At 42.5% G+C, this 72,089-nt stretch overlaps 1 protein-coding gene across 1 annotated transcript; it reads left to right on the top strand.

Moving 5' to 3' along the window:
* The first annotated feature begins 39,994 nt into the window (after positions 1–39,994).
* On the top strand, positions 39,995–46,036 carry LOC141117821 (uncharacterized). The gene is made up of 2 exons (XM_073610856.1): positions 39,995–40,125; positions 40,350–46,036. Exon 2 carries the CDS (start codon positions 40,586–40,588, stop codon positions 45,416–45,418), a length of 4,833 nt encoding a protein of 1,610 aa, XP_073466957.1. The 5' UTR covers positions 39,995–40,125; positions 40,350–40,585; the 3' UTR covers positions 45,419–46,036.
* The last annotated feature ends 26,053 nt before the right edge of the window (positions 46,037–72,089 follow it).

Raw genomic sequence — 72,089 nt, 5'->3', positions numbered from 1 at the left:
AGCGTACTGGATTTGGTCGGACAATTCGATCGTGTGTGGGCTCCAGCGGACTTTGTTTTCTCAAAAGTTGGACGGACTTAGATTTGAAACATGTTTCAAATCTATCCGACGGACTTTGCTTTCTAGCGGACAAACCGGTCGTGTGTGTGCTAGTCCGACGGACCAAAACTCACGTATACTCTGAAGTAAGTACAAGACGGAAGCGCTCGGTCTGGTAAAACTGTTGTGGAAAATTTTATATTAATGTGTTGTCATAAGTCTCCCAGTGTGTCTGATCAACCACAGCCCGTTCCAAAGAACTGACTGGGGCAGATCGATGCTGGCTGAGACCTGTTAGGTAGTGGAAAACTTCCTGGTGTTTGGAGAGAGGTGTTTGCGGAGAGAGGACATGTCCGCCAGCAAAAGGGCCCCTGTGCAATGCACAGAACGATCGTCTGGTGGGGATGCGTTCACTCTGCAAAGACATTATCGGTTTAGAGGTGTTTTGCTCTTGTCACCCCTGGTATGCCTGATCAACATGTTTGGGGTGCCATGACCTACACCTGCAGATAATCTCTCATCCATGCACGAGGAACTTTAGTCATCGTCATTTAGTATATTGTATCATGTCCTGTAGTAATTGGTTGTTTTGTGTTCTGCTGTTAAATCCTTATATGGTCACTCACATCCTGTGAGGTCACAAGCTTTGTAAGAGGTGTTTGGCTGTTGGAGGCGGAACCCTCGAGCTTTTGGGACCTCCTATTGATATGCTAATAAAGTGGCTCACGCAGACAGCTAAGGGAGGCTGGCTAGCAGTGTGTTTTTGGAACTTGAACGAGGAGGATGTGATTATTTGTCTAGTTGGTTGGATGGGGCACACACCAGAGGATGGATACGATCAAAAGGTGAGATGGTATTATATCATTTAGATGAAATTGTTATTATGATTAGAAACAGGAGATTTGGCTGTGTGCTTTGCGTACAACCAAATTTCGCTAACAGCATGGCGAGCCAGAACGTAGGAGTGAACAGAACCTCCTTCAGAATCGGATCATTAAGATGTGCTGGGGAGGGTCTGCTTCGCAAAAAGAACAAATTTTTCATCTTTTGAAATAATGCTGGAAGTTTGATCGTATGTCTGGTGTGTGCCTGTGTGTGTGTGTGTGTGTGTGTGTGATTTGTATTTCGAATCTTTGTGTAAGGAGACTGTGCCTGTGTGTGTGTGTCTGATGCTGTGTAACAAGTTTATAATGCAGATGTTTGAAATAGAAATGTATGAATTGATATTATTTGCAGCCTGCAATGTGTGTGTGGACACTGTGGAGTAGTTTTGTAAGTAGCTGAACCTGTTTGTAAAGATGAGTTTAGTGAAGGGGCAGGCATTGTTGTTTTTGTATTGAAAGGGGCTACGCCCTGGGGGAAGGGAACTATAATGTTCTGAACAGACATTGCAAGCATTCACTGTCTGTATCTTTCAATGTTTTGGTTCCTGTGAAAGCTGATGTGAACTGAGTTTGAGTGTATGTTACAGCCGTGTAATTGTGGGTTATGTGGCTTGGTTGTTTCATTGGATAGCATGTGTTCCTAAGTTGTGCTTTTTGTAACTTTAACACTTTTAAATGTTTGTCTAAGCGTTCATTTAGTATCTCAAATGTGTAAGTTTTTGGGGAGACATTTTTGGTTTTGGCAGGAAAATGGTTTTTGTCTGCTACTTCCTTTTGTTCTCTTGTTGTCTGCCATGTGACTACGGTCGGCCATTTTCTTTTCCTTTGTGTGTGAACTTTGAAATGTTTATCCATCTTGGTCAGTTTTGGCGGGAAAATGCGCCATTTTGTTGGGGTCTGGCCTTTGTTGTGGTCACCATGTGCATCGGCGGCCATTTTGAAGACCTGTGAGCCTCCTATAGGGGAAGCTCCATTGTGTGTTCTTTTGTGTGTGCAAAGCCATGTGCTTTAAGCTACAATCTGGCTTCTAGGCACCATTTTGTGAATTCTATTTTTGTACTGTTTACATACTTTCCAAGGAAACTATTGCGTTTTCTGTATTGAATATTGGTTTTAAGTTGAAATGCCTGTCGCATATCCAAGTGCCCATGCATTGTTGGAACATCACAATAGGAGCTGTTTACACCCTGTGGGGGTCTCAGGTTTCTAGGTAATAGCATGGGGGAGTTCTAACTCTCAGAGTCAAATAGAATGTATTGTTTAAGACGTTTTATTTCATGTCTTATGTAATTTTGTGTCTTGTCATTTGTTAATGTCGGCCATTTTCTGTAGTCCGGGTTTCATTCACCATTTTGACGTGGACCGATTTTCGATTGCTGCAACTGCCTTTTTGTTTATGCTGATTTTAGTCTCCAGCGAAATATCTCTGGTTTTGTATTGAATTCCATTTCCAGTAGAATCATTTAGGTTTTTATTCCAGTTGTTTTAAAGAAGTTTATGTTTCTAGTGAAGATTTCTAATGTCTTGATAGAAAAAATATGAAGCTATTTGAGGCTTCCCCTCCCCCTCCCTCTTCCTACTCAGGTGTGCAACAGGAAGTTGGTGGGAGGGGCTTGGGGTCTTTTGACTTGTGTTTGGAAGGACGAAATCATTTTTATTTTTAAATTAAATGAAGGTTTATACTGTAATACAGTTTTGGGTAGAGAGCAAACAGGAGGCATCCAAGTTATTGTTGTAATATCTAGGTACAGATAGAAGCCATAAGTTTGTTTTTGTTTTGAATAGTGGAGGATTTCATGGTGTTTTTGTAGTTGTCGGACGAACACGTTTAGAAGGCTGTATATCGTGAGACTGGTCGGGCCGTGTATAATAGTCGGAATTCCAGTTCGCGATTGTATTAGCATAAACGTGAGGAGTAGTATGCTAACAGCCCCGCTCAGGCCGTGTAGAATAATCGGAATGCGGGGGTCGATTATGGTGATAAAGGCGCAAACCATAATCGCTCCGAAAATAAAGTGCAGGGTTCTCTGGACGCAGAGTTCGCCAAAAAAAAGCGATTTGAATCGTCATGGGCAATAGGTCGTCCATGCACCCCAGTCAGACTGCTACATAATACATGAAATCTGAGTTCTGAGGAAAAGGCCATTAAACCCCAGAAAGATTGACATAGGTGGTCCAAGGATACTATTTTGGGTATCCCTCTGGAGTTGATGTAGCACGACTGCGGCTTCAGAAATCTGTAATGTTGAGTGAGTTGATGGATGTATAGTACACATTTGTGTGATTAAAAATACACAGGCCTGTTTTTGAACTTTGTGTGGCTGGTCCATGCAAAGATTTTGAAATGCTCTTGTGCCTTTCAAATTGTATTCTTTTTCTATCGCTAAAAGAGTGAAGGCAGCATTCCGTCTGGTCGTTTTTATTTTTTTATTTTTTCGTTTTTGGGAACTATGAAATATCTCCCCCACATTTGTATCTAAATGTTTGTCTTTGTTTCAATGTTTGTATGTGGTAACAAGATGTTTGAACCTGCCGTGACAGGCCTTTTGAGTGTCGCGGCTGTTGTATTTTAGGGAAAAAAAAAACAAAACGTGAAAGTAAGATTTACAGAGGGTTTAGTTATTGTCGGTTTTGTGGAATGTCAGTGACAATTTACCAATGTACATGAATATTGTATTATTTACCATTCTTTGAAGGATAGAGTAATAACTTTTGTTTATAGGTATCTTTTCAGGTCCAAAGAGTTTCTGGAAGTGTGTGTACAGGTGTATAAGAAGGTAAAAGTATCATAGGCTATTTCACTGTTTTATTCTGCACCATTCTAAACCCTGCATGTCTTCCTCCAGTTTGTAATGAGGAGGGAAGAAAAGGGGGGATGAGAGTGGTGAGAATAACACATTTTCAAACCAACAATACTAACCGCTCTAATTCTAACCAAGTTTGTGCCAAGACTGTCTTTCTTTGATGGAATTTGAATCAGCAAGCAGCAGTCTGGTGAAGTAGGCTCCTATCCCAGATGCTAAGAACCTTTTTGTCACTGGTTCCAGGTATTACACCCCAGAATTTAAGCCACGCACAGGTTATACAGTGACCACAGTCCCGATGTCTGGGTTATTGTCATATGAGGTTTGTTTGAAGGTCAACCAAAAACAGAATTGTACTTTCCTCATTAGCTGTCAACTACATTCTCAGCTGATGGGGTGGGTGCAATCACTGTAACATGAACTTCAAAAGGTCCACCACAGGGTTCACGAGTCCATCCCGGACCCTGACACAATAACCAGTTTACATTCTTTCCAACCAGGTGACTGGGTCATTGTAAAGAAGCTTGAGGGATGAGACCACGCCAGCCACTGCAAGAAGCTGATCAACCACAAAGAGTAGAGGAGTATCTTTGTTCATTTATATTTTTTTGTTTAATAAATTTTGGCAAGGGTAATGATGAAAAAGCATCCCAACTGGCTAAGAAAGAGAACAGGACACATGGTCGGGTCTACTAGTGCCCCAGCGGTACATGCTACGTGACGTTCATATTGGTGTGAGGAGTTTTGACAGACTAGTAAAATCCAAACAGACACCTGTCAAAAGAACTTAACAGAACATTTATAGAGGGTAAAATTAATTATAATTTTAACAATAGCTCTGGTTCTTGCCAGCTTTGGTATCGGGATAACAAGGTAGCCCACAAGTGTGCTACAACTGAAGTTTGGTATTAATGCGGATCTACAGCTTATAAGGTAATTTCCCGTAAGGCAAGAGGTTCATGTGTGCTGATGAAACTCATCCCAGCATCTTATGTCGTGGCCGATCGTGAGGATCTGATGGCACGAGAGAAGGTAAGAATGGCAGGGACAGCTGGAAGGGAATTGCTTATACACGGTGGGGGCTTGAGCTTATGAAACGCTTGAACAATTTCTCATCCATTGAGGATGGGATGTCTCATGTAACGGTTGAAGCTACAAGGAAGTTCCTACATTCCAAGGGGGTTTCTGGGAATTCATAAGTAAAGATTGTTATATCTGGATCGGGGATAGTAGTGACAAAGTTCAGGCCCATATGGATAAGGTTTAGATCCCTGCAAGGCAAAGCCAGAGCTATACCTAGTGAAGGTTGGAATCCTTTTTAAGGGTTTGGGAATCGTTGGAGATTTAATTTTTATCTTGCAGCAGATCATAGTGAAGGAAGTAGGGGTATATATACTCATGTTGTTTTTGTTTCTATTCCTTCTATATGCCATGATGAGGTGCTCCTGTTGCCTGATTGGACGCGTGACCAGAGCCTGAGCGGATGACCACATCTTCCCTGATGAGACGCCCCGAAGCCCGACCCACGTACAAGACACAGAGGATCCCAGACCGACCGGCGACTACTACAGCTCACCACGTCATCTCCAACAGAGTCTACATGTCAAGCCGTGTTTTACTTTTTATGGACTAAGAAGAAGATCAGGATTCATCGAGGGACACATGGGATCATATGACAAGAGGAGGGACTGTTGTGGAAAATTTTATATTAATGTGTTGTCATAAGTCTCCCAGTGTGTCTGATCAACCACAGCCCGTTCTAAAGAACTGACTGGGGCAGATCGATGCTGGCTGAGACCTGTTAGGTAGTGGAAAACTTCCTGGTGTTTGGAGAGAGGTGTTTGCGGAGAGAGGACATGTCCGCCAGCAAAAGGGCCCCTGTGCAATGCACAGAACGATCGTCTGGTGGGGATGCGTTCACTCTGCAAAGACATTATCGGTTTAGAGGTGTTTTGCTCTTGTCACCCCTGGTATGCCTGATCAACATGTTTGGGGTGCCATGACCTACACCTGCAGATAATCTCTCATCCATGCACGAGGAACTTTAGTCATCGTCATTTAGTATATTGTATCATGTCCTGTAGTAATTGGTTGTTTTGTGTTCTGCTGTTAAATCCTTATATGGTCACTCACATCCTGTGAGGTCACAAGCTTTGTAAGAGGTGTTTGGCTGTTGGAGGCGGAACCCTCGAGCTTTTGGGACCTCCTATTGATATGCTAATAAAGTGGCTCACGCAGACAGCTAAGGGAGGCTGGCTAGCAGTGTGTTTTTGGAACTTGAACGCGGAGGATGTGATTATTTGTCTAGTTGGTTGGATGGGGCACACACCAGAGGATGGATACGATCAAAAGGTGAGATGGTATTATATCATTTAGACGAAATTGTTATTATGATTAGAAACAGGAGATTTGGCTGTGTGCTTTGCATACAACCAAATTTCGCTAACAAAAACTAGCCTTTATATTGAAGCTAGCACATTCCTCTTCTGTGATCTTTTAATACAGCGCTTTTTTTCTTTATAATGCGAGAGTAATGTAGTTGTTTTGCTCCTTTATATTCACACAGAGTTCTCACAAACTACTTTCTTCATGATTTATCCTCATGCCATGACTAATATGATAATATAATATTTTAAAAAAGCCAAATCTCCATAAATAAAGTATTAAATTAGATTTTGGACTCATCTTTCTTTTTTTTAGATTTAAACACTATGGGGGTCATTTACTATAGCGCCAGAAAGTACTGGGCACTATGGCAAATAATAGCTCCCATTTTAGCCAAATAAAATTTCAACAGGCGAATGTGAGAATGAAAATTAGCGCTATTAGTGAGAAACACATGTTAGTAAATTCTAAGTCGGCACTAATTAGCGCTTCCGCGTATATGCAAATGCCAATTCCTACCAAGTTGTTACTGTATATAGTACTGCACTGTAACCATGATCCATGTATGTGAAAGAAACATTTTTATGTGAGATGTGCTCTACCTCGTGTGCATCTATTGATGTATGTTTCAATTAGTATTCCTATTTTTTATCCTTTGCTAACTAATGCAGTTATGAATGGTTATTACATAGTAATGTCTGCTATTCTGTAAAGTTACATGTATTAAACATTTAGGTTACCTATTTGTTGTATGTTGTTTTTTATTCTTTAATTTAGGTGACTATAAAGTGGTAATTATTTATATTCATTCTTTAATCATACTACACTATTAAGCAGGTCTCGTACTTAGCACAATGGCTTAGTGGTCTGCTCAGATGTCTCCACAGCACTCACGGTACAAGTTCAAATACCATCCACCAGCTGTGTTTATTTTTTCAGTGCACAAGCGAATTAAAATAAACAAACTGTTGTATATGTTGTAATATGTTCACCAATTTATGTTTGACATTGTTGTGTGTATGTACACATGCAGTCAATGTTGACCAGGCCAGAATGACAATGGTTGATTTGTCCAACTGAATTTTAACATAGCAAGGGGGCAGCTGAAGACTCTTTGATGTGTTAATCTTATGCAAGTCTATTTGAACATCTCAAAGGGTGTTCAGGTAGTATCTTTTAATCTAATCTAATTACACATATCTAAGGGGACTTGTTGATGTTGATATGCGGGAGTGCAAATTGGGGTGGTTTATGACTGCAGCTGTTCACGGCTGGGAGTTGTTGTCTATCTGAAAGACTAAAGTATATAAAAGACCTGAATGGAGACGGCCAATCAAATTGCTCAGCCATTCAATATCTAGGGAATATAACATGGCATTCAGTCTATAGTTTAAGTTAGGTTTGTCTGTGTATGGCTGGGAACACACAGACCTAGGATCATGGGTCTCTGAATTATATCTACTCTGTCGGATTTTTTTGTCATCTGCGGACTTTAGACTTTGTTCTGTGTTGGAAGTCAATAAAGTGCATCTCTCTGGAAGAATTGGGTTGCTGCGGAAGAGTACTTACATCATCATCATTATAATACCTAAATATTAATTATCTATACACCCATACATATACCCGATCACTACATTGGTGCCGTTCAAGTGACCAGAAGAGCATTTTCAGACTTAGTAACAGAAGTCGGTGGTGACAACAATCCTGTGAGGTGGACAGAAGTCTGATGAAGAACCAAGAGCTGTGTTGTGACTCTAATGTCTGGTTGTGACATAAGAGAGTCTGATCTACAAATTTAAACAAGTTGGGAACCCCAGAATTATTCTCTGGAGACTGGAAACAACAACAAAAAAAGGACTTTGTCATGTACCAGAAGACCTGAACTGGAAGATGAAGAGTAACTAATGCGGTGAGTAAAATATTTCCTTTTTTTTAAAAATTATTAGTAATATAGTCAAAATGCTTACTCAGCGTGAAGCTAGTGTCAGTTCTGATAAAGTTAACAGATGGGTATTAAAATGTATTAAGCGCCATGGCGGTACTTATGAAATTCCAGAAAAATGTAAGCAGACGTGAACGATGATGAAGGAATTTTTAGAGAAAAATGTTTTTGATAGCAAAATTTCAGAAAGTAAAAGAAAAGGTTGTATTATACAGGGCTTGTTATCTTGCTGTTTAACAATGGAAAGTTCTTTGAATGGTAAGGTTGAGGAAATTACCCAGTTACAGAAGGCAGTTGATAATAGCAACAATGTTTGTGAGAGGTTACAAAACCAATCAGACACTGAGACAGTAAATTTAAAATTGCATGCGGTTACGATTGGAGAAGCTTTACTTGAGAAATCTAAACATTGTGATGAATTATCAGAGGAAAATGAGAGATTAAAATTAAGAATTATGGAATTAGAGAAGAGATCTCAGGAATGCAGATATGCATTAAATCTTGGATTCAGCAATCTGCAGCAAACAGAACCTCATATTAAATCTGATAATTCATTACCAGCTGCCCCCACTGTGACTACCACAGTTTATAACAATAATAATAATAATACAGGTGAAGTTCAGCTTGTAATGAAGCCTTTGAAACCAAAATTATTAGACGCAATTCTTAAAGAAATAGGAATGGTTCCATACCATGATTTAAACAGATTTTTAAAATGGTTTTGTGACGTGCAGCAGGTCAGAGATATGTACAATCTCAACCCATCTGACTTAGAAAGAGTTTGCAACATTCTGTAGGAAGTGGTCTTTGGATGAGAATTAAACAGATCTGTATTCAGCCTCTGAGGACAAGGGACATATTACTGGAATTATTATGTGTTTTGTATGGTGTACGTTCTGATGTTACTATTCATGGGAGGATCCAACAAATGCAAAATGAATCTCCCTATGAATTGTCACACAGGATAGCAACTATTATGGAATTATTGGTCGGTAATAATCTTGCATTTGAGCGTGGTGGCTTGATACATATGAGTATGTTTCTAGATGCATTGCATGAAGATATCAAACAAAATATTTTATTAGTTACCCCAAATCCTCATGATTTAAAAGACATATTGTTGAGAGCAGACCATTTATGGAGAAAGTCAAATGAGCAGGCTGTCAAAATTGATTTAGCCACATTGTTTAGGACAAATACTGAACCTAAAGATCAGAAGATAATATCCTATGATAACACCCAGAGAGGACACACCGGGTCAAACATAGGTGATATTAATATGAAAAACAAAGCTGACCAAAATAATAATAAGAAAAGGTCCAAGACTTGGATACCGTTTTCTCAGTTAAAACAGAAATATGACCACCTGAAGATTGAGTATGACAAGATGAGAGGAGAACGTGATAAATTATTAGAGCAGTTGAAGGGGGTACAAGGTGTACATTCTCCAGATCTGTTTTTGAATGCAAATGACACTTCTCTAGCAGTGGGAGTGAATTAGCTCCAAACTGTAAACATGTAAATAGTGTTTTGTTTTAACTTCAAACAACGTTTAAGGACCTTGCTAATTAGTTTTGTTGGAGAGTTTTTTTGTCTTTCAGATATTGACATTTAAATGACGGTGAATAGCAGAAACACAGTCTGAAATTGCTGGCTGGTGGGGGAGAATTATGGAAGAAACGCTGAATAGACAATATATCTCTATACAAGGAATTATAAAGCATCAAGCAATGGACCTTTTTCTTTTTTCTTCAACGCCCTAATTTTTAATTTTTCTCCCTTTTGCTGATATATTTTGCTTTAAATTTTTTATTTTCTTTATGTTTTATATTCTTGAACTTTATCTTAAAACCAAAGAGAAGCATTTAAACCTAAAATAATTTTCATAACATCTGTGCATATTACATAATGCGTATTGATCAATATATTTAACATCTAAGGTGAGATGCTGCACAATGGCTTGGCATAGCATAAATTTTAGTATGTTGGGTGGCTTTCCTAAATTTATAAGAGGGGTGAGTGAAATTCATCACTCTAGTCATGATTTGAAACTTTGTTGAATCAGTTGTTTATAATATGCTAAAGGCTATGACATATATGGATGAAAAAGACCTTTCTACCTTTCATGGTGAGGATACTGGCAAGAATTTCCGCTGCCGCTTTGTCTGGATAGAAGATCTGATCAACACTGATGACTCTATCTGAACCATCGTGTGGGGGTATATGTATATGTTGGTATACCATTCAAGTGTAATTGTGGACTGAATGATCCAAGTAACTGCTTTATTGAAGGCAATGAGGGGTCGGCCTACAGCAAATTACAAAAGCAAATTGTGACTGGCAATTAACAAAGATGGACTCATGAATGTCAAGTGCAAGGAAATAGTTTGCAGCACAGTTTTTACTGCCATATCCAAACCTTTTCTACCTTGAAAGTGAGTGCTGGTACATTGATAGTTCTTCTTACTATAAAGATGAAAGTAGAGTGTTTGCGTAAAAGCATCTTTAAAAATGGAAAGCTTGAGCCTGGAGATGAAAAAAATCCTGGACTTATGTGGATTGGAGTTCCCAGAGCATACCAAGTTTACTTTCAGTGAGATGGTGAGAGATGTGATGAAGTCAGACCAAAGGATGGACTGTGACATCAGCTCATCTTTGCGCAATAATCAAGATCTTGATGTGATATAATAAGGCCTAACAGCTATATGGGCCACTGACGTTTACCAAATCCTTTTCTAGTCATGGTCTAAAAGTTATATTATCTAATAACTGTTTCATGGGGATATTTTAGAGGCTGGTGAAGAGAGATGTAACCAGTTTCAACTTCATATTTTATATGAGCCATTGCAAAGCATCCAGTACCTTAAATCGTAATGATATTTTTTGTTGTTTGATTTATGGGTCAGTTCTAGTAGTTAGAACCGACCCAAGTGGGGGTATATGTTGTAATATGTTCACCAATTTATGTGGGACATTGTTGTGTGTATGTACACATGCAGTCAATGTTGACCAGGCCAGAATGACAATGGTTGATTTGTCCAACTGAATTTTAACATAGCAAGGGGACAGCTGAAGACTCTTTGATGTGTTAATCTTATGCAAGTCTATTTGAACATCTCAAAGGGTGTTCAGGTAGTATCTGTTAATCTAATCTAATTACACATATCTAAGGGGACTTGTTGATGTTGATATGCGGGAGTGCAAATTGGGGTGGTTTATGACTGCAGCTGTTCACGGCTGGGAGTTGTTGTCTATCTGAAAGACTAAAGTATATAAAAGACCTGAATGGAGACGGCCAATCAAATTGCTCAGCCATTCAATATCTAGGGAATATAACACGGCATTCAGTCTATAGTTTAAGTTAGGCTTGTCTGTGTATGACTGGGAACACACAGACCTAGGATCATGGGTCTCTGAATTATATCTACTCTGTCGGATTTTTTTGTCATCTGCAGACTTTGGACTTTGTTCTGTGTTGGAAGTCAATAAAGTGCATCTCTCTGGAAGAATTGGGTTGCTGCGGAAGAGTACTTACTAATTAGTTATCATACCCACGATACCACTAACCACCCAATATTATTATATCACTACATTGGTGCCGTCACTCTCTACCTGCACTATACTACTACTACACATACAATATTATTATTATATCACTACATTGGTGCCGTGACATATATATACCCGATCACTACACAAACAAAAAAATGTAATCTGCCCATTAGTTAGTGTGTGGTGTTTGGAATTTCACACCATAATAGTATTGAATACTTACATATTATTGCATGCATTTGAAGAGTTAATATAATAGAATCAGCCAAATTTAAAGTGCATTGGCTAATTGCCATTCACCTATTTTCACCTGCTTTGGCTAATAGTCATTTGCCATTTTTTCACCAATTCAATCTTTTAGTATTTCTCTGTGGGATTTGAACCCATGAGTTCTTCAAGGTAAAAGTGCTGACCACTAGCCTATTGGGTGTAGCACAGTCATACACAGAAAATACATTCACTAGTGTTTGATGTTTCTTCTCCCCGAGCTGTCTCTCCTGCTGCCGCCATCTTCTCCCGCTGATGTGTTCTTCTGTGCAGCCGGTTACCCACTAATAAAAGAAAAAACGCTCTTCTTGTGGCGGTCTTCTGTGGCCATCCGATAATGTCACCCAGAGAGTCCGCTCCATGGCTATGTAAGAGACGCCACAACACAGCGGAGAAAGACCGCCACGGAAGAAGAGCAGCTTTTTTTTATTAGCGGGTAACCAGCGGTGCGGAAGAACACAGCAGATGGAGAAGATGGCAGCGGCAGGAGAGACAGCTCCGGGAGAATACAGCTTGGGGAGAAGATAGAGGAGGGAGAGACAGCGTCTGGAGAAGATGGCTCAGGGAAGAAGACAGCTCGGAGCTATTTTACAATAAAGGACTTGTCAAAAACCGGCTATTGATTTTTTTACATTTCACTGCTTTTTTGGTTAATGGGTAGGGGTAAAATGTACCCCATACCTATTCACATAGGGGGCAGGATCTGGGAGCCCCCTTGTTAAATGGGGCTTCCAGATTCTGATAAACCCCCTGCCCGCAGACCTACAACCACCGACCAGGGTTGTCGGGAAGAGGCCCTTGTCCCCATCAACATGGGGAAAAGGTGCTTTGGGGCATGTGGCCTGGTAAGGTTCAGAAGGGGAGGGTGCTCACTCGTCCCCCCCTATCCTGACCTCCAGGCTGCATGCTCAGATAAGGGTCTGGTATGGATTTTGGGGGGCCTCACATCGAATTTATTTTACATTTTGGTGTGGGGTTCCCCTTAAAGTCCATACCGAAGGGCCTGGTATGTACTGGGGGGACCCTACGACATTTTTTTCTTTGAATTTTGGAGTTCCATACCATAATATTATTGAATAAGTACATACCATTGCATGCATTTGAAGAGTTAAAATATGGAATAAAGCAAGCTGATGTGCTTTGGCTAATTATGCTTCTGAGTACAATGCACACTTTCAGGAGGTGATGCTGTTAATTGGATTTGAACTCATGGCTTGAACTTTTGGGGGCAGCAGGGTATACCGCTATGCTACAGAACTGAGCACTTACCTACAGAGAAAATACATTTACTAATGTTTGATTCTATACAATAATGTTTTGCATTTCAAGCATTAATATTATAGCAACAACCATGCTCATGCTGATGTGGCATTGGCTAATAGGCATTCGCCTCTTTTCAGCATATGCTGCTGAGTCTATTGCAAGCTTTCAGTAGGTGTTACCATCTGGGTGATTTTCAGCCATTTGAGCACAATTATATTGAGAACATACGTTTACTAGTGTTTGATGGTGGGACTACTTTATATTCTAGGTATAATAGTAATCAGCACAGTGACTTAGGCCCCTTTCACACTTGTGCGACCTGAAAGTTGCGAGATTTTGATGCCACTTTAAGCAATGCCTGTGTAATCTTGAGGTCTATGGACGCAGGAGTCGCAGGGAAAGGCACGCAACTTTCCCACGATTTTGCATCAGCAATTTTGTCGCAATTCCAGGGAATGCCTGTGTAAACTTGAGGTCTATGGACCTCAACTCGCATCAAAGTCAGACCAAAGTAGTACAGGGACTACGGTGAAGTCAGTGTTACTTGAAGTCACACAGATATTAATGGTACACATTGAAAATCATAGGGTATGACTTGTCATGTGACTCTGATGTCCAAAGTCGCACAAGTGTGACTCAGCCCGACTTTGTGAGCGATTTCAGAGACATCAGTGCACTTTCCTGCACAGATGTCTAGTGAAATCACATAGGTCCCAACTGTTCTCCTTTAAGAAGGTGTCCTATGCCTACCTACTTTTGCTAATAGGTGTCCCTTATACCCATCTCAAAAAGTTGGGAGGTAAGAAATTGCCCCCTGAAGTCGCCCAAAGTAGTGCAGGAACTACTTTTGGGAATCGTTGTGGTGTCGCACCATTTCGGACAGTTCCATTGCCATCAATAGGCGCCGATTTGGCCTGCAATTTGACATGTCAATTCAGACCTATGTGAACATGGATGAAGTTGCATAGATACTAGAGCTGCACGGTTCTGGCCAAAATGAGAATCACAATTTTTTTGCTTAGAATAAAAAGATCACGATTCTCGTGACATAAAATCTTTCACATTATCCCCCAAAAAATTGGGCTAACTTTTCTTTTTTTTTTTTTTTTTTTTTAATTCAAGTAATTTTTTTCCAAAAAAAATTGCATTTGAAAGGCGCAAATACAGTGTGACATAAAATATTGTAACAACCACCATTTTATTCTCTAGGGTCTCTACTAAAATATATATATATAATGTTGGGGGGTTCTAAGTAATTTTCTAGCAAAAAAAAATGATTTTAACCTGAAACCAACAAATGTCAGAAAAAGGTTTAGTGTTTAAGTGGTTAAACTTTCCTCACTTACACAGAATTCTATTTCATTGACAAATTGTTACAAAGTTTCTAGTTAAGTTCACTGACAAAGAATGTTCTAATTCTTGGCAGACTTCCCTGTTTTTCTATTCCTTTCTTTTGACAGCTGTGGCTTCAGAAGAGCAGAGAGAATTCTTTGCATAGCAAGAATCGTGAAACACTTTTTTCAAGATCGGGAAGGGGAAAAAATCACGATGACGATTAATCGTGCAGCTCTAATAAATATGCATGGAAATCATGGGGGACAACTTTTCAAGTGACTCTGAGGTCCAAAGCTGCATGAAAAGTCACCCAAGTGTGAAAGTAACCTAATGCGATTAATTGATAACACCTTTGAATAAGGCCCCATTTGCACTTGTGCGACCTTAAAATTGCACAGCTTTGTCATGACTTGAAGCAATGTCTGTGTAATCTTGTGGTGTATGGACCTCAAATCGCATCAAAGTCAAACCAAGGTAGTGCAGGGATGAATTTGCTACACTTTCAGGATGCACAAGTGACAATAGGGCCAAATTCAAAGGTGTTATCCTTGAATCTCATTCACACTGCTGCGACCTGAAAGACACACTATTTTGCTGCCACTTTGCCGCTGCAACTTGGCCCCAACTTCTGGGAATGCCTGTGTAATATTGTACCCGATATACCTCAAGTCACATGAAAGTCACACCAAAGTAGTACAGGGACTACTTTGAAGTTGGTGTGACTTAAAGTAGCACAGATATGAATGGTTATCATTGAGAATCATGGGGTACAACTTGTCCTGCAACTCAGAGGTCCAAATTTGCTGGAAAATTCGCCCAACTGTGAAACAAGTCATATATATTTTAATAGAAAGGAGCTCTTATTTATATTTGTGTAGTCCTTACTTATTTACATCAGCAGAACAAATGCAGGAAGTGATGTGTGCACATGGGACGGAAGCAAATGTGTGGTGATGCCAAACAAATCAATGAACCCCACCCCCACATTGATTAAGTACAAGTACATATCCTACACTTACCCAGCCAATGAGCAGCACCTCGTCTTTGCTAAAGAGACCTCACCATGTCCACCTAGATGGAGATCCTGACCAGCACAAGAACTTCCGGGTGCATACAATGACTAATTTCCAGGTCAGAAGGTGAAACCACGCTTTTGATTGCAGCTGCGAATATTTGATCTCAACCACGATTAGTATTTTTTATTTTCAGATATGCAAATCTGTATTTCTACATATATATTGGAAGGTAAACTTAAGGGAGTTTGATAAGAAATGGTGTCCCTGGGTTAGCAGCAGGTGAATTACAAAAACAAAAGGCCCAGTTTGAGCCCTGGTTCACACTGACAGAGGGAGGAAAGCATTCAGATGAACTCACACAATTTCATTCCTGCATGTCAGTCCCGACTGTGGGGGGCAACATCAGAGACATCGGTGCAGATTTCTGTACTGATATCAATACATATCGCACCAATTAGAACCGTGCAATTGCCACAGATTTGACATGTCAAATCACACCAATGTGAACCAGAGCTGACACATTCAAACACTGCCTATCCACCAGCTGAATTCATTACCTGCAATTCTCCACAGCTGTTATATACAAAGAATCCACCTTTATCATTAACTTACAGGTGTGCAGAAGCCTAGGTTTACATTGGAGCGATTTGTCATGCGATTTGAGAGATCAAATCACATTACTATTGGCAGCAATGGCACTGTTCCAATCGATGCAACTTTTTTTGTGGCGCCGCACCAATTTGCTAAAGTAGTTCCTGCACTACTTTTGCCGATTTCAGATGCGATTTCAATAGACATTTGTGTATGAAGCCACACGGATGTCTATTAAGTCGCACCTGAAATCACGCTGACCTTGCTACTTTGAAATTGTGCTACTTCAAGTGAAGTAGCGTGATTTCAAATTAGCATCAATGTGAACCAGGGCAAAGAGATTGGGTTTTTTGGTGCACAAATACATATTGAAATAAAATATAAGAGATATTGCACTTTCCCAAAACCACCACCCACAAAAACTAAAGAGAAAGAAAAGTAGAAGAAAAAAAAAACCACCACAACAAAAGCTCAATAATGTACTTTTATTTCACCAGCAGAAAAGAAAAAAAAAATACATTTATTTATTAGCTTCAAAAAAATTTGGACAGGATATATAGTGCTAAATTTAGCGATGGGATTTTAAGGGCCCTGCTCATAGGAGCTTACAATCTAAAATTAGCCAAAACCTTTGAGTGGACACAGCTTTAATTTCAGTGTATAACGGGCAACACATCACATTATCTGCAAGATTATAGAAACATACTTAACAGTCATTCTTACAAAGCATTCCAACATAATATTACAAAAGACTTATTCAAAACACCCACCACCAGCCCACAATCCACACATACATACATTGGTGACCATGTTCTGCTGGAAGCTGCATTTCGGTGTACACGATTAAACAAGATAAAAAAAGCGTAGGTCAGCAGATGCTTCCAAACGATGTTTGCATGATCAGACAGGAACAATACACGCACAACATTGACAGCATGGCCACATAAACCCACTTTTGATTGAAAAAATGCACAAGGATTTCATCAAATCTCCCAATATCATTCCTTCTCCCGACGATGGGAAAGAGGACCGTGCATACGCCCGAATAATCGGAAGGACAAAATAATGGCCTCAGTTGTCACCGCTCTAGAAGCAAAATTTGGCACTAAACAGTCGAAAGAACAATTGAGAAAGCGATGGCCTGACATCAAAAGTAGGGAGCCGGAACAATATTTGCAAATAAAGAAGCTGCTTAAAAAAAGTAAGTACTTGTGTGTTCCTATTGAGATACTTAACTTGCATGCTGATCCATATTTTTGTCGTTTATACAGAATCGTTCGTAAAGATCGTTCTTTGTAAAATACATATGATACTATGTAAATGACGTATTTTTTTCGCCAAAAACGATGGTACAGGGTTGGACATACATTTAGGTCTTGAGAAATTGTCGGATTCCAAAAATGTGGTGATGTGGTGTAGATGTGTTTGAAAATATAATGCTTCTTCAAAAATGATTCAGTGTAATGTAAGGACAGGACACAGCAGCTGGTTCCACATCTGGACTCACGAGCACTAGTGTACTATGTGACCAAAAATAAATTTTTGAGGGGTAATACACATAGGAGATCATTGAGGTGTCTGCATCTGTGAAACTTGCATGAAAATGTGTCTTGTTTTTAATTGTTGTTCAGGGGGAATTTTCATCCTGTCTTCTAAATTTTTGTGGCCAAAAAATGTCAATTGTCCCCAACTCATAACCAATGTTTCATAATAATTTTTTGACAAAGAAATATCACTGTGTTTTAACTATACCTTTTGTTTAATTATCATAGGGGAGAAAAGACTCAGACATCAGTCCAAGGATCCCAGAACCCCCCCAAGTCACCAGCCTGAAACTGACATTACCCCAAGTCCCAGCCCAAGACCACGCCCACCCGACGAGCTGGAAGAAGGAGAGGTGGTGGAAGTGTGAGACATTTCAACCCCACCAAGTGAGTGACTGACACCCCAGCTTAAGGAAATCTATTTATGCGTCCATATTTTAACGCATTTTTTTGCAACACATTTTAGGTGAGGTTCTGGTTGTGGAAGGCCAAGCAGAAGAGCCATTTAGCACAGACAGTGAACAAAGACTTATTGGGCAGATAATGTTGTGGAATGGCCAAATTGATCAAATGCGTGACCAAATTGACAGCATGAGGAATCGGCTGGACACCATGCAACAGGAAATGAAGAACATGATTGATGTTTTGGGCAGAATATAATAACGTTTAGCCTAAAAACATCAATCATGTTCTTCATTTCATTGTGAAGTTTGTGTATAGTTCAATTTTTGAAGTTTTTTCCTTAAAAAATAAAAAAAATTGCAGATGCACATGGTGTGTCATCATGTGCTATCTTCCATCAGGGGATATCAATGTACTTGTTTTGTGTTTAGAACCCCTTCATCATCAAAATATTTGTTTGTGAGAGGAACAAAGGGATTGCACACACAAAACACGTACATTGCTCCCCCATGATGGGAGATAGCACATGTCGATTTGAACCTTTTTTAATACCCAATTTTGAGCATCTGCTTTACAAGGGTGACATCAGCAGCACCGTTATTTAGATGTTGAACTTTGTAAGTTCTTTTGTTTTTTGTATGGTTTTAAAAACACTGTTGTTAATTTTAATTTTGTACAAAAGGTCTTTTTTTCTGGAAATATGCCTAAAATAACCAAAAAAAAAAATATTTCCAAAAAAAAAAAAAAAAACCTTTCCAAAAAATGCACCTTTCAATGTGCAGACAGTAATGTGTGTGGCTGATTATTTATCAATAAGATGTTTTGCACATTTTTGAGTGGTTACAGTGACAAAGGGCCTTATTTACTAAAGGGAAATGCACTTGCCACTACAAGTGCACTAGGAGACAGACAAAACTAAATGCAAACAAGAATAAAAACAAGATATTTTTGTAAAAAAATTTTTTTTTTTATTTTTTAAGAAATTAGAGCTCTTGTTGAATAGCAATGGCCCCCCGACCATTAAAATAATTCACATATCGGTCACGCACTTGACGTGCGGTTTGGGGGGCCAAGCCAATATGGCCATTTTCCAGGCCTGTGAGGGTTTGGTCAACTACAAGTCTGGCCTCAGGCCCAACAGAGGTCATATATGTAGCTGAATGTCTTCTCAAAAAATATGGAGAATGCAGCATGCCAGTATGACATGATTTATTTTATAGTCCGCCAGATTTATGGCCGAGAGGAACAAACGGAACCAGCTGGCCAGAATCCCAAAGGCATTCTCCACAACTCTTCTTGCTCTGGCCAGCCGGTAATTAAATACCCTCCTCTCCGGGGTGAGTGTCCTTTGGGGGAACGGCCTCATCAAGTGCTCGCCAAGAGCAAACGCTTCATCAGCAATAAAAACTGAGGGGAGTCCATCAACATTCTGGTCATCAGGTGGCAATCTCAGGCCACCAGTCTGGAGACGCTGGCACAGCTCGGTCTGTGCAAAGACTCCTCCGTCAGAAATCCGGCCGTTCTTCCCCACGTCCACAAACATAAATTCCAATTGTGCCGAGACCACCGCCCTCAAAACTACACTATGGAACCCCTTATAGTTGTAGAAATAGGACCTGGAATGGGGTGGTGGCACAATGCGGACATGCTTCCCATTGATCGCCCCGACACAGTTGGGAAAGTCCCAACGGTCAGCGAACTGGGAGGCCACAGTCTGCCATTCCTGTGTACTAGAAGGAAACTGTGGAGTGAAACAATAAAAAAAATAAGATAAGTACTTTTAAACATAACTTGGATATCAGATTACGCAAAAACATTCTTGAACAACAGCAGTCGAACGTTATTAATATGTGTTTTTTTGCTTTTAATTCTAAAAAACATAAGGCCCACTTATAAGATTACTCATCCCCTCTGATGGTCCTTTGATCAATTTTTATGTGGGGGGAGGGGTTTTAATTATGTTAAAAAACACACCTGACAGTTGCTAACATTTGAGGGGGTGGGGGAGGGGTTCTAATTTGGGTTAAAAAAACACCTGACAGTTGCTAACATTTGAGGGGGTGGGGGAGGGGTTCTAATTATGTTAAAAAACACACCTGACAGTTGCTAACATTTGAGGGGGTGGGGGAGGGGTTCTAATTAGGTTAAAAAACACACCTGACAGTTGCTAACATTTGAGGGGGTGGGGGAGGGGTTCTAATTTGGGTTAAAAAAACACCTGACAGTTGCTAACATTTGAGGGGGTGGGGGAGGGGTTCTAATTATGTTAAAAAACACACCTGACAGTTGCTAACATTTGAGGGGGTGGGGGAGGGGTCCTAATTAGGTTAAAAAACACACCTGACAGTTGCTAACATTTGAGGGGGTGGGGAAGGGGTTCTAATTTGGGTTAAAAAAACACCTGACAGTTGCAAACATTTGAGGAGGTGGGGGAGGGTCAAACAGTACAATGGAGCTGACAATATACATTGTTCAAGGGACTATAGGCTAGAGATATAAATGGACCCAGGATTGCATGGTTGGGAGGTTATTGAAGGTAAATATGCATGTAGGGCAAAAAATGATTAATGTAAAAAACAGGCATGCGTGAAGATAAAGGGGACATTCAAAGCATATTCCAAGCATGGTAATTAGGTAACGAGGACATTTAGACAATACATTAGCAAACATTTATTACATATCATGTAATGTTAAAGAATAAAACTTACCTTCATATAGTCCTTCTGCAGCACCTGAATGATGGCAGAACAGGTCTCTGGGATTATGATCCCCAGAGCCTGGGGGGAGATGCCTGTTGAGAACTTCAAGTCCTGAAGACTTCTCCCAGTCACCAAGTAACGTAAAGTGGCAACTAGCCTCTGCTCTGCAGTGATGGCTTGCCTCATGCAGATATCCTGCGTGCTAATATAGGGGGTCAGCATAGCTAGCAGACGTTCAAAAACGGGGTCCATCATCCTGAGATAATTCCTGAAATCCTCAGGATTATTCTCACGGATCTCACGGAGCAAAGGCATGTGCGAGAATTGGTCACGCTGGCGCAACCAATTCTTCATCTATGAACTCCTCCTCGCCCTGTTCATGGACTGGACTCGGGTCAAAGTACTAACCCCAACACCAAGTCCCCACGCAGCACAAACTCGAGAATGAGTACGTCCACGCGACATGGCTTCAAAACGGTCGGCTGGTCAAACAAACAAACTTATAACAAACGCACTGAAGAACAGCAAGGCCTATGAAGAGCGACCTGAAAATCAGGAACGAGCGGACCAGAACAGCCTGCTAGGCAGGTTAGGAACTGACCAACATGCACTAAAAAGCAGATACAAACCTCACAAGCACAAACTGAACCGCAGAAAACGATCGAAATAAGCTGAAGTGTGAAAAGCGCGAATCGTCTCTAACCAAACTTCTACTAACACGAGATAAACACAAGATTAGCAGAAGGAGCCCAAAGGGTGCCATAGTGGGGCTTGAACTTCCTTTTTATAGTCCCGTCGTACATGCTGTACGTCACCGCATTCAAAACCATCGGACTTTTGGAGTGATCGTGTGTGTCCAAGTTCGTCCGTTTTTAAGTCCGGCTCACCTAGCGGACAAAGTCTGGCGAAAAGTCCGCCGGGCAAAGTCTGCCATAAAGTCCGCTCGTGTGTACGCGGCATTTGGCCTACCACCCTCAGACCAATGGACAAACAGAACCCACAAACCAGACTCTTGAACAGTACCTTTTGTTGCTTCTCCACCTTTGTCTAAGACAATTGTGTCTCCCTACTTCCTTGCGCAGAATTTGCATACAACAACGCAATACATTCTACCACTAAGCAAGCACTGTTCTACGCCTACCTGGGGTGCCACCCTTCTTTTTATCCCCTGTTCTACCCGCTTCCGCTTCAGTCCCGGCTGTCTGGAACAGAGTGGAGTTTCTACATATCAACTTAGAGCTCCTAAAGGATACCATGGCCAAGGCACAGCTGGATTACAAGACCATATATGATCAAAGGCGGCGGGGGGATCTGGATCTTCAACCGGGAGACAAGGTTTGGCTGTCTACCAGGCATTTAAAGTTGGCCTGTCCCTCCAAGAAATTGGGCCTTAAGTTCATTGGGCCCTTCCCTGTCCTGTCCCGATTCAACCCTGTTGTCTACAAACTCAAACTGCCTTCAAGTCACCGAATCCACCCTGTCTTACATGCCTCCCTCCTGAAGCCCATGGCCCCGATTAAAGGGATTGAGGCGTAAAAGGTGAAGGCCATCCTGAACTGCCATTGAAGGGGCCGCGGATGCCAATTTTTGGTACAGTGAAGGGGTAACAGCCCTGAAGAGAATTCCTGGGAACCCGAGTCACATATCCACGCTCCAGATCTTCTCCTGCAGTTCTTTCAGCAAACTTTATCCAAGACGGGCGTCCAGAGGCCGCCACTTCGGGGGGCTCTGTAAGAGTCCACAGCTTATTGCGCATGCACCAATGGCGTGTTGCGGCAAGAGGTTGCCACCAACTAAGCATGCGCGCGCCAACCCACACCTGCGCAGAAGACTTGATGGAAAGGGGCAGGAAAATGCCCAGGACGTGCACAGGAAGTGACCTCAACCTGATGGAAAGGGGCGGGAAAATACCCAGGAGGCACACAGGAAGTTCCATTAACCTGATGGAAAAAGGCAGGAAAATGCCCAGGAGGCACACAGGAAGTGACCTCAAACTTCCCTATATCAGCCCAGACACTGCCAAATTGCTGGATTATCTTCAGTCCCCCCTTGTTCCTGTGCTAGTGCGTGATCTGTCTGAACCTGTTGTGACCTGGAAACCTGTTTGGCTACTCTTGATTGCTGCTTGCCTTTGACCTCGGATTTGTACCTTAACCATTCTACTTCTTTGTCCCTTTTTTACTCAGCTGCCAGGTTGGAACCGACCCCTGCTTGGATCTCGACCATTCTTCTTCTGATTAACCCTTTTATGCTTCGTTGCCCAACTGGACTTGACCTCAGCTCGGATCCCGGACTAAGGCTTGCACAGTGTTCCACACCCTTGGCACCTCTGCCACTCGGTGTCCCCACCAAGTCTCTGTCTCCATCTCCAGAGGCTTTAAGGACCTGAGATGCAAGGAAGACCTCCCCACTACATCGGTCTCACATCAGGTACGTGGCACTCATGACAGATAATTTTCTTTTGCAGAGAGAGGCTCGCTGGATTCACAACTTGTCGGCTCTCAAACATCCTGGACTAAACTATGTTCTTAGTAACAAACCTTTTTGTGACAATGGGACCATCATTCTATCCAAATTCTCTATATCGTTTATTCTGTTGTTCCGCCCTATTGAATTGGACTGGCATGCCACTATTGCCAGTTTAAATAGGTCTGTGTTAATTTTGTAATCATTTGTATAAAATTTGATCCGATGTGTATTGCTGTATTATGTGTGCAACTGAATTAAAAAGATGGGCCTTTCACTTTATTTTGAGAATGCATGAATAAGCATGAATAAGCTAATTGAACTTTATTCATATTTAGCATGTTTATATTTAAATAATCAATTTTGACATTACATAGTGTGATAGTGTGGTACCCCACCAGTGTATTGGTCCAGGCAGGTTGAGGGGCTCCAGGGTATTTGCTTGTTTGAGAGGAAACTGGCTTTTCAGTTTCCTCCTTATTTAGTAAGGTCCATTTTGGGACCTGGAGCCTGGGGATTTCTTAGAGATCCGGGTGGGATGAAATCCCCAGTCCTGGGTCCAGGTTTTGGGACTCGACGGCACACTGATTGTTCAGGTGTGTGTGGGCCTGATAGCAGAGTCAGGACCATAATTTTGGGCTCCACCCAGAGAGGCAGGAGGTCTCCAGGAGTCCAGGCTTGCAAGGGAGAATCCAGAGAGTGCAGGTGTGCACTAAAGTATCCAGAGAGTGCAGGCTGTAAGGTAAAAGTCAGAGACCTGAGTCTGAGGTCGCTGACAGTAGTCAGGAGAGCTCCATGTGGGAGCCTGAACAGTGGTGCATCTGCTGCTGAAGAGAGCCAGGTTGCTCAGTATTTTGTTTGCAATGCTGCATGTGTAAGCAAGGAGGTTGAATATCCTTTTATTTAGAACTGATGGTGAAAACTCCCTGCAAGAAAAACTACTTTTGTTTTCATTTCTGGAAGTTTAATTTTCTTTAATAAAAGTGGGCCAAAAAAGCCCTGAAAACAAATCCATCTGTGTGGACTGTTCTCGCTAGTGGGTGCTACACTTGAGCTAAACAACCCCCAAACCTTACAAGTGGTGATCGAATGCGGGCAGACCTGGAGATCCCTGAAAAAAGTGAGTTTATCTGTTTTATATGAACTGTGTTTGTGTGCATGAGACAGCACAATCTGTGTGCGCAGGTGAGGGAAGCTTGCATGAAGAAAAAAGCAACATGCTTTAAAGTGACAGTGCTCCATTTTGTTGCTGGACTGCGCAAAAGTGTTGTGGAGTGACTGCAAAGATGAAGCACGGGTTTGAGCCTGCCGGCGAGTATTGCAGACTGTTTTTTGCTTCACCAACTCCAGTTAAAGGGAAAGTGCATGCTGTTGCCCCTGACAACGCTGGTGCAAGCAGGCCAGCTATCAATGTGCAGAGGCCTAAGTTTGAAAGAGGATGCAATTGGGCAAGCCCTGTTAAGGCTCTGAAGCAAGAGCGCTGTTTGCGGTGCAGAAAGTGGGGTCACATTGTCTCCAAGTGCCCTTTGTCTCAGTCTCCAAGACAAGGTGACATGGCCAGACAAAGGTCTGCAATGATGTTTGGGAAGCCTGATTTGAATGCCAGGAGTGACCAACAGGCTGACCGGAAGTTTGAGAGGTATGTGGTTGCCCTTAGCAACGGCGGTGATGTCATGTCTGTGGCCCACGTGAGAAACGTATTGCCGACAGAGGATCAAGGCAAGTTGAAAGCAACAATGCTACAAGGAGCGCAAAGTCGCTGTGTTTGGGAGAGTCAGCAAAGTACAGCTGTAAGAGCGCCATCTCCCTTAGCAACGAGAGATCGGGTGTTAACCAGAAGGAGGAGCTACATTGGAGATGTGGAGCAGCAACCCACTAAAGAGATGTGCAGAAATGTACCATGCCTGGAATGTGGTCAACTGGGGCATGGAATCTTTTCTTGTCCCAGGTTGTGGAATATAGCTGGTGATAGTGCTACTGGTCAAATGTCTTTTTCTGCAAGCCCAGGTTCCTGTTTAAAAATGTTTTCAGTCACCTCTGGCAACAGTGAGGAAGTACCTGTTGTACCTGCAGGGGGTGCTACGGAGTCAGAAATGTCTGCTGCAATTTCATCCCATGGCCACCAGGGAGAGTTGGCCAGTGAAAGTGCAACAGAGGATAGACCGCTACTCAAGTGAACATGCCAACATCTGTTACAGTGATGGGTAAGACTGGTGCTGGTAAATGCATAGAAGGGACTGAGTATGTGACTGTGCACACTGGAGAGGAGGTGACCCTAAATGGGAGATCCACTGTCTGTGTGGAAAAGGACTTGCCTCGCTGCAGTGCCCTGTCCAGTGGGGAGGCAAGTTGTAAACTTGAATGTGACAATATGATGGGTAAAACTGCTAATATTGTGTTGGCTAAAGTTGATGGTCCAGTTGCTAATGAGCTATTGCAGCTCACTAGAGGTAAAAACATTGTTATGAATGTGGTTAAAGATGTGCTATTTTCCCTAGCAACAGTGATGAATGCCACAGAGGTGTCCCTAGAAACCCCCAGGGAGCTCTGCGTTTTGGAGCCGGAGGTTGCCTGGGACAACTATGGTGCTGCTCTGAGGGATAAGAGGGTACCTAAACATGGTGATGACAGGATGTTAAAACTGAAATGTTTGAAAACACTCATGGTGGAAATGAGTTAATGCAGTCTGGCAATGACAGATATGAAAGATTTAATGCGTGTAATGAAGTGCCACCAGAGCAAGGTGGTGAAGGTGTGGTATTGCAGTCTGCTATGGTTGAAAATGTAGTGCTACAATCTTATGTAAACCAAAGTGATATGTGCAATGTGTCTGTTGCTGAACCACTCTGTCCCTCTGGGTCTCCTTGTGCAGAAGGAGCGGTACTGCGTGTTACCTCTGGGAGCACAGAGATAACAGACTGGGACAGGTGGACAAAAAGCCTGTTGGCTTTGTTGGAAAAGGCCTCTGTTGGTAAAAGTGGAGCAGACATGATTTCTGCGGTGCCAGATGAAGGACCTGCAGAGCCACTTATATGCAAGGGTGCACTTGCTACTGCAGACGATGTTGCTCATGAGATTGAAACACCAAGTAAGGGCGAACGCACAGAAGAGGTCATGTCTGTGATCCACAAAGGGCCTAATGATGTGGTAATGGATAATGCCGTGCCAAATGAGCTGTTGGTGGAAGTGCCAGATGGCACAGCAATACATGAAGTGATTGTAGTCACAGGTCCAAATGTTGTTTTATGTGATGATGGTCAGGAGTCAGGACAGTTGTTGGCAGAGGATCTCATGCCAGTGGAGTTGGTGTATAGTGAAGCTGCCGTAGACAACCCCTCCGCTGGGTGCAGTTCCTCTTCAGACACTGCCCTGCCAAACATGAGTGAACTTAAATGACAAATGCATTGATATTTCTGACCGTGATGAAAAGTGCAGCGCATTGTCAATTTTTGATGGTTTGGTAAACATGGGTGACAACAAAAATAATGGCAGACCTGATGGTCTGGGTCAAGTTGATCTGCTTGTAGCAAACCCTGAAAAATGTAATGAGATAGGGAATGGTATGATTGACACAGAAGAGGTAAAAGATACAGCAGAATTAGGCCCCCTACAGGTTCAGGAGGGTAGGTCTGGGGAAGATTTTCTAAGGTCTGAGAAGAACCGTGGTAAACAATGGTCGGAAGGAAATAGCCCAAAGCGCAGCAAGGTGTCACAGGACTTAAAAACCTCAGAGTGGCAAGCCAGTCAGGATGTCATTCAGAGGGAGACTAGGATGGGACTGCAGTCATATGAGGATGTTAGTGATGAAAATGACAAAAGGAAACATGCATTGTACAGGAAACAAGTGACGCTGAGTTTGGACAGTAAGAGGGTGCCCGTACATATAGCGCAGAGAGGGACCAGTGTCACTCCAATAAAAGAGCCCCTGCTTATCACTAAACAAGGGTTTTAAAATCAGATTCCTTCCAAATTAAATAAAGAGAAAAAGGGTGGTCTAGTGGAAATTAAGGGAGCACTTTATAACTTTACCAATATCCGACCCTTAAAGCTCAGATGTCCGCCTCATGTTAAAGGTACCAAGATTAGTAAACTCCCTACTGTCAAGGTGGCTAGTGTAGGCCCAAGGGAAATAGAAAGGCATCGCTTTTGGAAGCGTGCACGCAAAAAGGCATGGGAGTGTCTTTGTAGAGCCCGAGGAAATGTAGCAGGGGGACATGGAGAAAGTCACCTGATGGGACAAGATTTGTCCCATGTGGGTGGTAGCTTGCATGGTCATGCCAAAGTGAGGAGGTTGTACTGGTGTGTTCCGCCCTCTGGGTCGAAACAAGGGGGAGGGATATGTGATAGTGTGGTACCCCACCAGTGTATTGGTCCAGGGTTCTCAACCAGGCAGGTTGAGGGGCTCCAGGGTATTTGCTTGTTTGAGAGGAAACTGGCTTTTCAGTTTCCTCATTATTTAGTAAGGTCCATTTTGGAGCCTGGGGATTTCGTAGAGATCTGGGTGGGATGAAATCCCCAGTCCTGGGTCCAGGTTTTGGGACTCACTGGCACACTGATTGTTCAGGTGTGTGTGGGCCTGATAGCAGAGTCAGGACCATGATTCTGGGCTCCACCCAGAGAGACAGGAGGTCTCCAGGAGTCCAGGCTTGCAAGGGAGAATCCAGAGAGTGCAGGTGTGCACTGAAGTAACCAAAGAGTGCAGGCTCTAAGGTAAAAGCCAGAGACTTGAGTCTGAGGTCGCTGACAGTAGTCAGGAGAGCTCCATGTGGGAGCCTGAGCAATGGTGCATCTGCTGCTGAAGAGAGCCAGGTGGCTCGGTATTTTGTTTGCAATGCTGCATGTGTAAGCCAGGAGGCTGAATATCCTTTTATTTAAAGCTGATGGTGAAAACTCCCTGCGAGGGAAACTACTTTTGTTTTCATTCCTGGAACTTTGATTTTCTTTAATAAAAGTGGGCCAAAAAAGCCCTGAAAAGGAATCCATCTGTGTGGACTGTTCTCGCTAGCGGGTGCTACACTTGAGCTAAACAACCCCCAAACCTTACAATAGTTTCATAGTAGTCGAGGTTGAAAAAAGACACAAGTCCATCAAGTCCCACTTATGTGTATGATTATATGTCAGTAATACATTGTATGTCCCTGTATGTTGTGGTCATTCAGGTGCTTATCTAATAGTTTCTTGAAACTATCGATGCCCCCTGCTGAGACCACCGCCTGTGGAAGGGAATTCCACATCCTTGCCACTCTTGCAGTAAAGAACCCTCTACATACTTTAAGGTTAAACCTCTTTTCTTCTAATTTTTTTTTTTTTCTTCCATATTTTTATTGAAGATTTTCATGGAAATTACATTATACAATTGGACATTGTATGTCGTGCAACGACATTTTGGTTAGTCAATACAATGTAAACTATTCAACTTGTGATTACAACACATATATCAAATCACCAACTTGGGTTGGTTATAACTTTTATTAAACATATAGCTTCTAAGTTACCGGAGATGTTATTCTCATTTGCGTAGTTTGACCTCTTCACTAGAGTCGCACCCCAAATGGGATCTTTAGTGCCACAGGAGTGAAGAGGCCCTGAGTTTTATAAGTTTAAATTGATAGATATGTGCTAGTTAGAACTAGCTGTTGCATACAACTTGTTTCTCTTGTCTACATATAGGTATTGCTCGGTCAAGAAGTATGTATTAATGTTTAGGTTAGTGGTTTGCGCATTGCGAAGTCCAGTTAGTCCATGGGTGCCAGTTCTTGTTTGTTTTCGTCACCTGGCCAGTGTGCGTAGCCGTTATGGATTCGTAGCTGTAGTGAAGGGATACTAAGTCTTTGACTTGAGTTATTGTCAGGGGATTATCAGACTTCCAATGTCTGGTTATGTTGAGTCTTGCTGCCAGGAGGATATGAGTGATCACTGTCCTGAATGGGTATGGGATTGATTCAATATTTAGGTTAAGTATCGTCAGTGCTGGGGAGGGGTGGATTTTAATTTGGGTTATGTTCGAGATTAAATTGAAAATTTTCTCCCAGTAGTTGTGTAATTTAGTGTACGTCCAGAATACATGGAGTGCGTCACTAGGAGAAGAGTGACATCTCCAGCATATATTGGGAGTTCTTGGATTAAAGATTGTAATTCTGGCTGGGGTGATATACCAACGTAATGTGATTTTCTGTGTGAGTTCCCATAGGGCCGCGCAATTAGTGGCCTTGTATATAGATTTGAGGGCGAGTTGCCATTGGTCTTCCGTGTAAGACTGAGCTAGGTCATTTTCCCATTTTTTGTGGGGTTTTAGTTTGATGAAGGTACGTTTGTTGTGGAGAATGTTGTAGAAGTAGGATATACCTCTAGTTTTAGTGGCTGTGTTGATGAGATATTCCCAGGTTTTAGGGTGAATGTTGTAGGGGGGGGAGGGTTAGAGTATTGAGGTAGTGGTGTAGACATATGTAAGTGAATTTATCAGATGCAGTTAGATTGAATTCGGCTTGAAGTTGTGCGAATGATTTAATGTGGTTGTTATGTAGTAAATCTTGTATGAGAAGTATACCTTTGGCGGTCCAAGATGATAGGGAGATTTCTGGTATTGTGTGATTTAGGGATTCCAAGGAGATGCAACTTAGAGATGTGTCTGGATTGGAGGTGAGTAGAGTTACTGATTTTTTCCATGCTAGTGCTGAAGCTCTCATGGTCGGGGGAAACGCTTTTGGTATAATGGTTCCTAGTGGGATACTAAGTATCCAAGTTCTCAAGTTGGGTTGAGATAATGAGGAGCTTTCAATTTGTCCCCAAAGAGTTGTGGGTTGTGTTTGGAACCAGGCAGGCATTTAAGCTAGTAGTGTTGCTAAGTAATAATCTTCAAAGTCTATAGATCCTGTTCCACCGACTAGTTTGTGTTTTACTAAGTTGTGATGGGCACTCCTCGGTTTTTTCCCGTTCCATAAATATTTGTTGAATAAAGTTTTGAGAGATTTGAAGAAGGTGGTTGGCAAGGGTATAGGTAGGGTTCTAAAATGATAGAGTATTTGGGGAAGGCAAATCATCTTAAATGCAGCAAGTCTGCCCGACCACGAGAGCTCGTGTTTTGCTATTTGTTGTGAAGTAGATTGAATTTGTTGTAAGAGTGGTATGTAGTTGCATGGGTATATTTTCTTAGTTTCCCTCGGGAGTTGGATGCCCAAGTATGATATGTCGGTTTCTGCCCATTTGAATGGGTATTGTAGTTGTAGGAGGTGTTTCATGGTGGTGTTTATGTTTATGTCTAGTATGAATGATTTGGTCGCGTTAACCTTGTAATAGGAGATCGAGCTAAACCATGTGAGCAGTTTTTGTACTTCAGCCAGGGAAACAGTCGGGTTTGTAAGGATTAGAATTACATCGTCTGCGAATAGACTGATTTTGTGGTGTGAGGGGCCTATACGCATACCTGAAATGTTAGGATGGGATCGGCGGTGCTCCGCCAGGGGTTCCATAAGCATGTTAAATATTAGAGGGGAGAGGGGACAGCCCTGGCGTGTGCCGTTTGTGATGGGGAATGGACGTGAGAGCATGCCTTCTGTGAAGACTTGGGCCTCAGGGTTGGAATACAATGCTAGGGTGGCTGATAGGATCTGTCCCTGGAATCCAAATTTGCGTAGGACTGCTTCTAAGTAAGTCCAATGTACTCTATCGAACGCCTTCTCTGCATCCAGGGAAAGAAGCAGAGAAGGCGTTCCAGTGGATTCAGCGTGGTGAATGAGGTCAAGCATTCTTCTGGTGGCATCTGAGGATTGTCTGCCCTTGGTAAAACCAGTCTGATCTTGGTGTATGATAGTTGGCATGATCTCGTTTAGTCTGTTGGCTATGGTTTTGGAATAGATTTTTAGGTCTAGGTTGAGTAGAGAGATAGGGCGAAAATTTTGGGGGGCATCCGACTGTTTCCCTGGTTTTGGTATGGTTATTACTAGCGCTTTTAAGTATTCATTCGAGAAGCTAGCAGAGGAGGCAGCGTGGTTAAAGAGATCAGTAAGGTGTGGGATTAGTTGATTGGAGAACAATTTGTAGTATTCCCCTGTTATCCCGTCTGGGCCTGGTGCTTTGCCACTAGGCAATGAGTCAATAGTAGCCTTGATTTCCAGGTCTGTGAATGGAGCATTCAAGGTGGTCAGTTGGTCTAAAGTAAGTTTGGGTAGATTGATTTTAGTGAGGAATTTATCAATGTCTTCTGGTGTGGGTTGGGGGGTTTGGTGGTCATGTTTTAAGTTGTATAGGTCTTCATAGTAGGTACTAAAAGCATCTGCAATGTCTTGGGGGTTGGTCAGTGGAGTGTTAGTGTGGGGGTGTTTAAGTAGTGTAATTCTAGTTTTATTGCGTCTTCCTTTGAGTCGTTGGGCTAATTTCTTTCCTGCCTTGTTGGAGGTAGAGTAGGAAGATGCTTTAAATTTCCTTTGAAGGAATTCGTATGAGTGAAGGAGAAGGGTTTTCAGTTCCTGTCTTAGGGACAATAGTTGGTTTGTGAGTGGGTTTTGAGGGTCACATTTGTGTTTCTTTTCTAGGTCCGCTATTTGGGCTATTAGTGTATCTATACGCTGCGTCCTCTGTCGCTTATGTTGAGAGCACAATTTAATGAGCATTCCCCTCATGTACGCTTTATGAGCGCTCCACACCACGGCAGGGTCGGGTACCGACCCCTTGTTCAGCAAGAAAAATTCTGAAATGTGTTCTGAAATTTCTGGGGTGTATTTAGCATTCTGAATTATGGAGTTGTTTAGTCTCCATAGAAACGTGTTACGTTGGAGGTTGTGATCTTGGATGGTAATTGAGGTGGGGGCGTGGTCCGACCATGCCGTGGTGTGGATTACAGAATGAGATATTTTTTGTAGGATATATTTATCAGATAGAAACAAATCAATTCTGGAGTAGGAGCGATGTCTGGGGGAAAAAAAGGTAAAGTCACGTTCGGTGCCATGGTGACAGCGCCAGACATCATACAATTCGTGAGATTGGATAAACGCTTTTAGAGGCGATTCGCGTCTCTTTGCTGAAGAGGTTGAGTCCAGGGACACATCTGGGACCAGGTTGAAGTCCCCACACACAATAGTGTGGCCTTTTTGGATGGGTTTTAATGTGCGGATAAGCTTACGTAGGAATCTCATTTGTTGAGAGTTCGGAGCGTACAGGTTAATGATGGTGTAGGTTGCTTTATTAATGGTGCAGATTAGGATGATGAAACGACCTTCGGGGTCTGGGAGTACATCTAGGAGTTGGAAGTCTATGGTATCTTTGGCGATCATGACTCCTCTGGACTTGGTAGAATGGGTTGCGTGAAATACGTTTGGAAAGTGGTGATTGTTACACAGAGGGGTGTTGGGAGCTAGTAGGTGGGTTTCTTGGACGCAGATGATATCACTCTGGAGGTCCTTAACGGTTTTCCATAGTGAGTGGCGTTTGGCTGGATGATTAAGCCCATTAACGTTGAGTGAAAGGATATTAAACGGCATCTTGTGAGTGTGGGCTTAGTGTATGCTTAAAATAACACTTACAGTTAGGCGGTCTCGTGGGGAGTTGGTCTTTTTTCTTTTTCCAGGCGATGTGATGAATAGACTGCGGTACGGAGGTCCGTGATTCAGTGCGGCTTGGTTCCGTATGGAGGAACGAAGAGTGTTGCTTCTGGCTGGCCAGGGGTCGAGGCTAGGATGGACTAGTAGACTGCAAATAGAGCAATACGTTAGGTGTCAAGGTAGTTATAACCAGTTAGGGATCATGTATGCTTTGGGTAGCGTTGAAACTTGTGAAAAGGGTCTGTGATGTGACCTAGTGATTTAGCTTGCTAGAAGATAGGTACTTGTTATAACGTTGCAAGAGAAAGAACTTTGTGTAAGAGAGAACAGAAAAATAAAATAAAAAATAGAATACAAATCAAATCAAATCAGAGGGGGTGCTGAGCACCTGTAGACCTCTGTAAGGGGGTACAGAGAGTCACTGCCGCGGGTAGCAGGAATCAAACACAGAGGATAGCCATAGCTCAGGGGAGCTGTTGATATTGTTATCGGCTTAGTGGATGTTGTATACTGTCATTTGGTGTTTTGATCACGTTGTCTGCGGGGAGAGGATGAGATTCTGTCATGTTGAGCGGTATTAGGCGGTTCCGGGTTTATGCCCCAGGTGTGGAGTAACTTTAGGCCTTTTTCAAGTTCTCCTATTGCATGGGTTTGACCGTTGCGGGCAATGAGAATGGTGGCTGGGTATCGCCACTTGTATTGCAGCTTATGGTTCTGTAAGCTTTTGGTGATCGGGTTCAAATGGCGTCTCATTTGGAGGGTGTATTTTGAGAGATCAGGGAATAGCTGGATTCCTGTGTATGGCGCTGGTAGTGGCGACTTAGCTCTAAGTCCTATGAGCAGCTTTTCTTTAATGTGGTAGAAGTGAACCCTCATCAGGACATCTCTGGGGACAGAGGCAGCTAGGTGGGATGGTTTAGCAATTCTATGGATTCTATCCACAATGACGTCTCTCGGGGAGGCCTCAGGGAGAACTAAGTGCATCAGTTCTTTTGCGTATCGTGGCAGATCTGCGGGTAGTATTGACTCGGGGACCCCCCTCAATTTCACATTGTTCCTGCGAGATCTGTCTTCTAAGTCGGCCAGCTTGGCACGCAACCATGTCTGTTCCTCTCTAATAGGGATGAGCCGAACACCCCCCTGTTCGGTTCGCACCAGAACATCCGAACAGGAAAAAAGTTCGTTCGAACACGCGAACACCGTTAAAGTCTATGGGACACGAACATGAATAATCAAAAGTGCTAATTTTAAAGGCTAATATGCAAGTTATTGTCATAAAAAGTGTTTGGGGACCTGGGTCCTGCCCCAGGGGACATGGATCAATGCAAAAAAAAGTTTTAAAAACGGCCGTTTTTTCAGGAGCAGTGATTTTAATAATGCTTAAAGTCAAACAATAAAAGTGTAATATCCCTTTAAATTTCGTACCTGGGGGGTGTCTATAGTATGCCTGTAAAGGGGCGCATGTTTCCTGTGTTTAGAACAGTCTGACAGCAAAATGACATTTTGAAGGAAAAAACTCATTTAAAACTACCCGCGGCTATTGCATTGCCGACAATACACATAGAAGTTAATTGATAAAAATGGCATGGGAATTCCCCAAAGGGGAACCCCGAACCAAAATTAAAAAAAAAAAATGACGTGGGAGTCCCCCTAAATTCCATACCAGGCCCTTCAGGTCTGGTATGGATATTAAGGGGAACCCCGGCCAAAATTTTAAAAAAAATTGACGTGGGGTTCCCCCTAAATTCCATACCAGACCCTTCAGGTCTGGTATGGATTTTAAGGGGAACCCCGCGCCAAAAAAAAAAAAAAAACGGCGTGGGGTCCCCCCAAAAATCCATACCAGACCCTTATCCGAACACGCAACCTGGCAGGCTGCAGGAAAAGAGGGGGGGACGAGAGTGCGGCCCCCCCCCCCTGAACCGTACCAGGCCACATGCCCTCAACATTGGGAGGGTGCTTTGGGGTAGCCCCCCAAAACACCTTGTCCCCATGTTGATGAGGACAAGGGCCTCATCCCCACAACCCTGGCCGGTGGTTGTGGGGGTCTGCGGGCGGGGGGCTTATCGGAATCTGGAAGCCCCCTTTAACAAGGGGACCCCCAGATTCCGCCCCCCCCCTGTGTGAAATGGTAAGGGGGTACAAAAGTACCCCTACCATTTCACTAAAAAACTGTCAAAAATGTTAAAAATGACAAGAGACAGTTTTTGACAATTCCTTTATTTAAATACTTCTTCTTTCTTCTATCTTCCTTCATCTTCTGGTTCTTCTGGTTCTTCTGGCTCTTCTGGTTCTTCCTCCGGCGTTCTCGTCCAGCATCTCCTCCGCGGCGTCTTCTATCTTCTTCTCCTCGGGCCACTCCGCACCCATGGCATGGGGGGAGGCTCCCGCTCTTCTCTTCTTCTTCATCTTCTTCTCTTCTTCTCTTCTTCTCTTCTTCTCTTCATCTCTTCTTCATTTTCTTCTCCGGGCCGCTCCGCATCCATGCTGGCATGAAGGGAGGCTCCCGCTGTGTGACGGCGCTCCTCGTCTGACAGTTCTTAAATAACGGGGGGCGGGGCCACCCGGTGACCCCGCCCCCCTCTGACGCACGGGACATGACGGGACTTCCCTGTGGCATTCCCCGTGACATCACAGGGAAGTCCCGTCAAGTCACCGTGCGTCAGAGGGGGGCGGGGTCACCGGGTGGCCCCGCCCCCGTTATTTAAGAACTGTCAGACGAGGAGCGCCGTCACACAGCGGGAGCCTCCCGCCATGCCAGCATGGGTGCGGAGCGGCCCGGAGAAGAAAATGAAGAAGAGAAGAAGATGAAGAAGAAGAAGAGAAGAGCGGGAGCCTCCCCCCATGCCATGGGTGCGGAGCGGCCCGAGGAGAAGAAGATAGAAGACGCTGCGGAGGAGATGCTGGACGAGAACACCGGAGGAAGAACCAGAAGAACCAGAAGATGAAGGAAGATAGAAGAAAGAAGAAGTATTTAAATAAAGGAATTGTCAAAAACTGTCTCTTGTCATTTTTAACATTTTTGACAGTTTTTTAATGAAATGGTAGGGGTACTTTTGTACCCCCTTACCATTTCACACAGGGGGGGGGCGGAATCTGGGGGTCCCCTTGTTAAAGGGGGCTTCCAGATTCCGATAAGCCCCCCGCCCGCAGACCCCCACAACCACCGGCCAGGGTTGTGGGGATGAGGCCCTTGTCCTCATCAACATGGGGACAAGGTGTTTTGGGGGGCTACCCCAAAGCACCCTCCCAATGTTGAGGGCATGTGGCCTGGTACGGTTCAGGAGGGGGGGGCCGCACTCTCGTCCCCCCCTCTTTTCCTGTGGTCTGCCAGGTTGCGTGCTCGGATAAGGGTCTGGTATGGATCTTTGCGGGGACCCCACGCCGTTCTTTTTTTTTTTTTTTGGCGCGGGGTTCCCCTTAAAATCCATACCAGACCTGAAGGGTCTGGTATGGAATTTAGGGGGACTCCCACGTCTTTTTTTTTTTAATTTTGGTTCGGGGTTCCCCTTTGGGGAATTCCCATGCCGTTTTTATCAATGAACTTCTATGTGTATTGTCGGCAATGCAATAGCCGCGGGTAGTTTTAAATGAGTTTTTTCCTTCAAAATGTCATTTTGCTGTCAGACTGTTCTAAACACAGGAAACATGCGCCCCTTTACAGGCATACTATAGACACCCCCCAGGTACGAAATTTAAAGGGATATTACACTTTTATTGTTTGACTTTAAGCATTATTAAAATCACTGCTCCTGAAAAAATGGCCGTTTTTAAAACTTTTTTTTGCATTGATCCATGTCCCCTGGGGCAGGACCTGGGTCCCCAAACACTTTTTTATGACAATAACTTGCATATTAGCCTTTAAAATTAGCACTTTTGATTTCTCCCATAGACTTTTAAAGGGTGTTCCGCGGCATTCGAATTTGCCGCGAACACCCCAAATTGTTCGCTGTTCGGCGAACTTGCGAACAGCCAATGTTCGAGTCGAACATGAGTTCGACTCGAACTCGAAGCTCATCCCTACTCTCTAACAGTTTCAAAGGCTTCAATGGTGTCATTCACTGTGGAGGTGCAGGCATGTATTCCTCTCTCAGCGTTTGTCACTCTATCATCCAGTGTGTGGATGTCAGTGGTGATTTTGTGGAAGAGAGATGATAGATCTGTCATGAGGGAGGTCTGCAGGGATATGAGCATATCCTTGAGTGTTGTGTCCATGACCGGCTGCCCTGAAGTGGGGAAGGAGGCCATAGAGGAATGTAGGGCCTGGTCAAATTCGAAGGGATTAGGAGCCTGGGTCTCAATTTGCGAGTACCGCGACCGCTGCAGCATTGCGTCCATCCTCATTTTTGCCTTCGCTGGGCTTCCTAGGTTGGGGTCACTCTCTGGGGTATGTGGGAGGTTATCCACGGTACCTGTATCTGGAGGATCCTCATTCTCGTCATCCGGCAGGTCCGTGTATGCTGTGGACGGCGTGGCCTGGCCGGCGCCATCTTGGATCTTCCATCCCGCCGGCTTGTATGCAAATTCGGTGAGTTTCTGCGGTATGTGGTCTGTGAATCTCTTTCTGGAGGTCATCCTTGTTGTCCCCTTGCTGTGAGGAACGTAGCTGGGTAGATTAGAGCCGTTTTAGTCAGCCGATGGCGTTGGATTCTATCCCCTGGCTCAGAGCTGTGGAATCAGGCGTCCATCTGCTATCCCGGCTGGCCACGCCCCTTTTTCTTCTAATTTTAATGAGTGGCCATGAGTCTTGTGGAACTCCCTTCTGTGAAAAAGTTTTGTCCCTATTGTGGGGTCACCAGTATGATATTTGTATATTGAAATCATTTCCCCTCTCAAGCGTCTCTTCTCCAGAGAGAGTAAGTTCAGTGCACGCAACCTTTCTTCATAACTAATATCCTTCAGACTTTTATTAGCTTTATTGCCCTTCTTTGTACTCGCTCCATTTCCAGTATATTCTTCCTGAGGACTGGTGCCCAGAACTGGACAGCATACTCTAGGTGCGGCCAGACCAGAGTCTTGTAGAGCGGGAGAATTATCGTTTTATCTCTGGAATTAATCCCCTTTTTAATGCATGCCAATATTATGTTTGCTTTGTTAGCAGCAGTTTGGCATTGCATGTCATTGCTGAGCCTATCATCTACTAGGACCACCAGGTCCTTTTCCATCCTAGATTCCCCCAGAGGTTCTCCCCCAGTGTATAGATTGCATTCATATTGTTGCCACCCAAATGCATTCTACATTGAACCTCATTTGCCATGTACAATGGAAATTTCCCATGGTGGGTCCCATTGGGTATAGGCAGCCATATGGACGCCTGGACACTTGCTTCTTGGGTGTTAGACCAATCACCCTTAAGAGGCTTGAGCCCTTATTTGTATGATTGGAGCATGGTATCGAGACACCATCTGTTGACCAGGGTGTTCATCACAACCTCCCTAGTCATTCCCCGACAGTTACCATGCCTTATGTATAGGGGGGGAGGTGCTGCGCTAACCAGAAGAAAGCTGTAAATCTCTGTCTGTGGTCAATTAATAAAATGACATAAAATTGCATAATAAATCGCATAAATAAGTGTTGACACTAAAAAACATTCAAGTCTTAATAATCAGCATCATGTGTATGTGAAAAAAAAGTGCATAAAAAATTCTTTTCAATTGGTATATACTAAATGACAAAAAAATTGCATGTTAAATCTCATAAATAAGTGTTGACACTAAAAACATATAAATCTTAGATAATCATGTGCTGGTGCACAAAGGGACATAAACACTACTTCATGTGAATAATTCTAAATAAAAATACATAGAATAAATCAGAAATAACCATCAAAAACACATCCTTATAAATGGTGCAAAACGTACAAAGGTGATCTAGATATCGCAAATAAAAGACATCAATCCAACGCAATATGGATAATAAATAATATAAATAAATGTCCCAATAATAGTGATCTAAAATATATTGTGCTGGCCTGCGAAACAAATGACCAATGACATGCCAGTAAGTGCAGCAAACTTAAAGCGCCAGTGTAAAAGTCATTGAAGGTGCAAAAGCAAGTTCTGGTGTATTCAATAAAACAACAGTGGGGTGTCTGGGATGCAATTCACTCAGTGTCCTATTTGTGCATAAAACACTAATGTAAGCAGTGGCCCCTTACCTAGCGGTGCTAGATCAACCGCATGAATTGTAGCTAAAACGCCAGGTCCTGAGCCTCAATCGCGTCCCTATATCCACGCTTGCCGGTGTTGGGTTATCCTAATGGCAGCTGATTACAAGTGGCTATGGTCCTATCAGGGGTCCTGGACCAGCGCAGATCCTAGCTCAGCCTCCACATCTCAGGTATGTATGTACAGGAATATGCAGGACAAAGGTACTTGATAGTGAAGTATGTATTAACCAGGTAATGCTTTATTAAAAATCTTTAAGTAGATGTACTCACATAAAAACAATGCAGAGCAAACCTCTCTCATACGAGCAGCGAACTCGTTCTGTGTCTAGCAATGTGAAACAGCCTATTCCGTCCCTACACATGACATCACCGATCATGTGACATAGATGCCACTTTATCTATGTCCCTGATTATGCTGGAGGGATGAGACTTAGCACTTTCTGGTGACCATGCTCTCTCGGCGGGTCTTCACACCCTCCAAGACAAGCTATCTGTCTCATAGCAATAGAGAGACAGGTGCTTACTCACTCACCTGTTTGGTTGACATAGAGGCCTTGTCTCAACCCTCGCATTGTTACTCCATATGGAACAACATATATCCATTTCTCCTTTTAGGATATTACTGGCTAATTCTTGGTTGGAGGTTGATTTAATAAGCCCACACATTTTGAAGGGATCTTCGCTGTTATTGCTCTACTCTGGGCCCCCCAATTTAGCAAATACCACCTATGCCTTCTCTCCTTCCCAATTTCAGCAGCTGAATATTCTTTTTAATGGGAAAAGAGGAATCAATTGGTCACAATTGAATCCAATACGATTAAGGTAAATCTCCTATACATAGAAAAATTGATCTCTGTTTGGTTAATTAGATCTATTTAACCACTTCAGCCCCGGAAAGATTTGCCCCCTTAATGACCAGAGCATTTCTTAGAACTTGGCACTGCGCTACTTTAACTGGTAATTGCGTGGTCATGCAATGCTGTACCCAAAAAAATTTGCGTCTTTTTTTTTTCCCACAAATAAAGGTTTCTTTTGGTGGTATTTGATTGTTCTGATCATTATAAGGTATATATTTACTGATCGTACTATTGCTTTAATTTGGCATCCATTATTAACAGGAAGTGTAGTATATTACACCCACTTCCTGTCCAGCAGATAATCTTTCTACAGTGAAGGAAGCATGATAAAGACCTCCACTATTTCTTAATACTGGCCTTGGAAGCATAAGTCTGTAAGTAGGCTGTCATTAGTTTTCAATTAATTAGTATATGTTCTACTAATTCAACTACATTTCATCTGTTTGTTTGGTAGGATGTTTCTGTCAGGGAGTTCATTCAGCTAGGCCTCATTTGTGCTAGCTAGTGCCTTAACAGTATTGTAGCATGCCTGTTACTATTTGCATTTGTGATGTAATGTTAAATGCTAATGCATATTTTTATAATTTGTGTTTTGCAGTTTTACAAAAAACTAATTCTCAGTAAAGATTACAACTATTAGCCCTTCCTCCTGAGTCTTTATTGGGAAGCTGTTAGCTGTCTGCCAAGCCTTGTACTTTGAACACATTGTGAGGGCAGAACAGTAAAAAGACTTTTAACACAGCGGGCCTAGTCTAAAGAAGAGTTGATTCATTCTGCTCATCATCCGCTAACCTCTACAGCCACAGACATTACAAAGAAGTAATCTGTTTCATCATGCAGAATACAGACAAGGATACTACACCAGTCATCTCTCAGCATACACAAGCAGAGGAAAGCGTACACAATATGCCAACCAACAGGTCACGCTGCACAAGCTCCAGAGTCCCTAGTCAGTCGGATCAGACATCAGCTAGTGCTGAATCTGCCAGGTCCAAGCTCACTAGCTCTAGACATTCAAGCTGTTCTAACCTGTCATCCACCAGTGCTGCAGCTGCCAGGGCCCATGCAAAAGCAGAAGCCGCGCGTGCACTGGCTTCCTATGCAATACGTGAAGCTGAAATGATAAGAGAACAGGGCTGCATAGATGAAGAACATCATATGATTAAAGCTAAAAGTAAAGCTGAAGCACTTAGAAGAAAAGCAGAGGTGAAAGCATCTTTACATATTATCAAGCAAGAAAAAACAGCTTCAGCAGCCTTAGCTGAAGCCGAGGTGCTCATGAGAGCTGCAGAAGAACAGTACAGAGAGCACTCGGTGATAGATACCCAGATGACACCACTCAGTGCAATCCAACGCACTTGTGAGTATGTACAATTGCACGCGAACATGGACACTGATCAACAGTCAAATGATGCATTAGAATCATCCAGGGTCCCGCTAGCAGCAGGCAACTTTGATATCGCTCGATGCTACAAGACTGAACCAGAACTTTACAATAACAAGCCAAGTAGTTACATACTCAGAGACCAATCTGTTGTTCCTTCAGGAAATCAAACGAATGGTGACATAATCCCTCCACGGGAAAATAAAAATCCGGCCTATAGCAGAAAAACTTGCAGTAAACGAGAACAACCACATGACTATAGTGGGTTTAACCAAACATCCCAACCGTCTTACCAGCCACAGACATGCCCTGTGTTTGTTCCCAGAAAATGCCCACCTGAGGCAGCAGGAGTCACAGATGTGACAAAATACTTGATACGCCGTAAAATGGTGAGCTCTGGTCTCCTGAAGTTTGATGATCGTCCAGAAAACTATTGGGCCTGGAAGTCATCTTTTCTAAGCAGCACCCAAGAATTAAATATGAAAGACAGAGAAAAGCTTGATCTACTCTCCAAATGGCTCGGACCAGAGTCCACTGAGCAAGCCAAAAGAATCAGGTCAGTACATGTCCATGATGCGACAGCAGGGCTTACAATGTTATGGCAGAGATTGGAAGACTGCTATGGGTCACCTGAAGTAATTGAAGATGCACTTCTGAAGAAAATTGAAAATTATCCAAAAATAACAAACAAAGACAATCAGAAGCTGAGAGAACTTGGTGACATACTTTTAGAGCTGGAGGCGGCAAAGGCTGGTGGATACCTGCCAGGCCTCTCATATTTGGATACAGCACGTGGAGTAAAACCGGTAATCGAGAAGCTTCCTTACAGCTTACAAGAAAGATGGATCACGCAAGCATCAAAATACAAGGAAGATCATCAGGTAGCATTTCCACCTTTCTCCTTCTTCGCCAAATTCATTGTGAATCAAGCTAAAATACGCAATGACCCAAGCTTCGCCTTTTTGAACATGGGAGGCTCCAGTTCTGTAAAGACAGAGAAACAACCTTCAGTGCACAATAAAGAACGCAGAGCAACAGTGTCTGTACGGAAGACAGAAGTACCGACTGAGTTTGAGGCCAACCAGGATAAAAGCTCAGGAATGCAAATTGAGGACCCAGATAAGCAGTGTCCACTACATAACAAGCCTCATCCACTGAGAAAATGTCGCAGTTTCAGATGCAAGACAATAGAGGAGCGCAAATCCTATCTTAAGGACAAGCGCATTTGTTTCAGATGCTGTGGTTCAACTCAACATGTTGCTAAAGACTGTGTGAAGACAATTCGATGCAAAGAATGCAATAATGACAACCATCTGTCTGCTTTACACCCAGGACCAGCACCATGGAAAACAGAGAATCCGGTAACCCAAGAAGATCATGGTGGGGAGCAAAATGAGAGTGCATTACCAGCAATAACCTCAAAGTGCACTGAGATCTGCACAAACACATTTAGCTCTAGATCATGCGCCAAGATATGTTTAGTCAAAGTGTATCCTGCAGGCCTCAGAGAGAAGGCAATCAGAATGTATGCAGTCTTAGATGAACAAAGTAACAGATCTTTGGCAAGAACAGAGTTCTTTGACCTCTTCGGTGACAGAGGAAGTCCAACTCCGTATACTTTGAAGACATGTTCAGGAGTTGTGGAGACATCAGGGAGAAGAGCAAACAACTACATCATCGAGTCATTAGATGGGAAAACGCAGCTGACTCTGCCCACTCTCATAGAATGTGATATGATACCAGATGATAGATCAGAGATACCCACACCTGAAATTGCATGTTACTACCCTCATCTGATGCAAATATCAGACAAGATTCCAGTACTGGACCCAGGTGCTGCAACTATCCTTCTACTTGGAAGAGACATACTGAGAGTGCACAAGGTCAGAGAGCAATACAATGGGCCACACAATGCACCATTTGCACAGCGTCTTGACCTTGGATGGGTCATCATTGGCGATGTATGTCTGGATGGAGCTCACAAGCCGGCAAAAGTGAATGTCTACAAAACAAACATGTTGCAAAATGGCCGCACATCATGTCTTAGCCCCTGTACCAACAGGATGCAGATTAAAGAGAGACTAGTCAACCCAATACAACAGCAGAGAGTTCAGAGTTACATGGAGGCCATAACCTCATCTAAAGATACAGATGAGCTAGGATGCAAGGTGTTTGAAAGAACGCGAGATGATGACAAACCAGCACCATCTGTTGAAGATAGCCTCTTTCTTGAGATCATGGACAGAGAAGTCTTTATAGATGAGTCAAACAGCTGGGTAGCTCCACTACCTTTCCGTTCACCCAGACGTCACCTTCCTAACAACAAAGGACAAGCAGTGAAGCGTCTCACCTCGCTGCGACGCACTCTAGACAGAAAGACAGATATGAAGGAACACTTCCATGATTTCATGCAAAAGATCTTCGACATTGGTCAAGCTGAAATAACACCACCATTGGAAGAAAAACAAGAATGTTGGTACTTACCAATATTTGGAGTGTATCATCTTCAGAAACCAGGACTGATACGAGTAGTATTTGACTCCAGTGCAAAGTATGAAGGCCTTTCCCTAAACGATGTCCTCCTCAGTGGACCTGACCTGAATAATACACTCCTTGGAGTCCTCATCAGGTTCCGAAAAGAACGCGTTGCAGTAACAGCAGATGTACAACAAATGTTCTACTGTTTCCTTGTCCGCAAAGATCACAGAGACTACCTGAGGTTCCTGTGGTATGAAAACAATGACTTTAACAAAGATGTTACAGAAGATAGGATGAAAGTACATGTGTTCGGGAACAGCCCCTCTCCAGCTGTAGCTATCTACAACCTGAGACGAGCAGCACAGGAAGGTGAAGAAGAGCATGGAACAGATGCTAAACAGTTTGTCATGAGAAATTTTTATGTAGACGATGGACTCGCTTCTTTCTCCAGCAACGAAGAGGCTATCGACATCCTGAAAAGAACAAGAGAGATGTTAGCAGAATCTAACGTAAGGTTACACAAAATAGCGTCCAATAGCAGCAAAGTCATGGAAGCGTTTCCCTCAGAGGACCGTGAAAAAGACCTCAAGGACCTGGATCTAGGAACAGATTCACTGCCCCTTCAAAGAAGTTTAGGGCTCAGTTGGGATCTCAAAACCGACAGCTTTACATTTAGAGTATCCAGAGAGGAGAAGCCATTCACGGGAAGAGGTGTCTTGTCCACGGTCAACAGCCTTTACGACCCCCTAGGATTTGTAGCCCCCATAACCATGCAAGGCAAGGCTCTTATGAGAGAAATTACTACTGAACATGAACAAAGTGAATGGGATACGCCTCTACCTAAGGAGAAAGAAATGCAGTGGAAGTTGTGGAAGGACTCATTAATAGAGCTTGAACAACTTATCATCCAAAGGTCATATGTCCCTGTTTCTTTGTCTGCCACGAAGCAAAGAGAATTGTGTGTATTCTCAGACGCATCCACTATGGCAATAGCAGCTGTAGCCTACCTTAGAGTAATGGACTTTGAAGGACAAAGTTATGCTGGGTTTATCATGGGAAAGTCCAAACTAGCTCCACGTCCTGCTCACACTGTTCCACGTTTGGAGCTTTGTGCTGCTGTCTTAGCAGTGGAGATGGCAGACTTGATCGTTGCAGAACTTGACATTGAAATTCATGCAGTGAAGTTTTACACAGACATCAAGATTGTGTTAGGATATATTCACAATGCTTCAAGAAGATTCTACATGTACGTGTCAAACAGAGTGATACGCATCAGAAAGTCCACACGGCCAGAACAGTGGCACTACATCAGTACGGATAAAAATCCAGCCGATCATGGGACTAGACCGGTTCTAGCGGCTGCCCTTAAGCACACTAACTGGTTTTCAGGACCATCTTTTTTGACTAGATCAGAAATCGAAGAGACCACTCAGTTTGAGACATTTGAACTTGTAGAACCAGATAACGACAAAGAAGTACGTGCACAAGTAACAGCGTTTAGTACCATAACTACTAGAGGTAACCTTGGCGCACACAGGTTTGAAAGATTCTCCAGCTGGAAGTCACTCATTCGAGCTATAAGAAAGCTTATTCACCTAGCCAAATCCTTCTGTAGAGCTACAAACACTGACAAGTGTAATCATCTTATGCAAGCAAAAATCATCATCATTAGATATGTTCAGCAAGAAGTTTTCAAAGAAGACATCAAGTGCCTTCTTAAAGGAGAAGGGATCTCCAAACACAGTCACGCAGAAAATGGCAAGTTGACAAGCCTAACCTGCAAGTCGGAGATGTTGTCCTACTAAAAGACGCTTAGGTCCACAGAAATGAATGGCCAGTTGGACTCATTGTCGAGACTGTACCTAGTAATGATAGTAAGGTTAGAAAGGTCAAAGTTAAAGTCATGAGACAGGGCACCCCTAAGATGTACTTTAGACCTAACTCTGAAGTTGTTTTACTTCTTAAAAATGAAACATAGTGGTATAATGTTCATTATGCCAGGTGGGGAGTGTTCTGATCATTATAAGGTATATATTTACTGATCGTACTGTTGCTTTAATTTGGCATCCATTATTAACAGGAAGTGTAGTATATTACACCCACTTCCTGTCCAGCAGATAATCTTTCTACAGTGAAGGAAGCATGATAAAGACCTCCACTATTTCTTAATACTGGCCTTGGAAGCATAAGTCTGTAAGTAGGCTGTCATTAGTTTTCAATTAATTAGTATATGTTCTACTAATTCAACTACATTTCATCTGTTTGTTTGGTAGGATGTTTCTGTCAGGGAGTTCATTCAGCTAGGCCTCATTTGTGCTAGCTAGTGCCTTAACAGTATTGTAGCATGCCTGTTACTATTTGCATTTGTAATGTAATGTTAAATGCTAATGCATATTTTTATAATTTGTGTTTTGCAGTTTTACAAAAAACTAATTCTCAGTAAAGATTACAACTATTAGCCCTTCCTCCTGAGTCTTTATTGGGAAGCTGTCTGCCAAGCCTTGTACTTTGAACACATTGTGAGGGCAGAACATTGATCACCTCTGCGTTTTTTATTTTTTGCGATATAAATGAAAAAAGACCGACATTTTTTAAGAGAAATTTATATTTTCTACTTCTACTAAAAAAAATACCGTAAACTCTAGTCATACGTTTAGGCCAAAATGCATTCAGCCACATGTCTCGGGTAAAAGAAAAAAACTCAATAAGCGTATATTTATTGGTATGCACAAAAGTTATAGCGTCTACAAACTAGGGTACATTTTTCTGGAATTAACGCAGCTTTTAGTTTATGATTGCCTTTCTTATTTCTTGAGGTGCTATAATGGAAGGGCAGTACAACCCCCCCCCCCCCCAAATGACCCCATTTTGGAAAGTAGACACCCCAAGGAATTTGCTGAGAGGCTTGTGGAGCACATTGAATGTTTTATTTTTTGGTCACAAGTAATTGAAAAATGACGACAAAAAACATGCCATTGGTATATGTGAAATGACATCCCAAAATACATTCTGCTGCTTCTCCTGAGTATGGGGATACCACATGTGTTGGACTTTTTGGCAGTCTAGCCGTGTACAGGACCCCGAAAACCAAGCACCACCTTCAGGCTTTCTAAGGGCGTACATTTTTGATTTCACTCCTCACTACCTATCAGTTTCGGAGGTCATGAAATGCCCAGATAGCACAAACCCACCCCCCCAAATTACCCCATTTTGGAAAGTAGACACCCCAAGCTATTTGTTGAAAGGCATGTTGAGTCCATGGAATATTTTATATTTTGCCCCAAGTTTTGGGAAAATGACAAAACTGTATTTATTTTTTTTACACAAAGTTGTCACTAAATTATATATTGCTCAAACATGCCATGGGTATATGTGAAATTACACCCCAAAATACATTCTGCTGCTTCTCCTGAGTATGGGGATACCACATACAGTATGTGGGACTTTTTGGCAGTCTAGCTGTGTACACGGCCCTGAAAACCAAGCACCGCCTTCAGGCTTTCTAAGGGCGTAAATTTTTTATTTCACTCCTCACTACCAATCAGTTTTGGAGGCCATGAAATGCCCAGATAGCACAAAACCCCCTGTGATGGACTCACCCGGGACAGAGGCTTTTGGAGAGGACTGAATGCTGGCCTCTTGCCTACTGATTATGGGCCCTGGATTTTGGGGGAATGGTGCTCTTTGTGAGCTCTGTGCTTGGGAACCCTTGAGGTGGTGTTACTTTGGATTCAGGTCCATGTCCCCCCAAGACACACAGACTCTGGGAACCCTGTATATGTCGTATTAGAAATAGTGACTGATTCATACTGTTGGGACACATACTGTTAGAGGCTGATGTCATCAACTCCAGCCACCTGTCTGTCTGTTGTCTGCTATGATGTAAATAAGTCTAGTATGGCTTCTAAGAGTCTTTCACCCATTGTTGTTGTGCTAATTAACCCAGCAATTGTATGAAGGAGTTCTGTGTTTATATTTATGATGTGTATTATATAGTCGATGAACTAGTAGACGTCAAGGCTGCCCTAAATGGTCATATCTCTGAGTCACATGGTTGGTCTGGTTAAAGGATTAGTTAATTAGTTCATGTTAATTAGGTTTCTGATTACAGTCTGTATTGTCATCCTGGTGTGAGATCTCAAATAAAGCAGGCTATTCCTGATGTACTCCAAGACTGGTGTTGTCTGGTTCTTGGGGGTTACTATAGCCAGATCCATTGGTCTCGTGTTCCAGGACTTAGGAAGCGATATACTGATGGAAGCACTCAAACAGAGTGTGGAAAGTTCTGCCACACCCCCCAAATGACCCTATTTTGGAAAGTAGACACCCCAAGCTATTTGCTGAGAGGCATGTTGAGTATTTTGCAGATCTCGCTTTTTGAGGCAAAGTTTTGAAAATTGAAAAAAGAAAAAAAAATGTGTTTTTTTTCTTTTCTTACTTTTCCAAAACAAATGAGACTCACTATGCCTCTTGGCAAATATCTTGGGATGTCTACTTTCCAAAATGGGGTCATTTGGGGGGGGGTGGTGCTATCTTGACATTTCAGGGCCTCCGAAACTGATAGCTAGTGAGGAAGTGAAATCACCATTTTATGCCCTTAGAAATCCTGAAGGCGGTGATTGGTTTTCGGGGTCCTGTACACGGCTAGGCTCCCAAAAAGTCCCACGGATGTTGTATCCTTGTACTCAGGAGAAGCAACAGAATGTATTTTGGGGTGTAATTCCACATATACCCATGGCATGTTTGAGCAATATATCATTTAGTGACAACTTTTCCCGAAACTTGTGGCAAAATATAAAATATTCCATGGACTCAACATGCCTCTCAGCACATAGCTTGGGGTGTCTACTTTCCAAAATCAGGTCATTTGAAGGTGTTTTGTGCTATCTTGGCATTTCATGGCCTCGAAACTAATGGGTAATGAGGATTAAAATAAAAAATGTATGCCCTTAGAAATCCTGAAGGCGGTGATTGGTTTTTGGGGTCCTGTACGCGGTTAGGCTCCCAAAAAGTCTCACACGTGGTCTCACCGTACTCAGGAGAAGCAGCAGAATGTATTTTGGGGTGTAATTTCACATATAATCATGCCATGTATGAAAATAGAAACAGAAGAAATAATATTAGAATTAGAGGTTTGCCTGAAACTGTGAGCCTAAAAGAGTTAATACCAACATTACAAAATATATTTAACAAATGAATACAAAACCCTTCCACAATGGAAATAATATTCAATCTTGCCCATAGAATATCGGGGCCTAAAAAAACAGACCCCACAAGACCAAGAGACGTGATATGCAGGATACATTATTATTAAACAAGAGATGATTATGCTAGCTGCTCGACAGAATAAAAATATAGAGTATGAAGGGACACAACTTACATTATTTCAGTACCTCTCTAAACATACACTAGATCTGAGAAGAGCAGCGAAGCCCTTTTGGAACTTCTTAAAAAAAGAATATACAATATAGATGGAAATATCCATTTCGGTTTCAAGTACAACATGAAGGCCTAGTGACACTTAGAGATTTGGAGGATCTACCTGAATTTTTAAAAACTCTTCAACTTCCTAAGTAAAGCTATCATATTTTGAAATGTCGGCTAAAAATTGGAGAAAAGTTTAAGAATTATTCAAAAAATATGGACAAATTAAGAAAAAGGAGTGACTTTTTTTGATGGGAATGAGGACATGGGGGGGTAAGGGAGGAGGGAAGGGGGAGAGAGGGAAAGTAAATATAGTTGGGAAGGGAAGAGGAAGGGATATCACAGGGATATAAATAAATAAAATACAAGGATAATTAACAGCACTTAACACAGTAAATTTTAATACATTTTATTTGTTTAAAAATAACACAACAACACGCGCACATAATACCTCACAAGGAGGTAATGAAAAGGGTATAAACGGGTTGGGAGGAGAGCATATGGCACAGGAATTTAAGTAGGGATGGGTAATAGGATGGTTATTTTGGAAATAAACAGGTTGGTATACTTAACATATAGTTTTAATTGAACGTTTCACAAGACACAAACAGGAGAGATTAATAGGCAATGGAATAAGACAATCCCCCCCCCCCCCCCCCATGTGAGGAGTTGTCGGGTTTTTTTGTTTGTTTTTTTTTTGGGAGTTCCCACTTCCCTCTTACTTGTCCTCTGGATAAAAAGAGATTTTGGAAAGTGGAGGACATATAAATTGTTGTATATTAATGTGAAAATGATATAAGTAAAAATATTTAGGGATGTTGAAGATATTACAACGATGTTAGAAGGGTGGACACATTTTCGGGGTAGGGGAAGAAGAGAAATCCCCCCCTTTTTTTTTTTTTTTCCCCCTCTCCTCCTTTTCTTTCTCTTGCCTCTGGAATGGAAAAACCTAAAATCTTAAACTAAGAAAGTTAAAAGAATAAAGTAGAATAAATACTACTCATATAAAGAAAAGAAGTGATAAATAAGATAATGGCGTGCAACAGACCAGAAGACAGCAGTCTCAGACTTCCCCCTATTAGAGATCTTACTAGATAGTAAGAAAGACTTGAGATAAGTCAGTTTTGGAGTGAGTGAAAAGATAGAAGTGATTGTACTTAGATTGGTGTGATTGTAGTGGTATAAACACTTTTTTTTTTTTTTTTTTCCTCTCTCCCTCTATGGATATGGTGAAGTTTAGTTCCTATAATGCAAGAGGCCTTAACTCTCCCTCTAAAAGAGCATACATTTTACACAACCAGAAAATTGGTATTTTGTTTCAAGAAACACATTTTCTTCAGATCACATTCCCAGAATATATAGGAGAATTTATCCAACATGGATCCACAAGGACTTACCCCATCAAATATTGCAAATATGGAAGGGTGAAGATGGTAGGTCCTTAATAGTAAGGATCTTGCTATATGGAAAGATGTTTACAATAATAAATTTGTACTTACCAAACTACAATCAAATTAAAAATGGAAAAAGGCCTTTGGGGATGCAATGGATAAAAAAGCAGGAGTAGTAGTAATAGGAGGAGATTTCAATTTTATAATTCATACAAAAACCGATACAACAGCAACTAGCTCATATAGGAATAATAAACAACTAAAGGAATTTAAACAGTTATTGAAAAAATATCAAATGGTAGATATTTGGAGAGTGCAACATCAATTGGAAAAAAAAAGTATTCATATTAATCAAATATACATAATACATATCATAGAATAGATTAGATTATTTTTTTATTGATCAAACAGGGTTAATGACTCCAACTACCCATATAGGAAATTTTCTTTGGTCAGACTATGCCCCAGTATATATGGAACTAAAGTTAATTGAATATAAGAAACCATTAGGGGCATGGAGGCTAAACGATAATTTGATTAAGGATAAAAAATGCCAAGAGTATATCCAACAGGCAATAGAAGAATTTTTACAGATTCATGAGACAGATGAAAAAGCAATCCCTATACAATGGGAAACATTAAAATGTGTGTTAAGGGGACTGTTCATCAAACAAGGAGCTAGATTAAAAAAAGAAAAAGAATACAAAATAGTACAATTATTGGGAGAAATCTCATGATTGGAAAAAATACATAAACAAAATTATAAACCAATGGATAAAATAATGCTAAATGATAAACGTATTGAATTACAAAAGTTGTTTGAACAGTCCTTCCGATATTAAGGGACAAAAACAGATCCAGGTCTTAATAATACGGGAATAAGACCGGAAAAGTGTTAGCTAGAACAATAAAGCAACAACAATTTACAACCTCCATAGTAAAAATCTTAAAAACTTCTGGAGAAATAACATCTGATCCTAGAGAAATCTCCAACACATTCCACATATATTATTCTAAATTATATAATATAAAAACACAACAAGTAAATAGCCCAGGCCTGGATGGATACACTCCCAAGGTTTTATAAAATATCTAGTGGGTGAAGGGACAGGGGATTATAGCGGTGCTAAGGTAACATAATGTGAACAGAAGAAGAAGATATAAAATTACAAAATTTTATTTAACAATATTAAATACATAAAGAGAGCAATAAAATGGTTAACAACCAAACAGACATATATATTGCGTGCGACCCGAATACAGTAGGGTGGGCCAGATGGAGACGGCCATCAAAGTAAAGGCTCGGTTTCCTACATGTTTCGCCAAGGCATTGGCTTCCTCAGGGAACAAGAGCTCTAATTCAATATAAAGAAATCTGTGCATAGGGATACAAAGAACATGATATGAACAAACAAAAATGCCAAACAATGGAATGTTTTGCACATAACTGAATATTGGAATGTTGTGGCTGGACAGTCCCACAGAGAGGCGGCACCAATGACCCCGGTATCACAAACGTACCTGAAAAACCGACACCCAGGGGAGGCACGAGAAATGTCACCTAGGGGGGAAGGGCAGGCTGCACCGTATTTGTGCTTGCAGGGGGCACGCAGTAGACCTGGCAAGGGAATATATTAAAATGATGAGTGAGTGGATATTGGGTATGTATTAAACATTACGTTAAGAGGGCACGAAGGGTGATGCGTTATACATCAACTGAATAGGGCAAAAAAGCCTCATAAAACTCACACTATTTGTTAAAAGAAAGTTGATTGGTGGAGGGGAGAAGCGCCTGTAGATCGATTCAAAGACACACAGGGGCAATTGGCAAAATTGGCAGTTGATTAATAAGTGACCTATGTAGGAGAATATAAATGAATTAACATTATAGATAGACCTGGCAGTCATCCTAAAGGGATGGAAGAAAGGAAAGAAAAAAATTCGCAGAAAAAAGGCTTACCTAATAGGCTATATTATGGGGCAGGTGACTGACTTCAGACCCCAATATTCACATGATTTGTGTAAACATAAAGAAATTAAAGGTGGTAACAAATCACTGAATCCTAGAAGGGGATGAGTGAAAAAGAGCTATATTTAGAAATGAAAAGACAGTATATTTGGGGATGAAGAATTGAATAAATAGCAGGGAGTAGTTTACCTGGTAAGCCATTTAGCTAAATATATGACTGTTAGGAGATCAGTATTGGTAAGCTGCCAAGGGGGTCAGGTAGTAGCCAGAAATTAGTCCTGAAAGGAAGAAGTGAAGGCTGAGTAAGAAATAAAATATAAAGAAGCGGTTGATTAAGAGTGATAGATGCAATGGCCATCCAAGATTACCTAGCTGTTGTGTGTAGGAGCACAAACAGGCACGTCCCTCGTCCAGCATGTTAGTAAGGGACTGGCCGGTTACTAAAGTACCCCCCACACCTGATCAGATAGTGATCAGGTGTGCGGACGCGAATTAGAGGCGTCCGCGCATGCGCACTGAGCAACGCCCCGGAGACTACAAGCTCCGGCGTGCACCGCGCGCGCACACTCAAACACTGCGGACGTCACATGTTGTGACGGCCGCAGTGTTTGAGCGTGCGCGCGCGGTGCACGCCGGAGCTTGTAGTCTCCGGGGCGTTGCTCAGTGCGCATGCGCGGACGCCTCTAATTCGCGTCCGCACACCTGATCACTATCTGATCAGGTGTGGGGGGTACTTTAGTAACCGGCCAGTCCCTTACTAACATGCTGGACGAGGGACTTGCCTGTTTGTGCTCCTACACACAACAGCTAGGTAATCTTGGATGGCCATTGCATCTATCACTCTTTTTTTTTTTTTTTTTGAGTTTGAAAATAAAGTTTATTGAGTTATTGAAAAAATACATCAATCAAGAGAGAGAAAGAGGAGCACAACGCTCATCGAGTACAGATTATAAAAGTGGTACAACGGTTATACAGAATGTCAACATTAAATTTTGAATAGCCTTAGTCTTGTGACATAAACAAATACGTTGCTATGGGCGCTGGGAATCTCGGCACCAGAGCCCCTTCTGGGAACTAACCGCTCTGATGAACCAGGAATCCCCGAGCCCACCTCGCTACTAACATGTGGAAAAATGTCTAGGATATAGATACACAACTTTAGAAACCGGAAAAATAATAAAAAGGATAAAACTGAAGGGAGCTTGTATCTATATGACAATTGAATACCATGTTAATAACGTATTTATATAATCATTACTTTAATCAAAAAAGCTAACTGGTCAGTCGACCTCTCAGGGTGGAATGAACTTTGGCCGGTTGATCCGGACCGAAGCATGTTATGCTTGGGAGATAGGGGGATATTACGTTTGAGAATCTGCCCTGAGAGCCTCCTTGAGGCTAATAACCTAAGTAATAGAGAGTACCGAGAGCCTGAGGGACCAGTATTAGAATAGGGAGAAAGCAGAAGAGTGAGAGGGGAAAAGAAAGAATTTAGGAGGGACAGAAGGGATAGGGGGGGCGAAAGGAGTAGCTGATCGTCAGGAGTGATGGGAAGGAAGTGCACAGGAGACCCCTAGGAGAGGGAGATTGAGAGCCCTCCAACTATGAACCATTCTTATGATCTATCGATCACACATACAGAGGGTGCCCCACGAGATTTGCCCAGGGTTCCCAAATAATTTTGAATTTGTCTAGGGTATCTAGAATAGTATTGGATATTTTTTCTTGCAGCATGATCCAAGTAATTTTTTGTTTGGCTAACCAAATGGACACTTTCGGTGATTTCCAGGACCGGGTGATGGTCATTTTGGCCCCCACTAGAATAAACTGGATCAGCTTCTGGGTATGTTTGGAAATTTTAGGAATGGGACCATTAAGCAAAGCAATAGTTGGATCTTGTTTCAGAGTACAACCGCATGTTCTGCGGATAAGGGAGAAGATCTTGTTCCAATACATTCTGATTTTAGGGCATTCCCATAGTATGTGTAAAAGAGTGCCTACATGACCGCAGCCTCTAAAGCAAAGAGGCGACGTTTGCGGATAGAATTTGGCAAGTCGTGAAGGTACCAGGTACCAGCGGGTAAGAATTTTCAGCCCTGCTTCGTTTATTGAAGTATTGACCATACCTTTAAAGGAGCGGGCAAAATTAGTATGCCACTTATCCAGGTCCCAGCTGAAGTCAAGATCCCGCTCCCAGCTCGTCATGTATGCTGCTTTTTCCGTGGGTTCCGCCAGGGATGAATAGATGAGAGAGATACCACCTTTGGTGACTGAGGCCGAAGCGCACCATTGTTCATAAGGCGTTACTAAAAGATGATTCTCACTACTCTTCCATAACCGATTCAAAAAATGTGAAAGTTGAAAGAACCTAAATTTTTCGGCTGAGGGCATTTCAAGTTTGGAAATACAATATGCTAGAGTGAGGGGACCATTGGAGTTGAAGAATTGACCAATTCTATAAAGGCCCTTGTCAAGCCACCATTTGAAGGCTCGAATATCTAAGCCAGGTGGAAAGTTATGATTCCTGAAGATATGTGCCAGGGGGTGCCAAGTAGAGATGAGGGGTTTGAGCTTATGAAGGGCGTCACAAAGTTTCATTGAGTGAGATAATGTGGGGGCTAGTATAGGGGGACGTTTTTTGGGGATATTCCAAAGCAGAAAATCTAAGGTGAATCCAGGGACCGCCTCTCGCTCCATGTTCACCCAGTCTGGTTTGGGTCCTTTCATATAAATAGTTGAAAATTGGCTCAGTTGCGCTGCCTGATAATACCACCAAAGATTAGGAACCCCTAGTCCTCCCTTTTTTCTGGGTCTAAAAAGCACCTCTTTAGAGAACCTGTGGCCTTTTTTATCCCATATAAAGCGGATTATGGCAGATTGTAGGCGTTGAATGTGCGATTTGGGGACTGGGATGGGTAAGGAACGAAGGAGATATAATAACCTAGGTAGGAGTGTCATTTTAACCGCGTTCACTTTACCTAACCACAAGAGCTTATAAAGCGACCATTGGGTCAGGTCGTCTGTGAGCTTTTTGAACATGGGGAGAAAGTTATGTTTAAACATTATATCGATACCGGACGTAAGGTTAATGCCAAGATAAGGGATGAAAGTGGAATTCCATGAGAATGGAAATTTACTCCTTAGAGTGTTGATGATGTCTTGAGAAGTGGAAACATTGAGAGCGACTGATTTGGATACTTTAACCCTAAGTCTGGAAGCTAATTCAAAGTCTTGTAAAAGTTGCATTATGTTGGGGATAGAGATTAGGGGAGATGTGACGAACAGGAGGACGTCATCCGCGAATAAAGCGCATTTGTACTTTGCCCACAACGAACTCCATGGATGTCTGGGTGTTGTCTAATCGCGATGGCTAAAGATTCGATAGCCATCGCGAAAAGAAGGGGGGAGAGGGGACATCCCTGCCTTGTTCCCTTCTGTATAGAAAATGTATCTGATAAATGTCCTTGTAATCTCACCTGTGCCTTAGGTTGATGGTAGAGGGCTCTCAAGATATTAATAAAGTTTGGGCCAAAACCCCATTTACTTAGAATTGTGAAGAGGTAGGGCCAAGCCACTGTGTCAAACGCTTTTTGGAGATCTATGGAGAGGAGGAGGCCCCCCTGAGGGGGTCCCCCATCCCACCCCGATCTCATTAGGGAGACTGCATTTATTGCTCTCCGTATCTGGTCCGGTCCCTGTCTCCTCAGTATGAACCCCACCTGGTCCTTATGTATGTAGGTACCTATAAAAGAGGCGAGTCTATTGGATAGTATTTTTGTCATAAGTTTTAGATCATTATTAATTAATGAAATAGGTCTGTAGATACTGACTTCGCTGGGGTCTTTACCTGGTTTGGGTATGACCGAAATAAAAGCCAAATTGGCATTAGGATCCAGTGGGGATGCTTTGGTTAGGGAGTTGAAGAGGTGGACTAGGTACGGAGAGAGGGTATCTATAAAAGTTTTGTAATAGTGGTTTGAGAAACCATCCGGGCCTGGGGCTGAGTCTTTTCTAAGCCCTTTTATGACTGCTCGGATCTCGGATTCTTGAAATGGGGATTCCAAGATGGAGCGGTGAGATTCAGAGATTTTGGGTAATGGGATTTTCTCTAGAAAAGCATCCAATTTCTGTTGAGAAATTGGGCAATCGTCGGAGTACAGGTTGGCATAAAAAGATTGGAATGATTTAAGGATTTTACTTGGGTTTTGGGTGTGTGACCCGGAGTGGGTTTTTATTTTGGGTAGGGCGAATGACCTATGTTTCGGGGTAAGTTTGGCCGCTAACTGGGGGCCAAATTTGTTCGCGCGCAGATAGAAACTGCCGCTGAGCCAATGAAGGTGCTTTTATGCGTTGGAGGTCAGGGCTGAGTTAAGGGACAGTCTGATAGTATCAAGTTTAGAGAGAGTGGTAGGATTGGGGTTCAGTTTATGGGACCTGCTGAGATCTTTGAATTCTTTCTCTAGCTTCATGATATCTATTTGCCGTTCTCGCTTTAATTTGGCCGCAAATTGAATCAGTTTCCCTCTGATTACCGCTTTGTGGGCATTCCAAAGAGTAGTAGGGGAGATGTCCTCAGTGTCATTAATTAGGAAGTACTCTTTAATATCCTTTTCTAGTATAATACAGTGGACAGGGTTAGATAAGATTTTCTCATTTAGGCGCCAAGTGCGAGAGCCAGATGGGGACAATGAATTGGATATTCCTAAGATTACCAGGGAGTGGTCGGACCACGGAACATCGTGGATAGAGGCGTGGTTAGCATTTTGTATATCAGAGTTCGACATAAATATGTGGTCGATTCTAGCATATGTCTTGTGGGATGCTGAGTAGTGTGTATAGTCCCTTGTTGAGGGGTTTAATTCCCTCCATGAGTCAATGAGGCCCATTGAGTGAAAAAATCTGGCAATCTGGAGGCTCTGTTTGGTGGGTTATTTAAGGTGAGGGATCCCCTGAGCTGCTTTATTTAGGATCTGATCGAATGTGATGTTGGAGTCCCCACCCATAATCACCCTACACTCAAAGTGGGGTGAGAGATTTGCCAATAAGGAGGAGAAAAATTTAGCTTGGCCTTTGTTAGGGGCATAATATGAAATGATAGTGTAGAGGTTACCTTCAATCAATCCTTTGACTAATATATATCTCCCATCATTATCTTTAATGGTTAAAGTGTGAGAAAAAGGGGTCTGTTTGGAGATTAGGATGGCTACTCCTCTTTTTTTCTCGCTAGCGTTTGCAAGGAAAAAAGTGGGGTATTTGTTGTGTAAAAAAGAAGGCGAATAGTTTGAGGGGAAATGGGTTTCTTGGAGGAGCACGACATCTATTCCTCTTGAATTATAGCTTTGAAAAGCTTTGCGTCTCTTGACGGGTGAGTTGAGCCCTTGGGTGTTATGAGAGGCAATCTTAAGTGCCCTCTGTAAAGGGAGTGGGTCAGCCATAGTCACAGAGGGAGTGACCCTGGTGTGTTAGGTGCGAACCTACCGGTTCCCTAATGAAGCAGCGCTGAGTCTGGGAGGGAGATCTTGCTGTCGCAGCGGAGGGTTCTGGATAAAGACGGTCTCCTGTGCACATTCCTGGAATAAAGAGAAGGGGAAAGGGAGGAAGAGAGGAAAGAGGGGAGTGAGAAGAGAATGAGAGGAGAAGGGAAGAATCGTTAAATAAAACAATCTAATAACTTCAAAAAAGTCCAGGCGTAAGAGCCCAGAAAAGCAATGAACTGGACTGAAAAGTTCAGTTCAAGTCTGAGACCCAAAAACAAAAGGGTCTCAGAAAAACAGGAACAACCTCAGCCGAGGTTGTTTGTCTGATGTAACCAGTGGGAGGGTCTCCCCTGATCACAACAGAAGTAGTGGCGATGCTAGCCCAGCCGAGCCGCCGGGTCCCTATCTATTGGGGAAATATGGAACCTAAAAAGTATGAGAATCAAAAATTTTAAATATATACCCAAGTATAAGAAAGAAAACAAAAATGAGGAGTTGAGCCCAACCTCTAAGAGATACATGGGCAAATCACTGCCTTACATAAAAATGACAAAACGAAACCTGCCATAGGAGATATCCTACCAGTAATCGGGAAGGGGAAGGGAAGGTAGGAGTAGGGATATGGAAGGGAGGGGGAGGGGGGGGATAGTGAGATGGGGCGCGATTTTATGCCCTGGTGTTCCCGGAAGTCATTATAACCTCAAGTGCGGTCCATAATGAAAACAGAGGGTAATTGTCTGAAGATATATAATAAAAAAAAAAAAAAAAAAGGGGGGAGAAAAAACAACCCGGGATCATCTTCTTCCATCTTCATTGTGGGGAGGTGAGTGGAGAGAGATCAGGTAAGTGCGAGTATTTTCACTGATGGATATAGAGGATCGGATAGGGTGTACACAATGTACACAAGTACCCCTCATTCAGAGGGCATAACCTGGAGGGGAAAAGGTATCCACACAGTCCTTGTAGAGCCGAGTGAAGACGAAATCATCTTGGAGGGAAGGAGTCGCGGTGGTGCTTCGGTTGCTGTTTGTTCCAGAGGGGAGTGATGGGGCTGCCTGGAGGGGGTCTCTTCGAGGAACTTGACTTGGACGGGGGATCCTGGGGGGAGGCTTCTTGAGAGATGAATCCAAGTCTCAGGAGTAAGTGTTCACCCTCTTGGAACAAAGAGAATCCATATGATCTTTCCTTGTGTTGAAACAGGAGACGGAAAGGGAAAGTCCATCGATATTTAATTGATTTCTGTGAGAGGATTTCGAGAAGAGGTTTCAAAGCTCTTCTTTTTAGAATTGTAGTTTTGGAAATGTCTGCGAAGACTTGAATCTTGTTTCCTTGGAAGGATAAGTTGTCCAGGTTCCGAGATCTTTTCATGACTTCCTCTTTGGTTTCGTAATAGTGGGGTTTAACCACTATATCCCTCGGGAGCCCGTCCTGTCTAGGTGGTTGCAGCGCTCTGTGAGCCCTGTCAATCTCTAGTTTGTGGTCAGAGATATCTGGGATAAGTTCTTTCATAAAAAGCTTCACTGTGTCATGAAAATTAGTTACAGCTTCAGGGATACCTCGAATGCAGAAGTTACCTCTCCAATTACGATTTTCCAAATCGTCAATCTTCCCTAGTGCCGTATCGAGTTGTTCCTGCATCAATTGAATGCAGTCAGTATTCTGGTTGGTGCGCGCAACAGTATGATCCACAGCTTGTTCGATCAAATCAATGCGGGCCCCCAAGCTCTGTAAGTCAGCCTTTATAGACGTGGTGATCTGCGCTGCATTTTGGGCCAGGCCAGCAGCCAGCATGTCTGAAAAACAGTTCAGAAGTTGTGCCATGTCTGACTGGTGGGGAGAGTTCAGAGGTGCAGCCTGTTGCATGGCAGGGGATGGGATGGGAGCATGCAATGATGGGATATGGAGCATATCAGATAAGGCCCTGTTAAAAAGGGAGTCTTTGCTGGTAGGGTAAGCAGTCTTGGGGGAGATATTACTCACAGAGGATCCCAGTGTGGTAGTGGCGAGCTGTTCCTCTTCAGGGATGTCTGCCATGAGGTCTCCGTCTCCTGTGTCTGCCTGTGAGGAGGCCGCGGCCCCCATCTTAGATGTAGTGAGGGCGGGCAGGCCGAAGATGAGTTTCCTACTAACCGCTGATCGATGTGAGTGGTTAGGCATATAAATTTGTGCCCACGGTCCTCCTCTACCTGTGGGTACTTAGCAGGGACGGTTCCGCTAAAGATTCCAGCGTCTGGGGACCGCGGAAGGCTTGGCTGTGACGGAGCTCCCGTTCAGAGCGTCTTCCCGGAAGTCCCGCGCATGCGCAATCCCCTGCATCTATCACTCTTAATCAACCGCTTCTTTATATTTTATTTCTTACTCAGCCTTCACTTCTTCCTTTCAGGATTTACTAATTTGTGGCTACTACCTGACACCCTTGGCAGCTTACCAATACTGATCTCCTAACAGTCATATATTTAGCTAAATGGCTTACCAGGTAAACTACTCCCTGCTATTTATTCAATTCTTCATCCCCAAATATACTGTCTTTTCATTTCTAAATATAGCTCTTTTTCACTCATCCCCTTCTAGGATTCAGTGATTTGTTACCACCTTTAATTTCTTTATGTTTACACAAATCATGTGAATATTGTGGTCTGAAGTCAGTCACCTGCCCCATAATATAGCCTATTAGGTAAGCCTTTTTTCTGCGAATTTTTTTCTTTCCTTTCTTCCATCCCTTTAGGATGACTGCCAGGTCTATCGATAATGTTAATTCATTTATATTCTCCTACATAGGTCACTTATTAATCAACTGCCAATTTTGCCAATTGCCCCTGTGTGTCTTTGAATCGATCTACAGGCGCTTCTCCCCTCCACCAATCAACTTTCTTTTAACAAATAGTGTGAGTTTTATGAGGCTTTTTTGCCCTATTCAATTGATGTATAACGCATCACCCTTCGTGCCCTCTTAACGTAATGTTTAATACATACCCAATATCCACTCACTCATCATTTTAATATATTCCCTTGCCAGGTCTACTGCGTGCCCCCTGCAAGCACAAATACGGTGCAGCCTGCCCTTCCCCCCTAGGTGACATTTCTCGTGCCTCCCCTGGGTGTCGGTTTTTCAGGTACGTTTGTGATACCGGGGTCATTGGTGCCGCCTCTCTGTGGGACTGAATGAATAGAATGCTTTCTGAATATATAGAAATAACAAATGGCATTCGACAAGGATGTCCCTTGTCCCCATTGTTATAATGGAACATCTTACCACAGCAATACGGAAGAATGGGGATAAAGGTTAAAGGTAAGGAATATAAAATGGCAGTGTATGTAGATGACTTGTTAATATATGTCACCAATCCAATTGTTATAGTACCAAATCTTATACAGGAATCTAAGAAATTTGGGAAAGTAAGTAATTTCAAAGTTAATTATGATAAATCTGAAATGTTGAATGTATCCCTAACAGATAAAGTACAAGAGCTTCTTCAAAAGGACTTTCCCTTTAAATGGCAAAAAAAAGCAAAAAGTATTTAGCGATATATTTTTTTTCCGAGGGATTTGACTCATTTACAAGAATTAAATCACTCTGTGATAATTGGTAAAACTATAAAAGCACTTCAAAGATACGATAAGATAATTCACTCTTGGATGGGAATAATTAATGTAGTAAAAATGGATATATTGCCTAAAATATTATACGTATTTCAAGCTATACCTATAACCCTCCCCAAAAAATTAATATTAGTTACGTAAAGCTATAGGAAGTGTATATGGGCTCAAAAAACACCACGAATAAAAAGAGAAATTTTAATAAAAATAAAAAAAGATGGAGTGTCACGTACCTAGTGGTAGAGTCTGGTATGCAGAGGGAGGCCTCTCTTACACCTCTGACTCGAGGCCCCTGATAGAGAAAACCGGAGGCGCAGGAGTGCAGAGTCGCACGAGTGCCTGGCTAGGTTGCTGGTAGACGAGCTGGACCGGAACTGAAGCAGGAACTGGAATGGACCCAGGAACAGCTGTCGGACTGGAAACTGGAGCTCAGGCAGGTGCAGGCAGATGGACTGGAAGCATAGGCACACACGTCCAGAGCAGGTGGACAGTGGAACAGGGTCAGGTGCAGGCAGGTTCGGCAACAGGCTGGCAGTGAAGTAGCAGATGGAGCAGGCAAGAACGTGGTCTCAGGAACAGGCAGGTTCGGCAAAAGGCTTGCAGCTAGGTAGCAGAAGGAGCAGGCAGGAATGTAGTCAAAACAGGCCGAGGTCAGGTGCAGGCAGATAAGCAGGAGCAAGCTGGGTAGGGTCAACTGGAGCAGATACAGACAAACGATAATCAGGGATCACAGGTAACGCTGTAGACCAGACAGCACCGATCCAAGGAAGTAAGGCAGTTTAAATAGTCTGTTTAGCGCCACAAACATCACTGGACACGCGTATGTGCACACCAATGTCGGCGTTTCGTGCGGCACTAGTGCGCAAGTGTGTGTGCATAGGTGTGCGCGCAAACGTGCCCACGCTGCCCTTCTCAGTGGGACATGCAGAACAGGGGGACGTCTATGGTTGCCATCTTGATTGCTGGCGTGCCCTTCTTGGCATTGCCTGATTTTGCAAAATACTTACAGGCAGCATCACTAATAAGGATAATAGATTGGTATCACAATGTAGAAAATAAACAATGGATAACTTTAGAGGAAGATATAATAGGTTTGCAACTAAAATCCCTTCCGTGGATTAAACCCCAATTTCGACCAGGAAAAAAAGATTTAACTATTTTTATGATAGCAACTTTAAAATTTTGGGATAACGTATTGAAAAACGGGGAACTTTCTACAATGAATGGGTCAATGACTGCATTGTTCTCCAACCCGGAATTTCCACCAGCACTAATGGCTTAAAATTTTATTAAATGGAACAGGTTGGAGAACACAAGATTAGTTCAGACCCTAAAAGAAGGTAAACTTCAAAAATTGCCTGAAATGGGGCCTGAACATAATAAATAATGGATACAATTGTGACAGACCTAGCCGGGAGAGAGACTTTTGGAGGGGACTGAATGCTAGCCTCTTACCGATCGATCATGGGCCCTGGCATTTGGGGGAACGGTGCTCTTTGTGAGCTGTATGCCTGGGGACCCTTGAGGTGGTATTACTGTGGATTCGGGTCCTGGTCCCCCAGGACACACAGACTCTTGGGACCCTAGATTTGCCATATTAGAAATAGTGGCTGATTCATAATGCTGGGACAAATGCTGTTAGGAGATGCTGATGTCAATTTCAGCCACCTGTCTGTCTGTTGCCTGCTAGAATGTGTATTGTAAATAAGTCTCTAGTATGGGATCTAAGAGTCATTAGATCCCCATTGTTTGTGTTAATTAACTCTGCTATTGTGATAATGTTGATTGGGTTTTCTGAGCTACAAGACAGCCAGTCTGGCCTAAAGGTCATGTCTGACTCATCTAGGCTGTCTAAAGGGATTAGTTAATTAGTTCATGTTAATTAGGTTAATTAGGTTACAGGTGTATTGTTGGAGTAATATGAGCAGGAGGTCTGCACCTCCTTTCACTGTATAAAAGAGACTGTATTCCTGTCAATAAAGAGAGATTCCTGGTTGAACTTACATACAGCCTGCCTGGTGTTTGTTCTGAGCTACACAACTGGATTAGAACGGCACATAGCTGTAGTTCTAGTCCCAGAGCATCGGATGACCGAACCGTCACATGTTGCGATCTGCAGTCTGATTCTATAGCTGCAGAGGAGTGTCAGGAGAGTGGAACCGAGCGAGCAGGGGCTCGTTACAACAATATTATCAATTAAATACATATATTGAATTTCTGACGCAGCAGTCCAGGATTGATAGACCATTAACTAAATTGAACAATTGCTGATACAAAGAACTGGGGGGGGAATTTGGAGGGATTTTAACAGTCAAATATAGAAAAACACAGTTGACTTACTATAAATAAAACATCATTTTTATTAACATAACATAGTTAAAAGAAAACATACTGTTACAGGGCAATAAGAAGTTATAAACAATTGGTGGTCAAAATCGTATACAGGCGAGTAGTAAATCGCAGCAGGAAATATTGCACACTAGCCCGACATGTTTCGCTACTTTAGCTTCCTTAGGGGATGTGCTAGAAATTTTATTTTACTGAGACCACTGGATAAGTAAAGAAAAACTATTATAAAAATCACCTGAAACAGTGCAGAAGAGTTTTTTTATATATACATACAAGGTGTAAATTTAAATATGAACCTAGTTGCCTAAAAAAGCTGGACACTTACCCTATACATTTTGTGCACCCATGAACCACCTAGCCAAACCCCTGACTAATCCCCAAAAGACCGGATCCAGGGGGGTCAGTTTAGAGGGCTGATAGGAAAACAAAATCATTGTAGAATTATAATGTTGAATAAATAGCTTGATATAAAGATAGGTGGGAGGGGGGGAACATATATCTCCTAAGTTTGATACTCACATTTACACTCTCTGGTAATTTTAGTAATTTAATTGTCTGTAGGGAGAGTATATTGGAATTAATTCTGATCGGGAGCTGTGTAGAGTCAACTACAAAGGCAGGCTAGGAAATAATGATAAAAGGGGTATTGTTGTTAGTAAAGTATAAAGTATACTGGATAGGAAGTAAAGATAGAGTGCTGAGTATTATCTATAGAGAAAGGTGTGGGTGATGGTGGATGGTGATCGGGAACCAGCCGTGGTAATAGAACAAGAGCAGTGGAAAGAGAAAATGGGTAACGGATAGCCAACTCTCCTCACCTGAAAATCGTGAAACCAATAAAGTTAATTGCTTGTATAAGCACAAAGAAAGAAAATACCCAAGCACCAAGAGTATGAAGATTAGATATACATATAACCCCCTCCAGATAAGAAAATAGTGAAGGCAAGCTAAATAGATTATAAGTAGTGAATCCAGTTATGTGACATCTTACCTCACAGACTTGGCCACAATAAAAGTGTCTCCCTCCGGCTCAGGCTGAACTGACAGCCTGATTGGCGGGTTTAAATCAGCCCTCCGACGAGCCAGTGTGTGACGTCACCGGCTCGAGGCAGACGTAAAGACGCCTGCGTGCATGCGCTCGGGCGGTCCCCAGGCCTCTGACTACAATGACCAAGAAGCCGTGTGGCGAAGGGGAAGGTCCAGGCACACCCAACGATAGTAGGAGCGCCCAGAAACCCTCCAATCAGTCACCGCAAAGCTCGGGCAGGGCAGTGATGTTGCTGAGGGGGATAAAATCCCGGATGGCCCAGGCCATCCAAGGATCTTATGAAGGCCGCCCGGTGATGCCAAGCGTAAAGAAGGGCCTGCTACATGATGGAAAAGGCAAGCCCTGGGCGTCTGTATGGCCAGCCAGTGCGGGCGCCCCGGGACCGAGTATAAGGGGACAGAGTTAGAGGGGCTGAGTGGGTTAGACGGGAAGAATTGAAGAATGGAAATCAGGCGGGTATAGGGATATTGGGGCAGGACCACACATAGCTCCAATATAATAAATAAAAAAGTGTCACATTGGCAACTAAGTTCATTTACAGAGTTTAAAGCACCAACAAATGCTTGGATATTGTGTCAAAAACAAATATATTTATTTTTCAAAGCAAAAAGAAAACAGTGACATTTGGTTGTCTATTTGAAGACAAAACGTTGGTGCATACCATACAGACAACGGATAATATGAAAACATGAAACAATGAAGAACAAAATAAAATAAAGTAAAATGTAAAGAATATACACACAACAGTGCTGTAATTTTACAAATGATATAAATTATACCATGGGAAAGGGAGGGGAAAGGGAAAGGGCTGGGAAAAGAGGGGGAACGAGACCAGGGTAATCTTCCGTTCCTCCTAGGAAGGGGAAAGGGAAGTAGACCCTGGTATGGGAAAGTACATGGGGAACCAAACCGGTGGGGAAAAGAGGGGAGGAGACCTCAATAAGCATTGAGGGACTAGAGGAAAGATTTAAAACGCAGGTTTTCATTAAAGCCAGGAGAACGTGTGGCTTTTAAGTTGTAAAATCAACAAGCCTCTCACTGTAGCAGCGTACGGTCAATGCTGCCACGAGTGTCTATAGGGATGTGTTCAAGCGCAAAGAATTTGATGAATTGCGGATTAAAGTTGTGATATGTGCCGACATGTCGGCTGATGGCAGTGTCCATTTTATGTTTCTTTATGGGTTTGATATGGTCTCGTATACGTTTAAAGAATTGTCTCTTTTTGTTTTGCCTATATAGAAGCCACCACACCGGCATTGAGCAAAATATACAATCCCAGGTGTTTGGCAGGTGACTTTAAAGTGAATGGAGTGCCATCTACCATTGGGTCATTTAAATTTGGTTTTCGCAGCGACATATTCACATACGTCGCATGTACCACAAGGAAAAGTGCCGCAATTCATTAGTTCTGGAGATGGTTGTGTAATTTTGAAATGACTTCTGACCAAATGGTCCTTTAAAGAAGGAGCTCGCTTAAAGGTAATTTCAGGAACATTCTTTATATATTTGCTCACAGTGGGATCTGCAGATAAGAGTGGCCAAAATGTTTTCAATATATGTCTGAATTGTTGATGCTGACAAAAATATTGAGTAATAACTCGTACATTATCTGATTTTTTTTTTTTTTTTAACCCGCTTATTCGAAAATATTAGAGTTTCTGTTTTGTGAGTTTGCTCTGTTGAAAGCTTTTTTGAGACGAGTGGCTATACCCTCTAACTTTCAAGCTGTTATATAAATCCCTAGCTGCGATTTTAAAGTCGAGGTCCCTGCTACAATTGCATTTAAGTCTTAAATACTGACTATAAGGAATGCTTTTGATCAAGGAAGTAGGATGCGAGCTTTGGGTGTGAAGGATAGTATTGCCTGCTGAAGGGTTTCTATAGAGAGACGAATCAAGTTTGCCATCTGCATTAATGGAGATGACCAGGTCGAGGAAGTTAATGCTGCTCTGACTACAATTCATAGTGAATTTAAGATTAAAGTTGTTAATTGAAATAATTCTTAAAAATTCAGTTCAGTTTGAGTTCCGGAACAAAAAATAAGGACATCATCTATGAAATAATACCAGGCCAGGATTTTTTCATAGAGATGAATAAGATCGTCCCTGATAAGGACCTCTTGCTCCCACCCCCCAGGTACAGGTTCGCATAGGAGGGGGCACATTTGGTCCCCATTGTGACCCCCTGTACCTGGAGGAAGTGGGAGGAATTAAAGACAAACACATTATGTCTCAAGATGTAGTTCAGTAAATCCAAAATGAAGGCATTGTATTTGGCAAAAGATGGACCTCTCTCATCCAGATGTTGTTGTATTACTTTAAGTCCTGCATCATGTGGAATAGCGTTGTACAGGCTTTCAACATCTAGTGCCACTAAATAGGTGTTAGGAGGAAGGGACAGGTCCTCGTTTGTTCTCAGGAGGTCAATCGTGTCCTTAATGTAGGATGAGAGTGCCGTTACATGAGGTTGTATCTACCAAAGAACTGGCATTTTCAGTGAGGCTTGAGCATCCAGAAATTATGGGACGTCCTGGGGGTTCAGTCAGTGAGTTGTGCACCTTCGGTAGTGCGTAAAATGTAGGGATCCTTGGATCTCTAACATTTAAGAAATTTAGGGTATTCTGATCTATAATTCCTTGACGATAAGCTCGAAAGATAATTGTACGATATTGAACGTCAAAATTCTTGATAACTGTTTTAGAAATGGGGTGATACCAGTTACGGTTTTTGAGAATATTCTGGCACATATTTATATATTGAGAGGTGTTTATGACAACTAAGTTTCCCCCTTGTCAGAGGGCTTGATTATTATGTCGGGATTGGCTTGCAAGGACTTAACTGCATCACTTTGTTCTGGAGTTAAATTGCAGGTCTTAGTGGTAGGGATTTTAAGTTTCTCAATTTCTTTGGTTGGTTGTTGTATAAATGCCCAGATGTTTGGGTTAGTGTTTAAGAGGGGAAAAAGTCTGGATTTGGGTTTAAAGGACTGAGGGGGGAAAGACACACCAGCGACCGACAGCGCGGGTGGAGGGATGAGGACCGCGTCATCGTCGGTGGTATGTCCCTCCTCCCAGAGTTCCATCAGATCCTCAAGGGCTTGGTGATCCTCAATACTTTCTTTAATATTTGAATCACAGTCTATAGACCTATAGACTGTGATTCAAATATTAAATCCCTCCACCTGCGCTGTCGGTCGTTGGTGTGTCTTTCCCCCCCTCAGTCCTTTAAACCCAAATCCAGACTTTTTCCCCTCTTAAACACTAACCCAAACATCTGGGCATTTATACAACAAACAACCAAAGAAATTGAGAAACTTAATCCCTACCACTAAGACCTGCAATTTAACTCCAGAACAAAGTGATGCAGTTAAGTCCTTGCAAGCCAATCCCGACATAATAATCAAGCCCTCTGACAAGGGGGGGGGACTTAGTTGTCATGAACACCTCAATATATATAAATATGTGCCAGAATATTCTCAAAAACTGTAACTGGTATTGCCCCATTTCTAAAACAGTTATCAAGAATTTTGACGTTCAATATCATACAATTATCTTTCGAGCTTATCGTCAAGAAATTATAGCTCAGAATACCCTAAATTTCTTAAATGTTAGAGGTCCAAGGATCCCTACATTTTATGCACTACCGAAGGTGCACAAGTCACTGACTGAACCCCCAGGACGTCCATAATTTCTGGATGCTCAAGCCTCACTGAAAATGCCAGTTCTTTGGTAGATACAACCTCATGTAACGGCACTCTCATCCTACATCAAGGACACGATTGACCTCCTGAGAACAATCGAGGACCTGTCCCTTCCTCCTAACACCTATTTAGTGGCACTAGATGTTGAAAGCCTGTACAACGCTATTCCACATGATGCAGGACTTAAAGTAATACAACAACATCTGGATGAGAGAGGTCCATCTTTTGCCAAATACAATGCCTTCATTTTGGATTTACTGAACTACATCTTGAGACATAATGTGTTTGTCTTTAATTCCTCCCACTTCCTCCAGGTACGGGGGGTCGCAATGGGGACCAAATGTGCCCCCTCCTATGCGAACCTGTACCGGGGGGTGGGAGAAAGAGGTTCTTATCAGGGACGATCTTATTCATCTCCGTGACAAAATCCTGGCCTGGTATCGTTTCATAGATGATGTCCTTATTTTTTGGTCCGGAACTCGAACTGAATGAATTTTTAAGAATTATTTCAATTAACAACTTTAATCTTAAATTCACTATGAATTGTAGTCAGAGCAGCATTAACTTCCTTGACCTGGTCATCTCCATTAATGCAGATGGCAAACTTGATTCGTCTCTCTATAGAAAGCCTTCAGCAGGCAATACTATCCTTCACGCCCAAAGCTCGCATCCTACTTCCTTGATCAAAAGCATTCCTTATAGTCAGTATTTAAGACTTAAACGCAATTGTAGCAGGGACCTCGACTTTAAAATCGCAGCTAGGGATTTATATAACAGGTTGAAAGTTAGAGGGTATAACCACTCTTGTCTCAAAAAAGCCTTCAACAGAGCAAACTCACAAAACAGGAACTCTTTAATATTTTGGAATAAGCGGGTTAAAAAAATCAGATAATGTACGAGTTAATACTCAATATTCTTGTCAGCATCAACAATTCAGATGTATATTGAAAAAATTTTGGCCACTCTTATCAACAGATCCCACTGTGAGCAAATATATAAAGAATGTTCCTGAAATTACCTTTAAGCGAGCTCCTTCTTTAAAGGACCATTTTGGTCAGAAGTCATTTCAAAATTACACAACCATCTCCAGAACTAATGAATTGCGGCACTTTTCCTTGTGGTACATGCGACGTATGTGAATATGTCACTGTGAAAACCAAATTTAAATTACCCAACGGTAGATGGCACTGCATTCACTTTAGAGTCACCTGCCAAACACCTGGGATTGTATATTTTGCTCAATGCCGGTGTGGTGGCTTCTATATAGGCAAAACAAAAAGACAATTCTTTAAACGTATACGAGACCATATCAAACCCATAAAGAAACATAAAATGGGCACTGCCATCAGCCGACATGTTGGCACATATCACAACTTTAATCCACAATTCATCAAATTCTTTGCGCTTGAACACATCCCTCTAGACTCTCATGGTGGCAGCGTTGACCGCACGCTGCTACAGCGAGAGGCTCGTTGGATTGACAACTTAAAAGCCACACGTTCTCCTGGCTTTAATGAAAACCTGAGTTTTAAATCTTTCCTCTAGTCCCTCAATGCTTATTGAGGTCTCCTCCTCTCTTTCCCCCACCGGTTTGGTTCCCCATGTACTTTCCCATGCCCAGGGTCTACTTCCCTTTCCCCTTCCTAGGAGGAACGGAAGATTATCCTGGTCTCGTTCCCCCTCTTTTCCCAGCCCTTTCCCTTTCCCCTCCCTTTCCCATGGTATAATTTATATAATTTGTAAAATTACAGCACTGTTGTGTGTATACTCTTTACATTTTACTTTATTTTATTTTTTTCTTCATTGTTTCATGTTTTCATATTATCCGTTGTCTGTATGGTATGCACCAACGTTTTGTCTTCAAATAGACAACCAAATGTCACTATCTGTTTTCTTTGCTTTGAAAAATAAATATATTTGCTTTTGACACAATATCCAAGCATTTGTTGGTGCTTTAAACTATGTAAATGAACTTAGTTGCCAATGTGACACTTTTTTTTATTTATTATATTGGAGCTATGTGTGGTCCTGCCCCAATATCCCTATACCTGCCTGATTTCCATTCTTCAATTCTTCCCGTTGAACCCACTCAGCCCCTGTAACTCTGTCCCCTTATACTCGGTCCCGGGGCGCCCGCACTGGCTGGCCATACGGACGCCCAGGGCTTGCCTTTTCCATCATGTAGCAGGCCCTTCTTTACGCTTGACATCGGGGGGCGGCCTTCATAAGATCCTTGGATGGCCTGGGCCATCCGGGATTTTAACCCCCCCAGCAACATCACTGCCCTGCCCGAGCTTTGCGGTGACTGATTGGAGGGTTTCTGGGCGTTCCTACTATCGTTGGGTGTGCCTGGACCTTCCCCTTCGCCGCACGGCTTCTTGGTCATTGTAGTCAGAGGCCTGGGGACCGCCCCAGCGCATGCACGCAGGCGTCTTTACGTCCGCCTCAAGCCGGTGACGTCACACGCCGGCTCGTCCGAGGGCTGATTTAAACCGGCCCATCAGGCTGTCAGTTCAGCCTGAGCTGGAGGGAGACACTTTTATTGTGGCCAAGTCTGTGAGGTAAGATGTCATATAACTGGATTCACTACTTATAATCTATTTAGCTTGCCTTCACTATTTTCTTATCTGGAGGAGGTTATATGTATATCTAATCATCATACTCTTGGTGCTTGGGTATTTTCTTTCTTTGTGCGTATACAAGCAATAAACTTTATTGGTTTCACAATTTTCAGGTGAGGAGAGTTGGCTATCCGTTACCCATTATCTCTTTCTACTGCTCTTGTTCTATTACCACGGCTGGTTCCCGATCACCATCACCCACACCTTTCTCTATAGATAATACTCAGCACTCACTTTACTTCTTATCCAGTATACTTTACTAACAACAATACCCCTTTTATCATTATTTCCTAGCCTGCCTTTGCAGTTAACTCTACACAGCTCCCGATCAGAATTAATTCCAATATACTCTCCCTACAGACAATTAAATTACTAAAATTACCAGAGAGTTTAAATGTGAGTATCAAACTTAGGAGATATATGTCCCCCCCCCTCCCTCCTATCTTTATATCAAGCTATTTATTCAACATTATAATTCTACAATGATTTTGTTGTTCCTTAGTGTCTTCCTGTCAGCCCTCCATGGCTATGCCAAGCTGACCCCCCTGGATCCGGTCTTTGGGGCTTAGTCAGGGGTTTGGCTAGGTGGTTCATGGGTGCACAAAATGTATAGGGTAAGTGTCCAGCCTTTTTAGGCAACTAGGTTCATATTTAAATTTACACTTTGTATGTATATATAAAAAAAAATCTTCTGCACTGTTTCAGATGATTTTTATAATTTTGTTTTTCTTTACTTATCCAGTGGTCTCAGTAAAATAAAATTTCTAGCACATCCCCTGAGGAAGCTAAAGTAGCGAAACATGTCGGGCTAGTGTGCAATATTTCCTGCTGCGATTTACTACTCGCCTGTATACGATTTTGACCACCAATTGTTTATAACTTCTTATCGCCCTGTAACAGT

This window comes from Aquarana catesbeiana, linkage group LG13, assembly GCF_042186555.1.
Source record: "Aquarana catesbeiana isolate 2022-GZ linkage group LG13, ASM4218655v1, whole genome shotgun sequence".
In the NCBI taxonomy this organism is placed as follows: domain Eukaryota; kingdom Metazoa; phylum Chordata; class Amphibia; order Anura; family Ranidae; genus Aquarana; species Aquarana catesbeiana.
This window is presented reverse-complemented; position numbering and strand designations above follow the sequence as displayed.

Excerpts from the sequence above, each read along its gene's own strand:
- LOC141117821 (XM_073610856.1), top strand. The coding sequence starts at position 40,586 with ATGCAGAATACAGACAAGGATACTACACCAGTCATCTCTCAGCATACA.